General features: G+C 39.7%; 1 protein-coding gene across 1 annotated transcript; it reads left to right on the plus strand.

Moving 5' to 3' along the window:
- The first annotated feature begins 35763 nt into the window (after nt 1-35763).
- On the plus strand, nt 35764-38851 carry LOC147893662 (Protein prenylyltransferase superfamily protein). Its single transcript, XM_087386609.1, has one exon. The coding sequence runs from the start codon at nt 35815-35817 to the stop codon at nt 38659-38661; it is 2847 nt and encodes a 948-aa protein (XP_087242735.1). The 5' UTR covers nt 35764-35814; the 3' UTR covers nt 38662-38851.
- The last annotated feature ends 33238 nt before the right edge of the window (nt 38852-72089 follow it).

Below are 72089 nucleotides of genomic sequence, written 5' to 3' on the forward strand. Positions count from 1 at the left end.
TTTTCCTATTGCGTTTAGACAAAACCACGTGAGTGAAATTCTAGCAAAGTTTCGGATGGTTTTTATTATTAATCCCTGTAGGTGTTTATACCCGAACATTAGACATCAATTCATGTCACGATGTAGAAATGACCACCAAAAACTCCTTCGAACATGACCATTCGTCAACGCTCAGAGCAGCCAGAGGTCGAGCTATTCAACTTGATATAACATCAAGAAAGATGTCCTTGAGGCCAGCTACGTCATCGTGGTTGACCATCGCAGATAGATACAAGCAATGGGTTAGTAATTGTGCGGCTACTTTCTCTACCCTTCAAATCTTTGGTGTCTGTGGCATAACCACGCTACTGTCTGCAAACCAAAGGATCGTTTCTTTGCAAGGCATAGGCATCTCGAGCCACAGCACCACACTCAGAAACATGATACTTTTGGATGCCTGTGAGAATATGGGCATGCAAGTGACTTACTGGAAATGCCAAAGCTGACACGAGATGCCCAGCGGAGCAGATACATTGTGTGGTTGATGCCACAGTACTCTCGGTAGTTGCTTAAAAGAAACCACCTCCACACGCAACTGCTAAGCATCATAGCTGTATCCATTTCAGTTACCACGACTGCAAATGCGATTGCTCGTGGCACACTCGATCGAAGGTCACTTCTAGACAATCCTCTGATATCTTGGCAAAACGTCCCACTAAGCTCGGCTCAAGAAATCGTGACGAACGAGCTGTTAAGTGTTCTCGCATACAACATCGAGAACAATCCAATATTGCACAAGTACAATTCTTTAGCAGAGCGTGCGGACATCAAGATGGGTATGTGCATCTTGAGTCCTCAAACCATTGCAGGTATCTTGGAACTACACGATGAGACAGCTCCCTTCGAGTTAATGTCAATAGCGGAATCTCAGCCTGAGCTCCTGCTTTTGCAAAACATGGTGGATCCCGTGAACCGTCGCGCCTTTGATGCAAGGGACAAGCATGAGTTTGCCTCCATACAGCTACGGGGTACAGAAATGCTTTCAAAGAGGGTCGCTTCATTCCACGTCGACGAAGTAGCAGCAGCTGGCAGTGCATGTGTTGACATAACCATGGAGTCAGCAGTGTTCCCCTTCCTGTTCCCTTTCGAACGGGGCTACTATGATGGCTGCATACAGTTCAGCAACTATGTAAAAATGAGAATATGCACCTCATATGCACCTTATTCTCTATCTACACGCTCTACCAGCCGTACTTGTTGATCATGTTCCAGTTAAAACAGGCAGTGATGATTGCCAATTCAAGCAACTCTACATGCTTGCAATGAGACATCGACCAATATAGGAAAGACAACCCTGCCACGATCGATGAAGACGCAATGAGACACGTGCTTCGCTACAGCATGCCATCAACAATGCCGGGGTCCCCATCGTGGCATCGACGGCAACTGAAGGACCTCATAACGATGGTCAATGCTTGGGGCCTCCCAGATTTCTTTCTGACATTCACTGCAGACGAGGTCACCGATACACGGTGGCAAGAAATTAATGTGATCGAGAGCATCGCAACACATTATAATGCGCAATTCACTTGGAAGGACTATCCTGTTGAATGCGTGGCACTTTTCCATGCACGCTTCCACATGTTCATGCGCAAGCATTTGCTTTCATCCGACAGTCTGCTTGGCCGAATACAACACCATGTCGTTCGTTATGAGATACAAAACAGGGGCTCCCTACACGCCCATGTCATATTGTGGGTCCACCATGATGACCGTCAGCGAATTGCAAATGAGATTGCGGCTTACATCCCCAGGGATGAGGCCCTGGATCCTCGAAACACAAGGCTGCGAGAACTAGTTCTCAGGAAGCAGTTGCACGTATGCAGGAAAGCGTGCTACGTCGGACCGTCACACCACAGTTGCAAGCACGGCTTCCGTTTCGCAACACAGCCAGAATATGAACCCATCCTTGACCCTCTAACGTAACGTTGGTTGTATTACCGGCCGGGACATGAGCACCGAAATGTCATCCCTTACCACCCTTCTATGTTACTGTTGTGGGGTGCGCACATGAACATACAGCGGGTGACAAACTCTTCAATCTCTCACTACCTCCTCAAGTACGCGATGAAATCTGAACCAATGGGCAAACTGAACATCCGTTCAGAAGACGCCTCGCGTTTGGGGTTGCAACATCTCGACGAAGTAAAGCTGAAACTCATCACCGCGAGCCTCCTATCAAAACCAACCTCTCCAACAGAGGCCGCGCTAAACTGCATGCAAATACCAACAATCACAAGGAGCGAGACCGTTCACTATGTCGACTCCTCACCACCATCTCTAAGACAACGCATCGTCTCGCGAAACAACAACATCACCCTGCACCCGGTCGACATATACTACGGGAGACCGAGCGTCATCGAGGATAGCACGTTCTACGATTACCATAGGCAATATGTGATCCGAAAGCCCAAGGAAACGCAACGTGGAATGGTCGGTCTTGACCTCTTAGGCAACAGGATCACAAAATGTGAGCGAGTAGTCAAATTCACTGACTACCACCCTGGACATCAACCAGAGGGGTACTTCTACAACGTGCTCTTGCAAAAACTCAGCTTCAAGAATGAAACGGAGCTCATATCACCTGCCAACATAGCTGGATCCTACTTTGTCGAATGCCAAATGCACGGCCTCATATTGAGCAACGAGGACCTCGAGATGTATGTGACTGAATACAGGCAAAGGAACTTACTAGCGACTGACCACATGGACCAGTTGATCAATATGATATTGCAAAAGGTTGCGATCATCCGAGACTGCCTGATGGAAGGGCCTAACATCGACCAGCAAACCGTCGAAGGGCCAACACGCACGAGGATGTTGGAAAAAATGGCCGAGTTTCACACCATCGCCAATGCCGCATTGACAGTAGAACAACAAAGAGTCTTCGAAAGCCTAGCTTCAACAAGCTCGGGGCTGCACGTTGTCTATGGAACACCAGGTAGCGGCAAAAGCTTCTTGATACGGTACTATGTTTCGCATCTGGTAGCGCAAAACAAAACGGCAATACTCTGTGCATCAACAGGGGCGGCTACGACGCGGCTAAGCGGGATTGCAACCACTGTACACTACCAATTCAAGATCCCTGTGCGCAGCAGTCAGTACCCACTGAACATCCATGAGACGGATGAGCAACACCTCACAATCAAGGAAGCCAACGCGATCATCATTGATGAGATGTCCATGCTAACAAGGATGACTTTCGATCTCGTGGTAAGACAAATCGTCAATGTGACTAATGGCACATTGCATGAGCCATTCAGACACAAAATGCTCATAATTTTTGGTGACCTGGCGCAATTACCGCCAGTCTATAAACACCGCGAGGATCTCTGTGAGCCGTGCCACATCACGTCCTCCGCGCACTGGGCTCAAGCAAAAATGTACCACATGCAATTCTCGGTGCGACATGCACGAGACATGCCGTTCCTGGCATTCTTGCATACCATAAGACTCAGGATGCCCACAACTGACAAGATTTCCGACTGTTTGGGGCAGTGCATTGTCGACAAGGAAGGTGCATGCCACTTCATCGATGCCGAAACAACCATCATTTGCACGCACAAAGTCGATGTCGCTACCTTCAACGATGAGCTTGTGGAGAAATTCAACACTCCCGAGATGATTGTGCATGTTCAAATACACAGTAACGCCGCGAGCGAACCAGCTCTCAAAGAATGGTTGGAGGACGAAAGCTTCAACGAGATAGGAAAAATTTGCGTGGGGGCGAAGGCAATGATAACGAAAAACATCGACCTCGCAATAGGTGCCGCAAATGGAGCAATGTGCAAAATCAAGAGCATCAATGCAATTAGCAGGGGAGAAATCAACAGTATCACTATCGTCGTGGACACAATGGCGGCCGTGCTCACATTACGACGCTCGAAGCATCAACGAAAGGCAATAAATGGAAAATGGTTCCACAAGTCCACATTTCCACTAACCCTAGCATACGCTATCATCGGACACAAATCCCAAGGTGCAACCATATCCAACAAAGCGCTGCTCATATTCCGAGGAGTGTTTGCCCTTGGCCTAGCATACGTGATGTTATCCAGAGTGACTGAGAGAACGAGGCTGCGCATACTACATTGCCCACATCTAGACATATTCAGACCAATTCCACGAGAGTTCTCACAGCCGACAACACAACCACGTGCATAAAGGTATTCACTACCAGAGATTGAACAAGGCAGAGACAAGTCATGAATATGTTACGTCAAACATGCGTGCAAGGAAAATGGTTTTAATATCTTGTCTGTTGTCGAGAACAGGTGCAGAGAATCAGAAAGCTCGGGACATTGCAGCATAAGACATGGACGCAGACAAGGTAAATTCCACCAGCATGAAAGAAACTTTTTTTCTTGAAGATTTAAAAAGACGGCTCATTTGAAAAGACGGTGTAATAAGTCGTGCCTGCAAGCAGCTATTTGAGCTATACAAAAGCAACGCAACGGCAACAAAACCTCCACTAGCAAAGAGGAGGTTCTTCCTAACCACAAAGCAATTCTGGCTAGCAAACAATGCAGGAGAACGTCCGGGAGCTTACATCAACGGCTTCAACACGTATGCGGAACTACGCGACTTCATTGACAACTGCAATAGGTGTTTGCCAGCTAAAACAGAGCCGGGAGGCTTGAGATTCGCAAATGGTACGTAATGCTTCCGAAAATTAAAAAAAACCGCAACGATTGAGAAAAAGAATTAACGAGTTGCAAGAACAACAAACTCATCATGGATTGCACTTCTCCTGCAGGACTCCTCAAAGAGATCCTTGTTGAGCTTGACATTGAGTTCGATGAGACCGATAGGATGATGGAAAGTTTGGAGGGGCAGAAGCTACTAGACACGAAGATGAAAGGGATCACAGTGTATGCGTGCGAGCTACTGCATTACGGGTACAACGTATCCTTGGAGTTGCTGAGGGACACGACGCGCGATCAAGGAACGGCTATACTCAAACAATTCATGGAACAATTTGGAGGGACACACGATGCGACACACTCGGTGACGACAATGGAGAAGCTTATGTATATTTTCGACAGGGACTTATACGAGGAGTGCTTCGGTATTGGAAACGATCCTTTCATGCCAACAGAGAAAATCCAGGGCAAGTAAATAAATGCATTCTATTATGGACATCAAATGAAAAAAAAAGGACCAAAAACCTCGATGACTAACGTAATTGTCAATGTTTACGCAGGTACGACATTGAAAGACGCGAGCCTCGAGATGAAGGAGGAGCCTCCACTGAAGCGCCCGCGCAAGGGAATCGCACGAGCCTCGTCGTCTACTGCATCACATGCAAGCCCAACAACAGAAAATACATAGGGAGCACGACGGACCTGCCGCGGAGGATCAAACAGCACAATAAAAAACCACCGACGAAAATGAAAGAGGACTTGCAACGTTACAAGCCCTTCAAAGAAAATTTCGAAATCAAAGTTTTGGAAACAACAGACACTGTAGACAAAGCACGAACTTTAGAGCAGTACTACATAAGGAGCCACAACACAGTAGGTCCATTAGGTTACAACACGCTCGAGGGCCATCCGGCTAGAGCGCGGAAGTACTATTTTCTAAAGCGTAGGAACATAATTTGACCCAAAAAATAAACATTTGTGCCTTTGAAAAAAGGGATCCAATGAAGTTGCAAATGGTGCTGCAACTTTTGTCGTACATGCAATGCAACTTTGGGTTTGGATTATTCTTGTCACAGTTGCATGCTTCTGTCTCAATTTGGTTTTGATTTATTATTTATACATTTCTGAAATACATCTCCCCGTCGTTCGCTCGAAGTGAAATGACAATAGATTTGCTTACAGTGCAAAGAATAGGAATTTGTCTTCCTCCAAAAAAAAGAAAAACTACGTTTTACTCTCGACATGAACAACATCAAGTGCAAGCAAGACTGGATGATAACGAAATCTCTAGAAAAGGTTGCATGCAATTGAACATCAATATTCTGCATCATTTCTGACAACGTGACTCATGTGAACCTCAACAAGATAGCAAAAGAGAGAAGTATTCATCAAGAGCCCAGCTGGCCAAGCAATCTAGTTGGTGTCGCAATTTGAATTTGGAGTAGGCACGGTAGCCATCGAGTGGGCGGCCTTCATGGGCCAGACATATCTTTTGTGCCAGTGTCTCGGCCCATCCCCCCTATTGGGCCAACTAGGACACCACCCTTCATACCATCTTTTGGAGAATAGTCGCCAGAAGGTGTGAACCAACCTTAATCTAAACAAGTTATTCCTTGCATATGAGTTAACTTTTATGAGGGAGACTTGGGACGTACTCTTTCTGGGTCGATCCAAAGATCTGCAAATTACAATTGGGGCGCTCAAGGATAGTATCCGCAGTAGCTTCTGTGAAGTTGTGACTTCTTTTCCTATTCCCTTTTGTATTCTATTTTCTTTTCCAAAAAAAAGAACAACTTAACCTAGTTTGTTTTCCAATTGAGAATTTCAATTGATTTCCGAGGTATAAAGGTAGAGGGCCCCAATTAAGCTAAGATCATAGGAATAGCTTCAAAATTTCATGAAAAGAGAGGGACTTTGATCCATTGCCCACCATTGAGACGGTCTTACCTCTAGGCTACATGAGTATGTTGTAAAAGACACACTCACAAAGAAGATGGGAGGGGCTCCTTCCCTTGTTAGTAACAGGAAGTACATTTTTGGCCTACCTTGGGGGGAAGGTCTACGTGAAAATAGGGGTTTTATCATTTTACAAAAATACTGGCTAGGTAGTCTCTCTCCTCAATTCACACGCAATAAACGAAGGTAATGAGGCCTGGCATGGTTCTCTCGCGAATATCATTGTTGTGAGAAGCATGCTATTTAGAGATTTGTTCATCCTTTGTGTGCCGATTCTATTAATGTGACTTTGATTATACTTCGAGAATGGTAGTTACAATCCATATGGGCTAATTATTGGTGTAGGTAAGTGAGCTTTTATAGACCATGAGCGCGTTTGCCATACAAGGAAATGAAATTAGCTAAATTTGTATTCAATAGGGGCTTGATTGCTATATAACTTCTCTTACTCCCATAGGTGACCTAAGTAGTCCAAGCGACACCTTATGAGAACCTTTTAGTATCGGTCGAGCGTGAGCTTTCCAAAAAATCAATGAACATGGAAAGCAACAATTCAAAGAAGGTTTTCCGTTTTGATGTTCTTGATTTCTCCACTTCTCACTTCTTTGATTTCAACTTCGAACTTCCTCTCCTTACTTTTTCTCAACTTCAAACTTATCTTATGACATAGCACGCAAAGCAAGTGCATCAGTCTAATGACTCCCTTGCTGAGGGTATGATTACGTTGCAAATCACAATGGTTTTTTTGGAGCATCTCTCAGAATAGTGTGTTCCGTTAAAAACATATGGGATGTTGTAAAGGTTACTCATCATGCTCAGATCTTTCGCCGCCTCACTTGTCTCCCAATCGGAAGTATTATCTAATGAGTGTCTACTTCACATTCTTTTGTTATTATTAACATTTGACTCGTTGAGGATTGATGGGAGTGTAAACTTGATAGTAAAGATTGTGGTTGTATCTTTAGGTCCCACTATTTTATATATCATGTTTTTTCCCGACTATCCCTTGTATCAAAAGGGAACACATCTTTCCAAAACTCTGCAATCACAAATGCCTCTTTCAACCATAGCCAAACTTTTTTACTAATAGTGAAAGACACACACACACACACACACACATATGTATATATATATATATATATATATATATATATATATGTATGTATGTATATATACATACATATATATATATATATATGTATGTATATATACATACATATACATACATATATATATGTATATATATGTATGTATGTATATGTATATATACATACATATATATACATATATTTATGTATGTATAGATACATATACATACATATATATATATACATACATATATATATGTATATATATATACATATATATATATATGTGTATATATATGTATATATATATACACATATATATATGTGTATATATATGTATATATATATACACATATATATATGTATATATATATATATATATATATATATATATATATATATATATATACATATATATATGTATATATATATATATATATGTGTGTGTGTGTGTATATATATGTATATATACACATATATATATATATATATATAGGCGTGGGATACTTTGACAAAAATGTATAGCACAAATGCGCAAGCCAGGAAAATGCAACTCAAGCAAGAGTTGCATAATGTGCAGAGAGAAAATATGAGCATCAATGACTACCACATGAAGGTGAAGAAGATTGCAGATGCACTTACTTCTATTGGGTCGCCAGTGGAAGATGATGATTTAGTTTCTGTGACCTTGAATGGTCAAGAAAAGGATTATGCACAATTCCGGACATCCATTGCTATCCGTGAGATACATATATATATACATATATACATATACATATACATATACATATACATATACATATACATATACATATATATATATATATATATATACATATACATATACATATATATATATAAACGTTGCTTCGGACTTGCATTAATGTGTGGGAATAAATAGTCAAGAATTGTCTTACATCCCACATTATGCCTTTATAAAGTAGTGAGAATTGATGGATGGTTATAAAACTAAGTATTGAAGGGTTTTTTATAGGTGTGCTTGCATATTCAACATCATCGCCTCTCAAGAACGTCGTCTGAGTTTTAGGTCCTAGTACTTAAAGTATCCCCTTTTCCCAACCTGCATTGTTGCCGATATTGATACTGAAGGATGGGATCTTTCTGAAGAATTTACCTATCAAGAAAACTGCCAATAATCCTTACACAATGCTTTTCAAGCTATTACTTAGGAGGCAAACGTGGAAGGTATTCTAGTTCCATTTCTTATACATCCAAGGCATTTATCTTTAACCTATTAACCACAAAGACCCCAAAAAAAAAAGAGGACACATGGCAGCTTGGAGGAGAAGAGCCTGCCATGTGTCATAAAGAAGGAGCTCTTGGAGGCTTGGAGGGGGGAGGAGGTGGAAAGACAAGAGGTAGCTTTAGGGGCAAGGAGGAGATAGAAGGTCAATGGAATGGAGGAGATGGAAGGTCACCTTCAGGAGGAAGGAGGAGATGGAAGGTTAATGGAATGAAAGGAGGAGATGGAAGGTCTTAGAGCCATGGGTTAAGACAGCCAAAATTTCAAAATCCAATCCAAGTATGCAAGGTGAATTGATTAGCAATTTAAGAATCAAAGATCCACCTTCAGATGGGGAGTGGTCATGCATCTTTGCCCATGCAAAGCACGGGTTCAATACTCGTTTATATTATTGATGATCATGGCCATGATGTATAATAATTGAATTGAGGAGCACATGTTTTTTTGTTTGCAAATAATTGGTGCAAGTTTTTCCAACACTTAGGTACACTTGAATTTGACCTTGCAAACACCTTATAAAGGCTTAGATACACGTGAATTCCATCTTGCACTCTAAGCACTATCGCATTGTTTCATCTATCTTGTGATATTGTATCGTGCAATCTCCAATATGTCTATTGCAACGTTTCTTATTGTTCCAAAATGCAATGCGCTCACTTTTTGCCAGTATGCAAGTAAACATTCAACCATTGAAAAAGAAAGTGGTTGACGAAACAAACTCCCTTGCAACAACAAATGTAACATATACTAGTCGTCTCCCTTGCAAAGTACTAAGTACAATCTAACAACGTTGGTGCCTTCTGGAGATAGATTTTCTAGTGTAGTATATTCACTCCCTTTGCTCAATATAAGTGAGCTCCATTAATTTGTTTGCCACCATCACTCTGCATTTGAGGAAAAACTATTGGCGAAATATGGAACTTGCAAGGCTCATGATCCAAGGTACCCCACTTGCATTCATGCCAAGTTTACTGACATGTGCTGCTGTGATACCATTACTCTAGTTGTCCCTCAATCTTACATCCACCATTTTAAGGACATGTTAGAAGTAAATTCTTACTATAGAGTGGAGCAATCTATGGGTGTAAAGAAAGTGGTGGGTGAAGGTGGCACTTCCAATCTATCATTGCATGTGGATGTGACCACAACAATTATAAAGGCTGAACCTTTCGAGCAAACTACTAGTACCAGAGTAAACATTTTCTTGCCATGTCCCTTGGGTATCTTCTTTAATAATAAAGGTCGACACACACAAATGATGGTGCACTAGACCAAATTAGAATTGTAGATGGTCCATACAATGAAGTTTTGCCACAGTTTTCAATTTCGAACATGTAAGAATATGTTGTCAAAATTGATCCCAAAATACAATGAAAATGGTATTGTTTTATACATCCTCAATAACATGTTATATGTGGAGGCAAAGAACTTTGGAGTGTTTGATTTCATGATTCTGGCAGAGATTCTAAAAGGAAACAAAAGGGACGAGATGTGAAAACACTTTCATAAGACAAGTTGCTAAACTTCGTTATGGGCAAAAGGTAATATCTTCTCCTTGCTCTTATTTTCACCATTTCAATGGCAAGTTACTAATCTCATGTGGTTGGTTGAAGAAGTTACCGTTGGACATCCGTCTTATGCTTTTGTATGTTGCTACAGGCTGTTGATTTTGGTTGTGTAGTCAATCATCTAGTTGTGTTACATTACTTTGGTTGTTTTCCATCTCTTGGCCATTTTCTTGTATGTAGTCAGTCTCTTGCTGCAATTTTGTTAAGGGCTGAGGATACATGTAGCTAGGTTACCTTTGTCTTCACGTTGCCAAAAATGCAAGGCTATAGAGGCAAAAAAAAACTAAGTGTCAAGATTGCGATGTTGAACATGTCCCAATATTGCAATGTCGCCATCCAAAATGTCTTTCTTGAGATGTTGTCCTCACTGTAGGACTCAAACCATGATAGCCTCCATTACACAGAGGCGACTTACCACCAGTGTATGCTCTGCTGTGGCTACCAGGATGCACTTTTGGAGACATGTATAGAGACATGTCTCCTAATGAAAGACATGACCATGTACCCACCCGTGCCCGCATTTCCCATGTGTCTTTTGATGAAAGAAATGACCACGTACCCACCTACACATGCATTTCCCACTGACCTCTAGCTAGCCTGTGTAGACCCCACCACAAACATATACAACAGGCTGAAGCTCATTACTTCTATCCCCATCTCTCAAAACTCTCTCAACGAGAATAGGATCAATAGGTTTCTTTCTTTGGCACATGGAGTAGGATGAAATTTCTTCCTCAAATGAATATAAGTATCTCTCACAATGGAAATACAGGAACAAAATGAGATCAACAAAAACTCTCAATCACTCTCACTCTCACAAGGATCACACTATTTGAGCAAAAGACAATGTTACATCAACTATAATACCGTGTGACCACGGTATAAGGCAGGAAGCCAGAGGGCTTGACAGCACTTGCATTAATAGGGCCTAAAGGGCTTAGATCTAGGGTCATGCCTAGGTCTAGACATTTATGAGGTGGTGCATAAGGAGTCCTAGAGAGGGCTATAAAGAGAGGAATCCCTTGTGGGACATGTGGCACCAAAGTTGGAGGCCAAGTGGCAAGTGCTAGGCTAGGAGGGAGGATTCTAGAGGGAGCCAAAAAAAGAAAGGAGGTTTAGGGGGCTCCAAGAGAAGGGAATCCGTGGTCGGGTGGATAATGACAGCAAAAGCCCTCGAGGTTTGAGGACCCGCAACATTGGTATCAGAGCCGAGTTGATCTACAATTACGATGCAAAGTAGGTTAGAAACGTAGCTCCCTATTTCGACGAGATGGATGCCTTGTAAATTTGTGAGCTAAGTAGAGCAAAATCTCCGTCGTCGCAATGGTTCAATGGGGTGCGTATTTCGTGGGTGCTATTCTAATCACTAGCAGCTTCCTTCCTACCCACTGCTCTTCCCTTAGAAACAATTGGAGTATTCAAGAGTTGCGTGATCGCTGCTGTGAAGAAGCCTTCACCATCTTCAGTGTGAAGCAACCGTCACGGGAGCCGCTATCAGTCTTGGGCCTCTTAGATGCTTGATGTTTCATTGCACTGTTGCAGTACTTAAAAGAATCACTAGAGTTTGAGAACACCATCGCACTGTGCAGTCCATTGCAATCAGATGGCCATTGAAACCCGAGAAGGTCACCACGCGAGACTACTTATAGAGCAGCAGCTGCAAGATTGGCAGAAATTCATAGCAGAGGAAGCGAAAATGGCATGAGTGAGCCTGCAAAAGGTAGCGCAAATCGTCGCTCAAATCATCTATTCATTGCTGCGCAAATACACAGAGTCTAAGCATTTGTAAAAGCCACGTAATCTAAGGTTTTCAAAACCTTAGAAAAAGCCAACTCAACACCTTTTTCTACCCCTCTCTGAAGTCTAAAGTCCCCTCTCTTTTCAAAGTCTTTTCACCCCCTTCTTCTTTCCAATCTCCTTAGCCTCGCCAAACTCAAAGAAGAAGATCAAAGAACAGGTCGAAAAGTTCAAAGCAAAGAGTATAAAGAAGAGCGGGATCGGGACGAGAGATCAAGAATTAAAAGCGTGAGAGGACGCGTCAGCTTCAAAGACAAATTCAAGACCATCGAATAAATACCAAGGAAGTGGGCATCATATTTTTCTCTCTAATATAAAGCGCTTTGCTTTACATTTTCTGAAAAATATACATTTTTAAAATGACAACTCCAGAAAGGGATGGTATGAATAGGGAGGCTGAGGAAAGGGCTAGAAAGGAAAAAGCAATAGTTAGAGAGGAAATACATGAGGAGGTACAAACTGAAACTCAAGAGGATAATGTAGAAATGGAGGATATTGATTATGGTGATTATGGAATTTTGTAGGCGGAATTCACTAAACTTGAAACTTGAACGCAAAATATAGAAACACAGTTAGGGGTTATCAGTGAAACATTAAAAACCCTAGCTGAAGCTATAACTAAGATAGCTGATTCTCAATCGGTATCTATCACTGAAAAATTACCGATTCCTCCTAATCAAGTTGAGAGGTCTACTTCTCGACTTAGAGAAACCTCAAACATCCTTAAGGACTTAAAACCACCAATTTTCAATGGGGAAGAAAAGGAGCATAATAAAGATGCGATTAATACGTTCTTGCAAAAATGGCAAGACTTTCATCGACTCAGGAATACACCTCTTGAAAATCAAGTCGTGGAAGCAAGTCTTTCCCTTGGAAATAAAGCCTATAAATGATGGATGAGCCTCAAGGAGAGTGATAAAATTCCTAGATATAAGACTGAGTTTGAACAAGCCTTCCTAAAAGAGTTTTTATCGAAAAATGAATTAGAAAGAGTGTGGGAGGCTTGGGACAATTGCACTATGGGTAAAAACACTCTAGTCCAGTACATAGCGAATTATAGGGAGGCAGTCCTTAAGCTGAAGGGAATTGATGAATTCCAAAAGATAAGGGGTTTCGTGAGAGGTCTCAAAAACACTTATAAGGTTGAGGTGAAAAGAAATTCTCCAAAAACCTTTGAGGAAGCCATTATGTATGCCCAAATATATGATGATACGACGGGGAAATTCATAATTGGAACTTCGGAGCAAACAGGTTTTGTTCCAAAGTTCAATAAATTTTCCAATTTGAAAAGGAAGGGGCACTTTAAGAAGGAGGTTCCTCAAGCACCACCTAAGAAACCTCAAACACAAAATTATCCTCTCTTGAAGAAAGAGGATTATGAAAGGGCCAGGCTAGAAAATCTTTGCTTCAAATGTCTGGGCAAAGACCATGCTGCTTGGAACTGTCCTAAAAATAAACCAGTAGGAGCTAAAGCCCCAAATAGACCTCCACAAAAACAAGTGCATGCGGTGCAAGTGTTACCGCTCAATGGTACTGAAAAGTACACTGAGGCAGAGGTCTATCATGAGGATAGCACCCATATGTGTTGTCTATCATCGGCAATGTCGCAACCCACCTTTGGTCCTCATGATTTGATGAGGATGCATGGAAAAATTAAGGGGCAAAGAGTAAGAGTGATGGTCGATGATAGTGCAACACAATTTCTTAAACTACTCATTAGTTAAGAAATTAAAATTGCCTGAGAGTCCCAGTGCCCATAAATATGTGGTCTCTTTGGCGAAGGGCAGTGATAAAAAAGTTTGGGACACCATGATATATGGTGTAGAGAGGGATATTCAAGGCTATCAGGATGCCTTGGATTTCCAAATCATGCATCTCAACCGAACAGATGTAGTGCTTGGTCGAGAATGGTGGTTGTATAGTCTTAGGCATAACTTATAGAGGAGTTATCTTAATAACTCCAGTATGTTTGAAAAAGAGGGTAGAGTCTTTCACATTCTCAAGGAGAACATGATGTGCCTAACTCTCCTCTTATTTGTTCGATGGAATTGGAACGACTACTACACCAAGAAGAATGGGAGGTATATCTTTGTGAACTTACTTTTATTGGTGATTTTATGTCTTCTGCATCGAAAAGAAGTAATGTTGTTTTTTGTAATGTTAACAAGTATAAATCTTCTTTAAAAGATTTAATGTTTGAATTTAAAGATGTTTTTTCGTCTGGTTTACTTGATGGTTTACCTCCTGAGAGAGAAGTAGATTATAAAATAGATTTAATTCCTAGATCTACCCCTATTTGTAAACCCCCATATAGGCTTAGTCAAATGGAGGAACATGAGGTCGAAAGACAGTTAACGGAATATCTTAAAAAGGGCCAAATCCCAACAAGTAGTTCACCTTGGTCTGCACTAGTTTAAATGGTAAAGAAAAAAGATGGTACTATGCATTTATGCATAGATTACCGAGCATTAAATAAAATCACCATAAAAAATAAGTATCCTATGCCTCGCATTGATGAGCTCTTTGATCAATTGCAAGGGGCAAAATACTTTACTAAAATTGATTTAAGATCAAGTACGAATTAGGGAAGAAGATGTCCCTAAGACATCATTTCATACTAAGTATGGGCATTATCAATTTAAAGTAATGCCATTTGGATTAACAAATGCTCCAGCAACTTTCATGACACTTATGAATAGTGTCTTAAGGCCATATCTAGGGAAATTTGATGTAGTATTTCTAGACGATATCCTTATTTATAGTTAAAAAAAAAAAAAACATTTGGAACATTTGCAAAAAGTGTTCCAACTGCTTAGAGATAATTCACTCTTTGCAAAAGAATCCAAATGTGAATTCTTTGCAAAAGAAGTGAAATACTTGGGACATATAATATCCCAAGAAGGGGTTCATATGGACCCTGACAAAGTAAGGGCCATATTGGAATGGCCACATCCTACAAATGTAGAAGAATTACATATATTCTTAGGTTTGTCAGGATTCTATAGGAGATTCATCCAAGATTATGCTAAGATTGCTGTTCCGACGACGGACCAGCTTAAGGGGAAGGGAAGCACCTTCATATGGGATGAACCTCAAAAGAGAAGTTTTGAAAAATTAAAGGTAGCTATAGCGGCAGCTCCTGTCTTAAAAGTAGTGGATCCCAATGAACCATTCATGGTTGAGACAGATGCTAATGATTTTGCTGTTGGGGCAGTACTTATACAAATAGGTCGACCAGTGGCTTTTGAAAGCAAAAAGCTAGATCGTGCCCAACAGAATTACTCGGCGTATGAGAAGGAACTATATGCTATAGTCTATGCTTTAAAGAAGTGGAGGCACTATTTATATGGTGCAAAATTTGAGATCATCTTTGATCAAGAAAGCATTAAATGGATTTGTAATCAGCCAGAGCTTAAAGGTAGAAAAGCTAGATGGGCTGAGTTAATGCAAGAGTTTGATATACAATTGACATATAGGAAAGGGAAGTTTAATGTGGTAGCAGACTCTCTTAGCCGAATGCCAATTGTTAATGAATTGAGTTTTACTCAATTTCAGAACGATTTCCTAGAGTCCTTAAAAGGGAAATGTGAATTTGATCCTCATTTCTCTAAAATATGGAAAGCAATTAAAAACAAGGATCCAACTAATTGAGAGGCTTTCACTGAGGAGTCGCATGGAAATGGCGACACACCACAGGTTGGTGATAAAGGACTCAAGTGGAGAAAATATACTATTGAAGATGGCTACCTACTCTACAAGGGCATAGTATGTGTCCCGGATGTAATGACATTAGGCGCCAAATCCTTTTTGAATGTCATGATAGTCCAAGTGCTGGACACTCGAGAATTCAGAAGACATATGTACTTCTGAAAAGACAATTCTTTTGGCCTGGAATAGGTAAGGATGTCCAAGATTATGTATTAAAGTGCTAGCAGGCTGAAAATTTCTACAATAAGTTTTTTGAGAGTCCTCAATAGTGAAAGTGTTCCCTATTTGAGCCTTCCACAAAGCTAGAAGTTGATTTGGAAAGAAGCCATTGTCACTACATCGCCATCTACAGTGGAGCTATAGTGGTAGGAATTATTGCATTATCTTATTTTGGAAGGTCACCTATATCTCATGGGAGACGCTTAGAGCTCGAGTGTGAATCCTAAATCATTGTGTATCATATCTATGAGCTAATGCAACTTCTAAATTTGTAGCGATGATCATTTTTCCTCATTCATGCCTATGTTTCATGCTATAGTTATAGTCCAATTGCTTGTTTTGGGACAATTTTGGTAGCATACCTTTAAATGATTTTGGAATGCCCCAACAAGAAAAACACAGTTGAATGCATGGTATATGCAGAGATATAAAGGAATTATTTTTTTCGAATTGAATGCTTTATTTTTGCTCAGTTGGAGTAGATTGTGTATGCATTTGACCACCTATTGAAGGTGACTTTATAGGGGTACTTGTAGGGAATGTGGATAGCATTTAACCCAAGCCAAGACAGCCATACTTAAAGTGTTTATGCTCAGTTTGAGAAATCATTTGCATACATTAACTGCAAAGGACACTTGGGATGCTATCACTAAGTTGTTTGAAATGAGCACTAAGGCTAAAAAATTATAGCTCAAGCAGGAATTGCATGATGTGGAGTATTTTTACCCCCACCCAAGTTGACTGTGAAGAATGTGGATAAGGTTGAAAAATTCAAGAAACTAGAGGTTGAAGAGTCAGAGAAGTGAGAGGTGGAGCACGCTGCACTAGAGCCATCTCTAAAGACATCCCCTAAAGAGAAAAAGTTACCAATATGGTATTTGAGAACCTTGCAAGACTCTCAAGTGACAGACATCCCCAAGAATAGCTCTAGAGTTTGGCAGTCTCAATGTACTATGAAGACTCCCTTTGTAAACTTCGCCATGGTGGCTCAGATCAACGAGCCCAAATCCTTTGAGGAAGCAAAGGATATACCATTTACTATCGTCTCTGTCAGGGAGAATATTTCATCTTTCAATGATCTCATCCCACTACTCATTAGTGAGGAAACACAGTTGTCTAAAGAGGGCATGATTGCTAACACTAACAACTCAACATCTAGCAAGATAGAGCATCCCTTGTTGACTAGTGGTGGTCAAGATGGACGAAGAGGAAATGCATGAGGCTATGGTCAAGTCGAAGGACGTGGTGGACAACCACAATATGGACACCAAAATCAACAATATCAGCAAGGACCCAAAACAACCCAAATAGGGGTGGATATGCTAGAGGCAGAGGGAGGAATAGAGGCCATGGTGATACTCAATAAGAAACGAAGCCAAGCTCATGCAATTATTGTGGCATTGTGTTTATGATTATAGGAAAAAGCAAGTGGATATGCATCAGGTGATTAGTCTCATGCACGAGATCTAATGGGTATTGTGACATGAAGGTGGGGGTAATAAAACTTCACGAACCTCTTAGCTTCCTACTGCTTCCAAACTTAGTGATAGAGATCTTTATCGGGAAAGGGGAAATAAAATAGAAACTTTCATACCAAGAGACCACCCCACACACTCTTTCCCTTCTTCCTTTAGATGAGAATGAAGATGGTCACATCCCAAGTGATATTGTAGTCTAGCATAGGGAGAAGGAAAGGATTAGCAGAGGCCATAATCTCCCCAAGCCGGTCTGCACCAAAGAGAAGAGTGATGCATTGTTGAAATAAGATCTTGCGGCTCAATATGACATGAACTGTTATATATCAAGGAGTTTGAAAGGGCTGATTGGGTCGGATGGGTTGGTTCTAGGGAAACATTGCACCTCCTTCATACATACCTCTACAAGTAGCTTAAAACACTTTGCGAACTATCACCAGACACAAAGGTGTTGAGAGTTCATGCTCAACATCATGTGATCATGTGTGCATAGCACCATCACATGATCATATGTGCATAGCACTAACCCAATAGAGTACTATAAAGGAAAGGGTTAGATGCCCTAACCCTAACCTTAAATATATTCTACATTTTCAACTAAATCTAGTGTACAGTTAGTCATTTGTGGTGTGCTCTCTAGCTATCCCCTCTCTCCTCATCTCCACTCTTCTTCTCTCCCCTCTTCATATTTTGTCATGGTATCAGAGCATGGTTCTACCTTCCGCTGAGGCGCCATCCTTGTGAGAGAGATCGAGTGTTCTATTTCGTTGAGAGACCTTCTTCTTTGAGAGGAATTTCTGTCCATTGTGTTGAGAAAATTTCCATCATTCTTGAGAGATTTTTTGTTCTTTCTCTTGGCTATATGAGAATTCATTTCATTCTAGTTGTGAGAGAGAGAGATTCCTTATGAGTTCTCCTATTGAGAGAAATAGGAAGAGTGTAAGATGTAGTCTGTACATCAACTGTGGGAGAGAAAGAAAGACATAGTTCTATTTTTGGAGAAGTCCAAAGCTCTAGGCAAAGAGCAGCCCTGCTACTTGTGACAGCAGATAGGATTGAGGGAGAGAGAGAAGCCTACATCTCTAGAACTACAAGCTCTATTGAGTTTCAAGCACCATTGGAGCTCTGATTAGTCCCTTCAACAAAAGCCACCAAACAGCCAGCATATACAGTTGCCTCTCCATCGATTCCAAAGCAGCAAGGGCGGCCGACTGGCTACAACGACTCCATCATCGAACTACTCTGATCTTCATTGTGCCTCGGTTGGATGGCTGGACTAAGGCTCCAATAATGACCTCTTCAAAGGCCCTATGCAGCATCCACCAGAGAGACAGACTATCTCAAGGCTTCCTATTGACCAAGGCAACTTCATAGCACATGGAATAAGCCTCGTCTGCAAAGCCACTCCTAATAGCCAACACTCCAAGAGTCCATTACCAAGCAGCGTCCATGCCAACCGAGAGGAGCGCATTTACAACCATAGTGCGCCACTCCTAGGAAGGATGGGCAAAGCTCTAGCTGCACCTCCAAACATTCTGTAATGACCTTACTACTCCACAGCAGATGCCTCCTTCCACTCCCAACAAACTAGTCCCAGTGCCACAAACTTCTGTAGACCGACTGACACTGCATGAAACATGGAGCCTACTCCAGTCTCAGTTAGCACCATCAACATCTCGTAGCAGAGCTCCTACAACCAACAAACCTCCTATGTGTAGTGCTCCAAGTGCTCCCACAACCTCTTCTACCATCCTTACAATGAGTAGTGCCAACGGGATTAAGACTGCATCACCACCTCACGGGCTCTACCACTCAGACTGCAAGAGCAAACCTCACCATGCAATAAGGTGCCAAACGACACAACCTCGGCTCCCTACATCTCAAATGACCTTATCCATTGACAGCCAGTGGGTCTGTGACCATGGATGGCACACAACTCCTATGACACCTGCAGCATCAACAAAATCTCTAAGATTTTGAGGCATCTTACAAATATTTCAGTTGCCCACGTTGCGATACGTGGCAACTGTGGTCATCCTTATTCTCACCAGGATCACACAGGGTTGGTCACCCTTCTGCCATGTGGCAGTCCCATTACAATTCTTATCTGCCACATAGGCAGACTCCTACTTGTCACGCCAGTAGCCCCATGAGGTTGCCACATCATCACCTCATCCACCATGCCACATCACCTTGCCACATCACCTAGACATGTCAAGAAGGTCCACATCAGCTTGCCACATAATCATTGATTGACACATGGCACCGACTACCACATCTCCTCATTTGCCAAGCTAGCAAGTCAAAGTCAAAGTGCCAAGTCACTCTTTGACCAATCAAACTACCACATGGCACTCTGACCCCCTGTAGGCACAGTTGTCACTCTGCAGGCACACTCTGCACCTTGCATGTGCACACAAGTGCCACCTCAACACACTACTCCATAGGCACACCTCTTGCTAGGCATAGTGCCACATCATCACTGCATGTGACCCACAGTGACACATCATCATTGAGCACATTTGCACTTCTTTTGCCCCTCCACCTAGATCTCTTGATCTAGGAAGAATTCGAGGGTGCTCCAAAAAGGAAAGTCGCTCGATTTTTCATGCTCTACGTGCTTGTTACATCATGCAAACATTTCGGGCAAGTTACACTCACATTTTAGCCTCGCCGCCGTGACAAATCGACTTCCTACATGCACATTAGCCTCTACATCGACGCATCTAACCCATCACTTAAAAAGAACGAAAGAAAAGGAATTATTTGTTGTTATTGAGCGATAGGTTAGTTTAGATCTAGATCAGAGTAGACTAGATCATCATAAAGGGGATGCTTTGAATCTCCCCAAGTTTCTAATCCATGCCTAAAATTCCCAACTAGTACCTACTCGAAGTCAATCCATACGCTCACATACGATTTCACATCATCACATTACCTGAAACCTGACGTTCATTAGTTCAATGAGGAGACTTTAGAGTGTTCAGAGGCATTGCTAATTGTTTAGTGGACAGATAGCATATGATTTAATTTCACACACACATGCCACCATTGTAAAGCCTATATGGCTATTTCACGGCATCATACACATCATTTCAGCCTTCTAAAGCCTCTTGGCTATTCTCGGCATCATTTGCCACAAGCCTTATAATACAAATCAAAGTTTATATATTGCAGTTCTATCTTCACTCACAGTTCAGATTTCACTTGCCACAATCAGTGTTTTGTAGCTGATTGATACAGAGATTTTCACGACACTGTGAGTACATTTTTTGTTGCACCATGTCTATGAGTAGCAATCTCAATCTAGAGGCATTTGCTAAGCGAGACAACTCTAATTATGGCACATGGAAATACTAAATGGAGGCCATTCTTGTACTTCAGGACAAATGGGAGTATGTCGATGGATCTACACCTAGACCATTGGATGATCTAGCCAGTGGTAGCCCTACTCCACCTGTTGTAATAGCACCAACAGCGGATCTATGATGGGATCTACAGTTACACAAACAATTTTTGCAGCTATAGCAGATTCTGCCGTTGCTCGAGAGCTCAGGCAGAATGGGATAAGAAAGACAAGTATGCATATCATCTGATCAAGCAAAATGTGCAAGATGTCATGCTAGGACAACTCAACACAGTCAAGACATCGAAAGAAGCATGGGATATTTTCGCAGCTCTCTATGAGTCCAAGAACACATCTAGGATTCTCACACTGAGAAACCAAATCAACTAGAGTTTCCACAATAGCAGCAGTAAAACCGGTCATGTTTACGTACTCAAGATAAAAGACTACAACAATCAACTTGCAGCAGCAGGAGAGACCATGAATCCAACAGAAATGATTCAAGTCATCCTGAATGGACTAGGAGAGGGATACGAGAATCTAGTCCAAAGTATTACCATCCAATAGCAAATTCTGACACTAGAAGAGCTCTAGTCAGTCCTACTTGGTGAAGAACCCAAGACGCATGCCATTCGGGTGAAAGCATGCTACGGTGTCTAAAAAAGTACTCTTGTTGGCAAAAGTTCTAGCATAGATATAGTACTAAAATGTGTACTAAAAGGCGTTGACAGTTGGATTAGATTTCCACATATCGAGGAGTCCACGATCTGCAATCTGCAATCCACTCTCAATCGAGGATGATTTCCCTGCACATCGAGGAATCCGTGATCTGCAATCTACTCTCAATTGACTCTCTTCTCTCTCGTGGAATCACGCGCACATGTTTGAAACCATTGACAGTCGACTCTCTTCTCTCTCGTGGAGTCCTGTCTCTGTCCCTGCAATTATCTCCACTCATCTTCACTAGAGGTCCATTGTTCTCTCTCTCTTAGAGGTCCATTGCTCTCTCTCTCTCCTCGGCTCTCTCCGTTCTCTGTGCAAACTGGCTCTTCCCTTCTCTCTCATTCAAGCCCTCGCATTTGGACCATATGTTCTCTCTGGTGCAAAACCAATTATGTTTGAGTGATTCTCTAGCTCTCTCTCTCTCTCTCTCTCTCTAGAGCTAAGGATGACTTTCTCGTACAATAAGATTGAGCGTGCATGTTTTGACGTATTGTCTTCTTGTGTCGTTCATTAATTTATGATTTACCATTGAAATACAGTTGTGCGCAAGATGGAGAACTCCACATTAGAAGTGCCACACCATGAAGGGAACTCGCTCAATGCACTGCCATAGCATTGCTCTGAAAGGAACATGAGACACTTGACATTAACAGTTGTGTGACATTTCAAGCATACCACAAAGTACTTGGACTTGAGAACGAAGGCTAACATTTGTCTAAAGTTATAAAACATTGAGATATGCAAGAGGTTGTCGATGAGACAAATTTTCAGTCCATATCAATGGCAATAGTGGATAATTTAAAGACATAAATGAGTCTTGTGAAAAGAGTAGAAAGTGATGATAAGTTAGCTGGCAAACAGAGCAGCTCTCCACATGATTGCTAACACTTCAGCATTTAAAAAATATAGTGATAGCGAAGTAGCTAAAGCCCTTGGAATTCAAGCACGGAATCTGAAGAAACATCGCATGGACATAAAACAAGCTTCCTTCAAATGGACAAATGGAGGTCAAAAGCGTAGACAAGATTCCTTAAGTTGTGAGGTTGTTCAATGTGTTGTCCAGTTCTGGAAAGATAACACCAGGGTTTCCCCAAACAAGAAAATGGGAGAGGCCTTGTATTAGTTTATTTCTTGGGCCTAATGGTTTATTATAAAAGAAATCCCTGAATTTATGGATCACTATCTCTCCATGCTATTGTCCCTTAATTAACCCTATTGTCCCTTCCAAAAAGTTTTTTTTTTTGAATTATATTATATATTTAGGTAACCCTTAATTCTTAATATTGTTTCCCTTGTGTGTTCCTTTTAGTGTTCCTTTTGGTCCTCATTTGATTACGTGTGGTTAGTTTACCTCTTTATTGTGTAAATTCCCTCTTCTTCATAAAGTTTTTAGACAGTTATTTCTTCTTAATTTTACTAGTGTTGTTTCTATAGTTCTTCCCTTCATTTAATTGTGGTTAATCTTTCAAGGGTAAGGATTACCCTCCTTATATAATATTGATTATGTTATGAGCTTGATTCTCATTCCTAAATGTCAAGATGTGGACTACCCCCCTCATTAGTATTTTTTGTGGTGGTTCCGATAACTTGTTTCAATTTTTTGCTCTTTTATCTCTATTAATTGTAGTAAAATTTCCTTTAGTTATAAGAGGTTATTCATTTGTTTATGAGAAGTTGAAAAGATCTTTCAATTATGGATTTAGAAGGTGACATGTGATACGAATTTTGCATTATGCTCTTGATGGATTTTCAAAAATTTACTTGTGAATCTAGATGGTTGTCTATGTTCCTTGATAAAGCAATAACACACCAGGGGATACAGGCATTACCTGTCTACCCATTTGAAATGATGATCTTATAATACCTCATTTTTCTTGGATGGTGGCAGAGGTAAGTGGACCCTGACCTTGGAGCCTGGACTACTTGACAGATTCAACACTTTTTTATACATACCAAGATGGACTCAAAGGAAATTCTAGGGACGAACTCAAACGAATTCCGTAAGACTACTAGGATGTCTGCAAACAGAGACCTTGCCAAAGTGGCCCCTATTTCTAAAATATTGGAAGATGCACGGAGGGAAAGAGAAACAAGTGGACAAGAGAATAGAACTAGGCCATTTTTATATCGAAAAGCAAAATGCAAGGAAAATTAGGGAAGTCATAACCTCCGGTTCTTTTTGGTGAGTGGACCCGGAGGTTGGACCCTAGACTATTTGATGAACTTAACATTTTTTGGATACATATTTTATGTTTACCCATTAGGTGATAAATTTATTATCCACCCTTATTTGAGCATCGTGTGCCGTGTCTTTAAAAGGTTTTATTTTTTAAACACACACACACACACACACATATATTCTTATTTTTATATTTATTTGTATATATTTATATAAAAATTTATGTCCTCTCCATGTCTCTCTCTCTCTCTCTCTCTCTCTCTCTCTCCCTCTTGCCCAGACTTACGTAGAGTCTGACGTGGCGTGTCTTGCCACGTGTCTTATGCGATAACTCTGAGTTGCAATAGCGAGCCATTTCCATGCCATGTGGCACTTGCTCATGGGCCATCATAACATCGTCGCCACTCCCCCTTTGTCAACATTTACTCCCTCTAGAGCTGCACCACTTGACTCGAAGTTATCACATGGATGGTGGGCACGCAGAGTAGACAACGATGTCCCCCATGTGTTCGATGGTCAATGGCCTTCTTCACATCCTCCGCCATGTGTCGCAGTCTAATCGCCAATCTGGGGCTATCTCCTCTTCCAATTCAGAGGCTGCATGCCACTTGCAGTGTCTGTCTTGCAGTTGCAAGCTCTATCCTCTAGAGTCCAGTTGCAAACACTGATTGTCGCACCCACGTGGCCGTCACGTTGTAGAGTCACATAATTTGTAGTCTCTTGTGTGCTCTTTAATTGTGGCCCCCATTTAATACTCCACCCTACGTCGCCCTATATACTATCTATAAGAAAACAATACAATGTCTGTGCTCAATAGATAAGAGGATCTCGTACACAAGAGAGAAAACCAAATAATATGGAGAATAAAAAATTTGATTACTATAGAACTGATACAATAGATGGCGCTGCCTCCCATCCATGTGCTCCTGTGAGAGAAGCTTCGATGGCATGCTAGAAACAGTAGAGGACGGAGGCTAGATGCTAAGGAATCAGGGTTGCTGTAGCCAGTGATAAAATGGGCTTCACAGGCTTGCTCTTATATAGCCACCAATCGTAGTCGGTTGGGCTCAATTGGGTGACCGACCCAGTCTGCCCAAAACGGTCGACTAGGGGTCGGAGGCCACCGACCACATGATAGAACCGGTGCGCAAAATAGGGCAACTAACCTATGGTCTCCGTTCGGCCCACAGCCATTTGGGATCATCTGGGACTTCAAACGGGCCCTGCAACCCAAGAGTGGGCTGCCCCGAGAAATGCTCCGTCTACCCTCAATGTGGCCAGTCATGGGATGCCTTCCCGCACTTGCATGTAGCCTAGTTGGTAGTGTGCCAACTTCGTCCAACCATCAGGCCACACATGGCCCCCATCTGGTGTCCAAACTAGGACCTACCACTCAAATGCCTTCTCCTCATATGGGGGGCTTATAAGTAGAGTTAGTTGGTTCCCGCATAGTTACATGAGAGTGGAGCATTGATATCTAACACCCCCCCTCAATGTCCACCCGCAAGTGAATGTACTTTTTCGGTCCAATGCCAAGTTGATGAAGATGCCTCTCCAGCAAATCTCTTCCAAGAGCCTTTGTGAAGATGTCCGCAGCATTCTCTATAGTCGTACAGTTCGTACAGTACACCAAGTCGACCTCTCCATCCATGATGAGCTCGCGTACAAAGTGATATTGAATCTCAATGTGTTTTGTGCGAGCGTGGAGCACAGGGTTCTTTGCAATCACCATGCAACTCTAATTGTCACATGATAACTGCGTAGGCTTGTTCTGCACTGCACCCATGTCCCCCAGAATCCTCCTCAACCACACTGCCTCGCAAGAAGCAAAGCATGCAGAGTTGTACTCGGCCGGTAGAAGAAAGAGCAACTGTGGGTTGCTTCTTATTGACCCATGACAACTCTCCAGATCCAAGTGAGAAACAATAACCTGTTGCTGATCTCCTGCTGCCCACGTCTCCTGCCCAATCTGAGTCACAGAATCCGGTCAAGATGTTGCCCTTGGTATAGGTGATGCCATAATCAAGTGTGCCTTTTATGTATTTCAACACCCACATCCCTACCCTCGAATGGTTCTCCTGGGGCTTATTGGAAAACCTACTTAGTACACCAATCGCAAAACTGATGTCCGGCCGTGTGTTGCATAAGTAAATCAAACTGCCCACAAGTCTTCTGTACTTCGCTTTGTCCACCAGTGGTGATGAATCCTCGTTTGAGAGATTCACGTCAACCTCCGTAGGGGTACCAACTGTCTTGCACTCAGCCATGCCAAATGCCTTCAGTATCTCTCCAGCATACTTCAGCTGTGAAATGAAAATCTATTTCGGCTCTTGCCAAACTTCAATCCCCAAACAGAAATGCATCAGTCCGAGGTTTGTCATTTCAAACTCTCTTCCTAGCAAATGCTTTGTCTGCGAGATCTTCTCTTCATGGTTCCCTGTTATGACAATGTCGTCCACATAAAGGACCACGATCATACACCTGCCTCCTTCTCTGAAGATATTTCCCCCCTCTTTTTTCCCTCTCTTTAACCCTCTTTTATCAAGAACCTTTTCCTATTTTTTCACAAATTTGCATCAGATGGGCTCCTTTTGAACCTGTTTTGCAGAAAGTAGGCATCAATTCGCTGGTACCACGCTCGTGGGGCCTGTTTCAGCCCGTAAAGTGCCTTCTTGAGTTTACAGACTTTACCTTCTGAACCGGGGATCACAAAACCTAGTGGTTGTTTCACGTATACCTCCTCCTTGAGATCCCCATTCAAAAAGGCGGATTTTACATCCATCTGAAACACGGGCCAACTTCCCTGGGCAGCTAAAGCCAAAACACTGCGAATTGTGGTTAGTCGAGCTGTGGGAGCAAAAATATCCTGATAATCAAAACCATGTACCTATGCAAATCCTTTTGCCACGAGCCGAGCCTTGTACTTATCCAACGTGCCGTCGGACTTGTACTTGGTCTTGTACACCCACTTGGTGCCGATTACCTTGCATTTTGGTGGATGATCCACAAGGTCCCAAGTGTTGTTCTTCATTATGGAGCCATACTCCGACTGCATAGCCTCCATCCACCTATCATCACCCTGTGCCTCTTTAAGACACTTGGGTTCATCAGCACAGATCACTTCTGTCATCAAAGCATAGTTGAGTAAGTGTTCCTGCGCTCTTCTTTGCTCCTCTAATCTCTTGGACCTGTTCGGATGGTTCCTCCTCAATGGCTGGAGGTTCTCTGCCATCCAAAAGCTGCTTTACCCACTTCGAGAATGGCCGTTGCCATTGTGGTTCTGCAGGCTCTTCTTCATCTTCTTTATCTTGAATCCTCCCAAGCACCGTTGGGGGAGTTTGGTCTGCTGTTGGTGGTGTTACGTACCCAAGAAAGAGGTGGGGGTCCTCCACGTCCAAGTTTTATATATATCTAAAATTCCCTAGGGGGAACTATGTTCCGAGGGGACAAGCAAAAAAAGGGGGCAAAAGGGAAAATAAGCAATCAGTCAACTATAAGGTTGACCCGACAAGTGGCTACCAAGCAACCATGCCTTTACCACAGCCAGTTACAAGAATTTATTACAACGTCAATGGCATAGGCGAAACAAAGAACACGGGAAGGGGCTAACGCTGCCGTTGCAAAATAGAGCGGGGTAAAGAGGTGACACAAAGGTGAGTATGAAGGCACTGGTGAGCAGCTAGTCAAAAAGACGTTGAAAACTAAGCAGCATCAGTGAGGCGATGGAGGAGTATGTAATAGTGTTTTATAAGGATATCATGCAAAAGGCTCGGACGGTAGGAGAGCCATGGAGCTCAGAAAGAGCCGACGTAGGCGAGCCACTACGCAATAAAGCCATGGAGAGATCAATGTACTTAGAAGCAGGGAGTTAAGAAGAAAAGACAAGAACCACCTTCATGAACCTTATACGTGTGTGAAAAAATTGTGCGCAAAAGCAGAGACAAAGAGGCATGAAAAGTGCAGCGCAAAGAAAAGCCAGAGTAAGGGAGGAAGTTAAAAAGACAAACTAATGGAGTAAGAACAGCGTCGCCACCAGATAGTTTGAGGAGCTGCTGTGGGTGCAACAGTCGAGGAACGCAGTCCGTAGAGGCGTAGGTCTATAGGAGAAAAGGCACAATGGTAGGGACGAGTAGAAGCTCACAATTCATGGGATTTAGCTAGAGAAACGAGGGGGTGTCGTCTACATTATATAGGCAAGCCACAGTCAGTCAGTTGGGTAGTCAGAGACTATAGTCGAGTGACCCATTTAGTCCGTAGATTAAATTTTTTGGGTTGAGTGTTTTTTTGGGGGAAAGCAGGTAGGCTAGATGGATTTGAAAACGAGGCCCGATATAAAGTGCGAGTAGGGGGTCTTTTATTATAGGTAGGATTAGTCAACATTAATAGGCTTAGACAACCACGATTGTTGGGTTTATTATAGGTAGGATTAGTCAACACTAATATAGGGGGGGTGGGTTTATTTGGATTTTTCTAAAAATCAAAAAACAGGAAAATTAAATTGGACAAAGTAAATGGGACTATATTTAATAGAGGGAAAAAATGAAAATATCATTATCCTATAATAAGGTAAGGAATAGTAGAGTAATTGGGGATAAGGACATAAGGACTAATTAGGGAAAGACTACAGAAATGAATTAACAAAAGGAAATTATAAAACACGGTTTACTAAGGTTAAGGAACTAGGACTTTATATATTATAGTTGATTAGGTAGAAAAGACCATAAGAATTAGGCGTAAATACATATATATATAGAGAGGGTAGAATAGGACATAATTGAAATAGAAAAAATAGAAACAACAAAAAAAAGGGGGGGGGCGAAGAAAAAGGGACTGGGATAATTTTTTTTTAAATTAAAAACAAATTTAAGAGGAAAATTTTTTTTAATTAAAAGAAAACTAACAAGAAATTAAAAGAAAAAATACAAAGAAGTTAAATGTGTGTGTGTGTGTGTGTGTGTGTATTTAAATATATATATATATATATGTATATATAATTATAAATAAATAAAATGAAAAATAATATATAAATATATAGAAATAAATATCATATATATATGTATGTATATACACAAAAATATATAAATATGAATAAACATATAAATATAAAAAACTATATAAATAATATGTAAATTTATATATATATATATAATTATAAATAAATAAAATGAAAATTTATATATAAATAAATATATAGAAATAAATACCATAGATATATATGTCTATATGTATACACAAATATATAAATATGAATAACTATATAAATATAAAAAATTATATAAATAATATACATATATATATAGAGCGAGAGAGAGAGAGAGAGAGAGAGAAATAAATAAATATATTTGTATATAAATAAATAAATAAAAATATATATATATATATTTGTAAATAGATATATAAATTAAAAACATATATAAATATATGCAAACAACTGAAGAGGAAAGATCAGCAGGAGCTGGGTGACGATATGTGTGTAAGAATCGTAAGGCAGAAAATTGCATGAAGAAGGCTACCGTGAGGACATAGTTGTAGGAATAGAAAAGAGAGGTAAGCATTCTTGGGGTTGAATAGAGTTACTATGGATATGCCCTTCTTTCCCATTTCAAACTGGAATTGAATCTCTTTTGGATTCATTTCTAGAGTCACTATGGTTATGGCCTTCTTTTCAATTTCAAAGTGGAATTGAATCTCCTTTGGAATCATTGCTAGAAGTCACTACCTATCAGCCATGTTACATGTTCAATCCAGTCCAAATCCCCATAAGCTATATTGTGTAGTTGTAATTATAAATTGCAGAGAGGAGGTGTATAGATAGCACATTTCATTTGTAGATCTATTAGCTTATCCTTCTAACAGGAATGAATTTCTTGGGTAGTAGTCGTGATTGGAGATACCAAACTTTGGTTTGCAATTACAAATCAGCAATTTAGGATTTAAAGACACCAAATCACAGTTCAAAAAAGGTAAAAAGGTAGGCAATTATTGAAACAAAGAAAGAAGGCTCAGGCAATTCAAAGGCTCCTCAAATTCTAATCTTAAGTCATAATGAAAAAGAGATACATGTTCTTGGGAAGTGCTAAAAATTTCCACACGGCTCGACTACTATGTGCTAAAGATTTCCACACGGCTCGACTACTATGTGTTGAAGATTTCCACATAGCTCAACTACTGTGCAGCTCGACTACTGTGTGGATGCAAAATTAAGATGAACATCAGTAATGATAGTAGAAACTTTGTCTCTAATGATTCTCAAATTAGGCACAAGCCAAGGAAAATGTTATGTGCACATTGCTATAAAGGCATAGTACTATATCACCATATTATTTTTGTCCTCCAAGATCCTAGCTTCACAATGAGATTTTGTTGGAGAACAGAAGGAACATTGTGCAATGATAGGGGTTACAGCAGGCCATTCTGCGTTTGGCATGTTTTGCAGGGAAAAGAGCACATTTTCAAACAATGTCTAGACAAACTTTTACTTGAGTGGATTTGAGAGACATCCCCAAATTTGTGGCTATTGTCATCCTCAAGTAGGACTCTATGTGATATGAAACAAAAGTCTAGGCAAATTGTAGAGAAGATCATCTGGACTAATGTTATCATAAATCTCTAGAAATAGTTAGTACAATTGCATAATCCCAAACTTAAAGATGCTAATCAAGCTGTAGAATGTGTTGTTGAGCTACAGACGCCAAAAGAAGAAGACATGGATGCTGCAACACCTCTCTCTCTCTCTCTCTCTCTCTCTCAATTCAGATTTAGACAGTGTGCAATAGGAGTGTGAGCAATAAGATAATGTTGCATGCAAAGAAAGAACTTAAGTAGGGTTAAGGGAGACTAAAAACTTAGAAGGGATTCAACAAATTTATGCCCATGTAATCCAAGATCCCCACAAACTACCTTTTTGTTGTTGTATGTGTCTCTGTCTAGATGTGCATCTATATCTATTATATTAATTGTGAGGTGCAATATAGCAGTCAAAGGGCAGTGCCATCTGGTGCTTTTTGCTTGCAACAAATGAGAAGATGACCAAGAGGCATAGGTATGGAAAATAGGCGATGCACAGCTGGTAAGTGAATGCATGGGTGAGGGGAGGAAAATTGCTTCCAAGGCTACAACGCTAAGAGGAAATCTTGAAGGCGATGAGAAAAGTATGAACATGATTAGGGGCTCATGCTCTGCTATCATGCAACAATCCAATTGTCCCTCTACTCTTGCTCTCTTCAATTTTCTCCTTCTCAGACATTGCCAAATTTGATTAATCCATGTTTTCTTATCCAAAAACTCTCCACTATTATGATTTTTGATAGTCTACCCAACTGAAAATAAATCTAAAGATCCAATTTGAATTTCATATAAAAGCATTCATATATTGAGATTTGTAAATAAAAGCTATACTTTTATTCCTTGAAATTAAAGGCACCCTAGGATCCAAACCTTGAGACCCATCGAAGAGGGTCTCTAACCCTCATAATAGACAGATATTTCTTTATATTTTAATATTTAGTGTTTTGTGTGTGTGTATGTGTGTTTAGAAGTTTGGTTTAATGAAAGACAACTGAAAATTCTTGAATATTTGTGTGTGTGTGTGTGTGTGTGTGTGTGTGTGTACGTGTGTGTTGGTTTGTATGTATATGTTTTTCACAAATTATCTTAAAATTCCTCAAAGTTTGAGATTTATAAATGAAACCTTAAATTTTATTAAACGCAATCTATGAGCACCATCTTGACACCCAGCGGAGCAGGTCTCTAGCCCATCATAGATGGGTCAAGCTACTCGTGCATTCAATTTCTAATAAATTTAGGGAGATTCAACTCAAAAGTTGCTTCAGAGGTTTGGATTGGGAGAGGAAGCCAAGAGACAATCAATTGATTAGCCTAACCTATAAGCAAATTAACACTCAATTAATCAATCCATCCCTCTTTTGCCTCCTTCACTTTGTCTCGCTATGCCTCGTTTGCCTCAGCCTGCTCCCTCATGGCTACATCTCTCTTTTCTCTCCTCACCTCTGCCACCCTCCTTAGCGCCCCCCTTCCTCGACTCAACCCCTCCCCTCTCTTCTTGCTCAATGCAACTCCCTCCCTTTCCTCCGTCTCCCCTCAGCCCTTTCCCTTTCCACTCTGTCTCCCTCTCTCCCTTACCTCCCCGTCTCCCTACATATAGCTTCTCTCTTTCCTCTCCCCCCCTTACCCTACCCCTCTCCCTCTATGCCCTTCTCCTTGACTCCCTTCCCTTCATATATATGCTCAAGGTGGCACGAGAACCTTCTTGATTTGTCCTTCTCCAAATTTTAATTTTTATGGCAAGCAGCCTAGGGAGATGTTTGGGTTTTCTCACACCTCCTTGAGCCACGTGTCATGGATATAGGCGATTGATTTGGTTTAATCTTAGGTCCTCAATTTGGTTTGATCACACTACTTAAGTTTTTCACTAAAGTTTTCACTAAAGCCCTAAAAGCATATTGGTGTTTTTCATAGTAAAACTATATAAATGTTTTAACTTTGATTCAAAGACAGATGAGCAAAGAGTGCAGAAAATACTCTATTTGATTTGCAGCTTCAGTTACGGGTGTAGAGATTTATTTGCTGCATTTTTAACCAAAAGTGTTTTCAACCAAGAGCAAACATTGTGCTTAAAGCATACGATTTTTTGGTTGTTTCATTGAGAATTATGGTACGAGGTTGTTTTGATGAGAATCTTGTTCTGTAGTAGTTTGTTAATTTTTGCGCAACCCAAGTGTTTTATATCTAAGTAATTAATGGTGTTTCTCTGGCTACACTATACAGATGAGCAGCGACAGTAGAAGTTGAAATCGATATAAAGGTTGCAGATCACTATATAAAGGTTGCAGAAGTTAAAATCGGCATAAAGGTTGCAGATCACTATAGGTGAATAGTTCATAGAGCTTGCTTATAAGAGTTTTTTAGCTTCAGCTATAGATGTAGTTTATGGACAAGGCAAGGAGTAGATTTGGTCACGTAATACACCACAGTTCCCTACATAGTACACCACATTCCCTTCAAAGTGGTGCCATGGTTGTTCTAAGATAACATAGGAAAAAGAGTCGAACAATCAACCTTGCGATGTGTGTGCAAAACAAAGGATTTTCATCTCTGTGATGACTATCATCTTAACCGCTCAAACCTTTTCTAGTGCAAACCCCAAAAAAACCACTCTTACAACAATGATCTAGGGCATTAACCCACTTGTCAGCACACCCTCCAACAACAAAATGATGGTGCATGGATGGTAATCGATGGTGCAGGGATGGTAATTCTTAAGGGGTATCAATCGATTTTCAGAACATAACAATGGATGACCATCGAGCACATTGTGAAATTTCTTGGCACTCGATCTATGAAGCACAATTGAGGAGATGCTATCAAGTATTCTGTTAAGTTCATGTTCAAATGATCTGTGGAAGAAAGTAGCTAGAAGAGTCATGCAATTTGCTCTCATAGTCCCAAACGTCTTCACAAAAGAGAGGGCACAATCAATTTTGGGGGAGAGACTTTGTTGTGGCCTCTTGTAGACATTTCCAGGCTTGTAACTACAATGAACATCATGTAATCCTTCTCATCAATTGCGGGCGCTCATGCACTATAGTCATAGATGTTGCCCATGAGCTGAATTTCTCATCAATTGTGGGCGCTCATGCCAATGGTGATGGTCTGATCCTTGAGGATGGTATCGATTGGGTGATGGAAGCTTTGCCAAACAATGGTATTAGCATGGTTAGAGAGCAAGAGGTTACCGTGACGAGCTACTATTGGGATAAAAGAAAGGCAACTCATCATCCACCACACTCTTTCTTCAATCTTTCCTTCGAGTATAGAGCAGATGCACATTCATTAGCTGGTGAATACCTCAAGAAACATGGTGGAGTTGGAAGTTCCTCTGTAGTAGCAATACAAAATTGTATGCAAATACAATACTCATGACACACTAAATGTGATTTCAAACATGAATGCATGATGGTTCAGCAACCCAAAGATCCAACGCAAGCATCCTTACAATTTTTGCTTCAAAAAGGCAAATGCAAAGAGAATCCAAACCTATCAGAGATCAATAAAAAATTACTTACATTTGTGTTTTAAAAAGCAAATCCAAAGAGAATTCAAATCCGATAGAGATTACGACAATACAAATATGTTATAGCATGTTGATACAAATCATTCAAAAATAGAGCATGCACATGGTGCTTGGGAAAACAGTTCAACTTTTCTTTCACTCATGTAGTAGAACGAATTACCATCACACACCTGGGCAATCTATCCTAGGTGCAATTCATCCCAGTACAAGACTCTCAAAAGAACCTGCCCAAGAATCTCTCTGGGTCAAAAAATATGCATCGAGAGTGAACAGCTTCTTGACAGTTGCTGGCAATAATGAGTGCTCGAATTTTGAAGAGGGAGTAGGGCCAAAGGGTCCATGCAAAACTGTCCCTTCTCAATCTAGGGAGAGACTAGAAGGGCTTGCACATGCACACCCATCCGATCAAATTTGAAGAAGCTGCCAAATCATCAGGATTAGGGACGTTTGTAAGAGGTGTGGCAACATGGTCAAAAAATCCACCATGGCCATCATAAGTGATCACTAACAACGTCTCATTCCACTGAGGGCTAGCCCTTAAAGTCTCATACACCTCCTTCACAAGCTTCTAGCCTTCTGTTACATCATGAGAAGGATGATCATCATTTGCTTCTTTCATGTCATATAGTTAGGCAAGGAGCCTCCTGCGGCATCCTCCTTGAAATGATCATACTCATGGAGCTTAGTCACATGTTTGAGCTGCCATAGATTCTTGTAGAAGATGAGCAATGGCAAAATCTAGTAGTACACGGCAAAAGAGAAGTCGGATTCACCAATGGAGTCGTAGATCCTCTCAGGCTCACATTGGCAAGTTTTTGAAACAAATCACTAAAAGATGACAAGAATTTAAATTTCGTCTAGCGCATTGCTCGTAGTGATTTTATCGGCAATCAACTATCATTATGGTTATAATTGACATTAAGATAATATGCCAGTATCTTATCTATTTGCGAGACTTATCCTTGAGCCACTTATAAAAATCGTGGGCATTGATAATCTAACAGTGTGAAAAGAAAGGCCGTGAAGAGATGAAGCCCAGCGTGGCATAGCCTTGGCATGCGAAGCTTTGGAGAGTTTCACGATGACCTTATGCTCTACTTTCATAAGCCTAAAAGCTCGCCTTACTATAGTGTTCAAACTCCCATTTTCCCGAGGTTGGAGAAGCACGTAACGTTGGCTAAGTGGAGAGTGAGAACGTTATGTACTCTACTTCGGACTTCCTCTAATGATAGTTGTCTTTTTGTGATGTCTAGAGTCTACTAAATGATCTGAGAATGTTGAAAGCATCCCGCTCAAAGACACACATAGATCCTCTCAAGCTCACATTGGCAAGTTTTTGGAATATTGTCTCTTGGCGTTCAACTACGATTACGACTATTGACATTTAGGTAATATGTCAGTACTTTATGCATTCGTGAGACTTATCTCGATGCTAATATTATCGGCATTTATATTCTCCACGTTAATATTCTCGGCATTATCTTGGTACCCAAGGAAGGGCCCGTTCCCTCGGATTATAACTCTTTGGGGAAGGAGGCGCATTGCCTCCCGGCCCACACTATGATGCACCAATAAACAGCATGGGATAGCTTTCGAATTTGAATTCCGCCCTTGTAGACATGGATTAGTGCTATCCTTACTATATTGACGTAGAACATCCTTGAACATATCGAACATCCTTGAACTTGGGTTTTCTCCACCTGGTCATTTGGGAGTATGACTTCCTTGCATGAGCTTCGTCTTCTCATGTGCTCCCTTGCATCCCCTGAACTTCAAGATTTGCAGACCTGGGTCCCTGAACAAAACTCGGAACAAGATTTTGGCCTTCTTGCTCTGCACGCTGCCGTCGAAAGTATCGTGGACAACATCCAGAAAGGGGCCTTTCCCAATGCTCTTTCTGGAGATCCTCTCAGATCACTCTTATGGGAACCTCACTGTAGCACTTGGGCGTCAGCTCGTACTGGTGAGGATCTGTATAATTCTGTGCGTCTTCATGTATTATCTTTCATTGATCCCGGAGGCTGCGAGGATGGTTGTGCCAAGCTGACCAGAAGCAGGAGGTTGTTAGTAATGGCCGTCGGAGTGGCCTCCCTACTTGCCTTTTGGCAGGCAAATGTGACAGGGCCTTCTATGAATTATCCACAGTGTCCACTGCCAATCTTGTCAGATAAACAATTTAGTGAAGAAGAATGCAACGCATGGGCCAAAAAGCAACTCATGGTCGATGGTTGTGATCTTTTGGGTTCATGTTCCCTTCCACAGTATTTGATATTGGCAAAAATTTTGCTGTGGGATACTTTGGAAGCGAGGAAGGGTAGTCGGGAAGGGATTGGAGGACAATTGGGCACGAGTAGTTGGTGGGCATGCCGTGCATTACTGGCACATCAAAAGATTTTGGCAGAGCGCTCTCCCTCCTTGTATTCGGCTCTCACAGCGCTGAAGTCAGAAATATTGAAACAGTTCAGTAGCACCTTCTCTTCATTTGAAACTTTATGGAAACCAGCTGTGTACAGTAATATTGGCACACTTATCACAACAGCAGTGCATCTAGAATGTGGCCTGCTAGAGTATGCATACAGCCATGTAGACAATGCCAGGGAACAATTTGAGGCTGCCAAAGAAGCTTGTGGTCTTGAGCTTCATTTAACCGGTGTCCTTGGTTTTCGAACCGCCTATCAGGTTGATCCTAAAGCTCAGATGGTTCTAATTGCAAATACTCATTCAAAACCAGATGTCAAAAGGCCAGATGCAGCTGTCAAATCAAGTTCTGGTGTAAAGATAGCTGGTGAACTGTCTGATGTAGGTGATGAAAACGGAAGTTCCACGGAGGACATTCTAATGATTCCTAAGCTGGTAGGGAGTGAGGAGTCGAATGAGCCAAGTATCTTAAGTAGTGTACAGCAGGCAGTTATATTGGCCCTATGCCTGGACATAAAGAAGAGTAATCCAGATGATGAGCTAAAGGGATGGCAGATGGCACCATTTATTGAGGCAGTCGATGCTCAACAGTGTTCACACTTCATGGTCAAGTGCTGCTGCCAGCTTTTCCGCATTCGTTGGGAATGCACGAGGAGTCGCACCAGGGAACGAGCTCTGGTGATGATGGAGCAACTTGTTGAAGAGATACGTAGAAATGCTAAAAAAGGAGGACAGGAGCGGATGTGCTATGCCTTCTGTGTAAATTTTCCTATCCTTCCTGTGCTGCTCAAAGAGTATGCAGAGTTGATGGTTAGCTGCGGAATGATAAGAGATGCTTTAAGGATCTTTGAAGAGCTTGAACTGTGGAACAATTTGATTGATTGCTACTGCTTGCTTGGAAAAAAAGCTGCAGCTGTGGAGCTTATAAATGAACGTTTACAATTTCAACCTGAGGATCCAAGGCTGTGGTGTGCTCTTGGTGATGTGACCCTTAATGAAGAATGCTATGCTAAGGCTTGGGAGGTTGCTGGGCATCGATTTGCTCGAGCTCAGAGGTCTTTGGGGCAGTCTGCATACAATAAAGGGGAATATACAAGATCCGTAAGACACTGGGAAGCTGCCCTTGCCCTAAATTCATTGCATCCACGAGGGTGGTTTGCGCTAGGTTCAGCATCATTAAAGGCTCGAGAACTCAATAAGTCTCTCGATTCATTTACCCGTGCGGTGCAGCTTGATCCTGATGATGGAGAAGCATGGAACAATATTGCTGCTATTCATATGATGAAGAACAGGAGCAAAGAAGCGTATATTGCATTTGGTGAAGCTCTGAAATTGAGACGACACAGTTGGCAAATGTGGGAAAATTATGCACATGTTGCTTTGGATATTCAAAAATTTGGGCAGGCCATTGATGCATTACACATGGTTCTCGAGTTATCTCAAGGGAAACGCATAAACTTGGATTGTCTCACTAAGCTGATGGATGAAATCGAGGCAATACCTGATCCAACGGACACGTGTGTAGCTGAAGCTGGAAGCATTAAAATGGAGCACAACTTATCCACTGATGCTTGTGGGCCCATCGTAAGCACAGGCTTAAGACAAGATGCAAGGTCTAAAGAGGACAGCAGAGAATTGAAACATGAAGTCTATCTTGAGGGCACAGAAGGGGCTTTTCCCCCCTTAAAGGACAATGGAAGGGAGCATTCGAAGGAACAGCAACCATCAGAGAGGGTATGGTTGATTGAGAGAGAAGGCAAATTGTTATCGAAAGTTGTTCAGAATTGTCAAGATGGAGCAGTATGGGGTTTGTTGGCACGCTGGCATAGGATCAAAGGTGATTTGACAATGTGCTCCGAGGCACTACTGAAGCAAGTTCGCAGCTTGCAGGGGTCTGATTGGAAACATAGTAGAGATCGGTTCCAGAAGCTTTGCCAGGTTTCATTGCAACTTAGTGAAGTATATGTGGACATGGCCTTGAAGTCTGGAACTAAAAGAGAGCTTTACTCAGCTCAAATGCTTCTGCGGAATCTAATAAAGCAAGGAGAGAGCTTCTCTAATACAGATGATTATGTGGCATTGGAAAGCTTCCTTCTGAGAATACAACATCATATTCATGGAGATGATGAGCATTCAAATCATTGAGATATTCCCTTGGTCTTCCATCCCAAAAGGTACTCTAATCCCATTGCACAATCATTCACTGAATATGTCTGTCATGGGCAGGAGTTCCATTCTGACCTCAAGGAATTAGTGAATCCTTATGTGTACTCCATTACATAATATTTTTTTAAATCTCTGATGGTTTTGAGGCTTTATAGAGAGAGACATGAGCCTCCAGCGGATTAGGAAATTTTAATCTACTTTTTCACCTTATAGAATTAAGGGTCTTCGTAGAGCTTGATAACATGATTTTTGCCGCCGCCCTGCCCCCCAACACCCTCATGCTTTTGGAGACAAGTGTGTAGAAAGGGGGAAGTTTTGAGCTGCAGGTGAAAACAGTATCAGTTTTTTAGTATATGAAGGTCTGAGGAGTAAAGTTCACTTTGGTCAGGTTCATTTGGGTTTAGGTTGTACAAGTCCCCTAATCAGGTTTAACATGGTGCAACTTTCATTTTAGTAGCATATAATTTAAGGTTTAGGGTGTGTGAGATGATAGATGCACATTGTAGCTCCCATGTCGAGTCATTTTCTAGTTTGGGATGACACTCCCATACATCCTAGGGTGGAGTCTTTCTTTTACATCCCTCCATATAAAGTGTTGTATGTTTTGCCTTTCACTCTGCAATGCATCTTTAAACCGCAACTTTATATATTTCCTACGCTCACTCTGCTGCACTGTTTCTTTCACACGTTATCAAAGTGATATCTACTGGGGAGCATCCTTGTTTCGGATATTAGTTTATTTTCCACTGTTTGGTGTGCTCCAAGTTTTGGTGGCTTTCGTGAGGTCTTTTTGACTTTACATTTTTCCTCTTTATGAGTTCTCTCTGCTTGGTTCTTTAGAGTATAAATGTGAGTTTTTCAATTCTGCTTTCAGCTCAGTTCTCTGCTCTCTATGCTCTTTGTTTTGCTTTATGTAATTGTTATGCAAGGCTCTCATCAAAGATTCTTTATCTACACTAAAATTCACTTTGTGTCACATGTAGGGACTCTAGATTCTAGTTTAGAACAGGAATTACAAGGCTCATGATGATTTCTATATCAACCTTTGTGCCAAATCTGATTTTTTTAACTTGTATCAGAGTAAGGGACATGTAGGTACATAACAAAATTTTAATGTTTTTGAATAAATTGCTATATCCTATACTCTTCAGGATGCATGCTTCACATGCAACATAGCACTTGTAATGCTTTAACAGTCTCATTCCAAATTGTTATTCCATGATTTTTTGGTCTCATGTTTAAGTTTGGAATGTAACTACAACTTTAAAACAAAGTTTGTCAAATTCCATTGAGCAATGCATAAGTTATGGGTCATGCAAGATACTTACATACATAAAATTCCTTGAATCTTACAAAAAATGGTTACACCCAAGCAAACAGTGGCTCATCTGCAATGATATTTTTCCTTCCCTCTCTCTTTTTCTTTTTCTTTCTTTCTTTCTTTTTTTCTTTCTTTTAATTCTTATGTTTGAGCACATGATGTAATATCATATTTCGCTTTATTGTGCGCAATGGATTAGGGTTTTAGGGTTAAGGGTTAGAGTTTATATTTAGGGTTTAAGGTTTACGATTTAGGGTTTACTCACTTACAAAGTGATTTAGGATTGAGGGTTTAGCTGAACATTAAAAACACAAAAGAATACTTGAAATTAATAGAACATGATGATTGCTACTTCTCTACAATAGATACTTTTTTGTGATACATGATGGTTGACATTTTGCTTTTAAATATACGTCATTTAAATAATAAAGGTCAATGTGAAATTCTACAAAGTCAAAATTCATAAATCCAAGACAAACAAAGTAATTGCTCATAAAATATACTGAAATGTATATCTATCCTTGCAAAATTTAAAAATTGATTAAGAAAAGAACTTATTGGCCAATAGAATGGTTCTTTTCTTGAGATACATTCTTGAAACAAATACAAACATATCTTTATAAATTATTGTACACATTTTAAATAACAATTTTCCATGGATGTCAATATGTATAAATATTACAAAGCACAAAATTAGTCAACTTGTGCTTACGAGTCAACTTATGCGTTAATGTAAAGTCATGTGGCTTAGGTCTATAGCATATGGAGTTAATAGTGTCAATGTCTTTATGTCGCTTGTTAGTTTTAAATTTTGTTCAAGATGTCCATGAAGGTTGGATCGTCTTGGCGCACAACTGTTGATAGTTAATGGCAATTGACATGATTGTTCCATAAGTTTTTCTTTAGGGGTTTTTTTTTGTAGAAATACAAATTTGTCATGCATATGTGGTAAGTAAGTATAGGTCATTAGTTATAGTGACATCCTCCAAATGGAAGATTGTGCATGTATTTGACAGCATGTAGGCACTTGTCAACAAGTCCAAAGGTTCTTTTTCCAAACAAAGAGATTTTATCCAAGATGATTGTTTGAAGCTTGATGTATGGTTTTTCTAATTTGTCTAATTTATCAACTCTACCAAAGTAGGGTTTTATTTTCTAGTTAATAGATATCGCTAACATGGAGTGAAGCATCGTTCCATCAAACGTTAGACAGCTTTACTAGTGGGTTTGCATTAAGCTCAAACACACAAGGATTTCCATCCACATGGACTACTAGGTTGACAAATCATGTGGCAACAACTAAAACCTTGCTTTGTTGCTTTTTTATAGTGACGTAAAAACTTTTTTTCTAACGGTAGCTTGTAGGAGAACCATCTTGATTTCCAATGTTAAAGGCAAATAATTTAACATTAGCGATCCTTGATGATTATTTGGGTAATCAACTTCATGGAGATTATTTGCAATGGGTCACATACACTAAGGAGGAGAATGAGTCTTTTTTGTTTCACGAGGATTCTTAGTTCTTCATAAATACAAATCAAAAGAGAATAGACTAGAGGCATCTAGAACACAAAGTTTTGCACGACAAAAGAGAGTTATGATCCATGTGTTTAAATCAAACTTACAAGGTATAGGGAAAAGCGAACATGACACCAACCTATTCTATCTACTTCTTAAAAAAATATGCGTGCATTCTTTAATTGGAATTTTTTTAACCTATTGAAAAGAATTAAGTGCTTGTCATGGTAATGGGTTTTAAAAAAAGCATATAAATTTTTTAGCCTACTAGACAAGACATATGGGTCTATTTTGCTCTTTTAACAAAGGGTTCACATGGCCAATGCATATTACAAGAAGGTTTATAAGATTTAATAACTAGACCTAACCTTTTGTCTCATACATGGTATTTGGAACACTTAAGACGTTAGTTTAGTTTTGGGTATTATCAAGCTAACACAATTATTGAGACCCTATGCTAGCAAACAAGCCAAGATATGTAGCATGGAGTTTCCTCCTTTGCAATTGTTCTCTTTTTGCTCTGCAAAGACACTTTGTGATATTTTTTTAAACTTCTAACATATTTCCTAAATCGAGTATGAGTTTAAAGTTCTAGATCTTGAATCCTATTTGCTCTCCAATGTGAAGCAATAAACTTTACACGACCCCTCAAGCTACGATCTAGGATATTTACAACCTCAATAGCTTTATGTAGCTCAATCATGTTAGATATTTCCATTGATTGGCTATAAAGCTTGGTACTAGATTTTGTGAGGTGTTAGTTCTCATCCACTTCCTCTGTGAGACACTTTTACTCTATGAATTTCTTTAATGGAAAATAGAGTCGACAAGCTTTAAGACAATTATTTGTACCCTTTAATATTATATTTCATAAAAACTAGCAACATGTGACTGTTGTTTAAAATAGTCTTGTGAATCAAATTTTCAAATTGGTTGCCAAAACTTATATGTGTACCAAAAACACAAACAAATATTTATTTTTGCACACATGGAAATTTTCTAACATTGTTTTTTAGTATGATTAAGCTAACACCGTTCATAAAAGACACAAACATGTGATAAAAGGAAGACAAAGAGGAAGGGACAAGATCATAACCAAATGATCAAAGAAGTGCAAAATTCATAATAACACACACACACACACATACAAATAAAGAGAGAGAGAGAGAGAGAGAGAGAGAGAGATTGTAGTGCCCATTCTCTATGCGATTATTGTCTTCTTACATTTTCTTCTCATTTGTCCTTTGAATTATCCAGGAAGAGCGGGAGGGGGAAAGGGAGAAGAGAGGGGGAGGGGGAAGGTAAGAGGGAGTGAAGAAGGGGTCCAGTCTATAGGATGACATCCAATAGCCTACCATCAATGACAACCTAGCCTATAGTAAGGACCTTAAATGACCTATAGCTATGAAGGATGAGACTAAACTAGATTTACAATGAGATCAATGCAACAACCCACTCGCCACTAAGGCAAGCAACATCTTCAATGACAATAGCAACTATGAGTCTATGACAAACTAGCATGCTAAAAGACTCAAAGCATACGATGGAAACCTAAGCCTCAACCTTAATCAATGATGACAAAGATAGCCAAGCAAGACACAAGCCATATAGACTTAGGCAAGTAACAAGAACAGTGGACCATGCCAGACCACTTTATCAATTGCAAGACAAAGTAGAGTGACAAATATCTACATGACTAATAGATGGGATTCTTTCATTGTGGAACAAGCAAAGATTATGATATTAAAGCCCCGCAATGGGGCTAGATTGGGGTGGTGAGTTCTCGCACTTGTCCTTTCTGGGGGTTTGACTATGCTGCAATAAGGGGAAAAGAAAAGTGGGCCCCAGATTTGTTCGATCCAAGGATGCAGGATCAGATTTGCAGCATGATGGAGGAGTGGATGGCAAGCAACAAAGCAAGGACCTAATGAAAGGACTCATACAATACAAGATAAAGGACTTTAACTTAATGGAATCCTATAGCAAGGACCAATCCACAGACTTATGCAACAACACAACATATCAATGACTTTAGAGATAGATGCAAGGCAATAGTAGTGTTAGTAATGACCACAAATAGAACAACAAATAAAGGAACAAAGAACTGAATTTAATTCATTTGAAAACCCCATATATACATAGATTTTTGTAAATTTACCTTAGATTTTTTAATTTAAAAATCCCTCCATTTGGATCCACATTGTATACTTAGATACTTCTGTGTGAACCCCTTGGGCATGGCAACAACCAATCAATACAAGATAGGATAGGGTTGGGTGACTTGTGGCAAAAGTGCAATACCATCTTATCCTACCACATTAGAAGAACCCTAGATTGCCACCTCAGTAGTCCATGTGGTAATATTTCCATCTAATCATTACCACATGGCACACAACACTACCAAATTAATACTACCACCAAGTAGCCCATGTGGTACACTACCACATTACAATGTAACCTCTTGCTCATCACACTATGCACACTTCATGTGCACACACCTGATGCATTAGCTCATGTGCTCCATAGGCACACATATTCATAGGCACAGTTTGCATGCACCTCTTCACAAGCACACACTTTTTTCCATGTGCACCTAACTGCCACATCATCCATTTTGACCACTCTTCTTGATCAAGTTTGACAAGCCATAACTTTTTCATTTGAGAAAGATTTGCAGGTGGTCCAAAAAAGAAATAGCTATCCATTCTTTGAGCTCTATTTACTTATCACATCATGCACAAGTTTAGACACTTGCATTTTATTGTTTGGATCTTCTACATTAGATCCACTTCTTTTTACTTAGCCAGCACTAGAACGTTTGATGAAATTCTCACATGTTGTGAGGCCACGTGGAACATTCCTAACCAGTAGATCTCATGTTAGATATTCTTCCTTTGGTCTCCATTCTCCTCTGTTTTGCTTCCGCAATCTTTTCAGTAAGCAATGATCCAATGATATGTAATAGTTAAATTGTGTCATGCACTTGGCGTTGTTGGAAGCCTTATTTGAATGACTATTGGAGAGACCTTTGCTTTGGTTATTGGGAAAGGAAAGTGAAGTAATAGAAGCAAACTTTCATGTTCCTATGCATTAGGATTCTTCCTGAGTGACAAATTCATTCGAGCTCGTCTTCTAAAAGGCCAATTTTGAACTTTCGATAGCAACATTCATGGCGACATCAAACTTTTCAACATCAGTAGTAGCAGCTGCAAGGAAATGCTTCGATTGATAAATAAAATGTTGATTCGATGGCAATTGCATCCCTTGATTCAGTCTGTAGTTTGCTTCTCCAGATTGTTTCATCTCTGCATCAACTCGTTTTTTCCAAATATCAACGAGCTACTTTCTAGCCCTCTTTTGAATCTCAAGATTTATGTGGCCGTGCAAATTTTTGATGGACTTCCCCATGTAGTAGCTCTTGAGCAACACCAAATCCATAGGCAACCTCTCGAGAGCACGAAGGAGAACTAGGAGCAAATCTTCTTGTGCTCTTTTCCAATCCCTTGGGCTCTCATTGTTTCTTGGTTTGCCTTTGTGTACCTCCTGAAGCCATTCGTCAAGAAGAGGCAAACCCTTGAGTTTTAGAAAGTGTGTGAGGAAATCAAACGGTTTGGTAGCATCAATGATATTCAGCAAGCTTTGGTGGAGGGAGAGCAAACAGTGCTAAAACCACTGCTCTCTGCCTACTCACCTTGTTCTCCCAGTCCCTATATTTTAAAATGAGATCAAACCTCTGATTTCTAATGCCTCACTAAACATCATAGAAGCAACACACTTTGTCAAAGGAATTGGTTGGGTCAAAGTGACTACATTCACATCCTTGGAAAGCCATAATGGTGATAAACAAATGAGACGTGTGTGAGCAAATACCCATAATCTCTATAATTGATGGTTGCTAGTGTTTAATCAATCGAGATAACAGAAGCAAGATGATAGATCGATTCATGTAATTGTAAGTGTAGATGGAATAATTAACAATTGGCAATATAATCGGGTCCCATTTGCATGACTGGAATAGCACCGGTGCATTATTTTGAACCTGAAGAGGGGATGCATGGGCAATAACATGGAAATGTTTGTTCTTGACCATGAAAACGGGATCCAATGGCCATGATATTTTGCACGGCCCTCAACCTCACAGTCTTCACGATCAAAATGAAGCATACAAAATAGGAGACGCTATGGATTTGCAAATGTAGATTGACCTAGCATGCCTTTAAGTTATATAAAGTCAAGTTGCTAAATGCTCGATAGCTCATTAAGAGACTACTCGTAGAGATGGTTTGCTACAAAACACATTTTATTAGACGCTATCCTCAACAGATAGGGATGAGAAAATGGAAGTTCACGAGTCCAAATTGCAGACAATATGTGTATATTCAAGTGCTACCCCAGTAGCTAACATTAAGATTCCAAGATGCTACATCCATGCCTTCTCACAGCCCACTAGATAGCCATCGTGAACACCATAATGAATGTCAAAATGCCCTCTACTCCAATCTACATAGAATGGTTCGATAGAAGTCTTAGACCAAAGTAGGGTGTGGATCTAGACTAATGCCATGATCGTAGGCATTATGTTCTTGTCTCTAGCTTGTTCATTCATCTGGGAAGGAAATGCCTCCCTTGAGAGCCAAGATCGGCAATCTCCATCCCCTCTCCAAAGGAAGGCCGCCTTGCCACATAATCTTATTTTTCCTCCTGTTCAATTCATTGCCTTGTCGATATTACACCATCTCCCTACCAAATTCCCCACTTCTACAAACTCTAATGGGATAATATGCTAAGATTTTCTCATCATTTCCTCATCTTGCCACCCTCATCTTCACCACTATTTCCCCTAGCCTATTATGGGAAGTGCATTTCAGCACCTTAGCTATAGGAGCCATTCACGAATTTGTCCTAAGTGGTACCAAAAGTCATTTGATGATCAAATTTAAAGGTTTGCTACCAATGCTTTTCCTTCAAAGTAATGTAGTTCTTCGAGTTTGAAAGGCACCAAGTCAGAATTGAGTCTCAACAACAAAAGGTTTCTTCTTTAGTGCACAGAAGAAAAAAGTACCCACACTTGAGGTGCTGTGAGGCTGATGCAACAAAGGACTTCGCATCCACTGGTTCTTTTAATCTTGTGGGATATGGCCCAACAACAAACAATTCCATAGCTTCCTTGAGAGGAAGTGTAGGAGATGCTCAGGCCCAACCGACAAGCTTTAACCACAACCAATGAGCTTTTGCCAAAACCCAACCAAGTTTTACAATGGGGCTATAAATTGCAAGTTATATTCGATCGTTCCACCACTCGCTTGCTCCAACCATTAGGGGAGAATTGGGGTCTCAAAATGGCCTCATAAGGAATGGGTTAAGAAATGGATTAGGCCTAATGCAAGCCCTATTGTGGGGTCCAAGGGGGTCCTACCCCCCCTACCTAGGTGGGTTAAACACAATTGAGCCCACCTCTTACAACTAGGAGGGGGCCACCTCTTACATCAAGGAGGGGGCACTTCTCCCAAAGAAAGGAATGATTAAAATATATTGTTCTCGCTTCACTTGTCCAAGATGGACAATTGGTCGCCTCTGTTGATTTGGAAGGTTGTGTGTCTTCATGATCTAGAAGGTTATGATGCTTGGAGGTTTGAAAGGATGTTGTTTGAGAGAGGCGACACTTCTTGTCATCATTTTATGTGTATATTTGTTCTCTAGGTTTGTGAGACTAGTCTTGTTGGTTGAGTTCATCCCATGTTGGTCCTTTGTAGTATTTTTGGTTAAATGGGTCGATGGTTCTCTATCTTTAGCTCCAACAAGGTCTCTAGACTTGAGGGTAGGATCATGAGACGATATCAATAATGCTAATGTAGCTTTTGATTGGGATATCTAACATTAGTTTTAGTTATTGTGTCGATTATGTTCCTCCAATTCCAATTTCCACAATCTTTCTTGTAGTTTTGTAGTAAGGAGACCTAACATTTTCCCTTCTTTAGAAATTACATTTAGCATTTCATTTATAGATTAGAATTTTCCATGTTGTCCAGCTAAGTCAAATTGTTAGCCTACATGCCCTAAGCACATAGCAAAGTCATGTTGTGAGCCTCGTCTTCTCATACCCAAAAATGATAAGTAGAGAAGTCAACTTCCATGCTATCATAGAATATAACCTGGAAATCGTGGTGTCATTACATCACAATCGTATTACTTGCACTCCCTGAGATCACTTAGCTTTTCAAATGCATTGTGAACTTCAAGATTCATGTAGATCTCAGGTCTTCTTTGTCAATTGAGAAAATTTAGTGCATATATATATATATATACTTGTATTTATATACCGTTTTGGTCTCTTAAAAGCTCTCCTTAGCTATGCTACCTTCTTTGTCTCTTTTGTGTTTCCCACTCGACCTCAAACCTTTTATGTCCCATACCTTCACTCTCCTTTCCTTCATACTTAAGTTTAAATACAACTTGATTCGATTAAGTGGGAAGCCTTACAACAACTTCTATGTGAGTAAAAGATTCAACAATAGTCTATCTAATATGCCATGTGCTTCAACTATATGTTCAAGTAAAAAATATTCACATTCTCTCTATACAATCTTCTTGGTCAAGATTACCTTTATGATGACATGTACAATGTCATAAGAAATTATGATGGTAGTGTAAGAGTACATCAGTAGAGGTGACACTTCGAGGAAGCATGTTGTTGCTTGCAATAAGAGGATATAATATATAAATACTCTATTCTACTATACCTAGCATATTATGTGATTGTCAATTTCATGGAAAGAATATATTATTTTTATTGTTGCCTTATAGTTTGCTATTACCCCTTCGGTGAATTTTGTATGGATGCACAGTTGCTGTTTTAATAAACTTTTCACACATGGTCATGTTATCAACTTTTTACATGATACCTATATAATATATTAATGAGCTTCATTGCACTTCAAACATTGACATTCATTTGTATTTTTATTCCTTGGTATGTAATATCAATCAAATAGCAAATAAGCCGATCGAACTTGGTAACCAAAAAAGCACAGTTCAATCTCCACATAAGTATGACATTGCCTCACTATCTCAACTTTGCGCAACACATCCAACATTGGATGTGCTCTATTCTACACCTCCAATACTAGAGGTGATCTTTTCCTAAATGGGGGAAAGGCACATTCCCTTATGATTATCAATTTATGGAGAGAGTGGTGCCAACTCTCTGCCATACATTATGTATGGATTTATTTTTTGTCACTTTTTCCCCTCTTTTCCCTTCTTGGGCACTAATTCTAGTTAGCAACTTATGCTCATACACGTTTATATCACTTTAGCATTACACAGTAGACCTACTATCCTTTTTGTTTTTGTTTGTTTTTCCTTTCTAGATTTCACAAGTTCGATACAAGCTTCATTGTTCGCGCAAGTATATATTTTGAAAGGTATGCATAACAAATCTTTTACATGTGTTGCAATTCAATTTGGATGTCTTCTTGTGAAACATATAAAATTAACATACTAAATATATTCTTTTATGACATAGAAATATTTTTTAAGCCTTATATATCTTTAACAATGCTAATTCATAAGTTATTTATCTAGTATAACACCTATAAGGTAATTTGTCTATCTTCAATATAAAGAATCATTTTTGAATATTTAAGTCTCTAGTTTATTGAACAAAAACAAACGTTGTGTCAGACCACAATACCTATAATGAACAAAAACAAACATTGCATTAGACTATGGCAAGGGTTTAGCTCTATTGAAAGTGTAGCAATATTGACATTAATATATAGCACTGATCATTCAACCCTTCACAAAAGGAGATCCAAAGCAAAGCAAAATGATTTGATATCTAGAAATCTCTCGGTAAGGCCTTCATCTTCATTGTGGTCCATCATCAAGAATGACCATACAATTAATGGATTGTTGACTGTAACTCACTCTTGTCATCGATATACATTTGAAGAATATGTGGTGCAACATTCATTCATGCAAAGTAGCCAAATTTGTGGTCCTAAATGCTACCAACATTTTGGATTATGTAACAACATTGGGTAACATTATTCTTATTGATGCCTGTGAATAGTTGGGTATCAAAGTAACGTGCACACCATGCCATAATTGCTCCCGAAATAAACAATGGTCTATACACTTTGTTCAATTTGCTACCAAATTATGCTCATCCATTGCTAAATCCAAACCATCACGACTATACACAATTGTTGAGTGTAGTGGACATCACAATTTGAGTGATGTCTACAATGTACACAGTTGCAAGAGCCATGCTTGGTGAAACATTAAGCACAATAGAGAACCTGAAGAAAATAAGGAAAGAGGAGACATTCAATGGTAATGAAGGAGTCGGTATGATCATTTTTGTGAGCTCAAGAAAGCTAGCTAAGAAATAAGATAATATAATCGAGATTATCTCAAGATTTCAAGGTTTATTCCCTATTCTATGTCTGGTTAAATTAACACTATCTTTTTTATGTTTGCTAAAAATTACTCACAAGCACAATTTTTAACACTCATTCTGGCCAAGCGTTCTAGTTTGCACCAAGCATTCTAGTTTGCATATTAAAGCCTCTTCATCGATGCATGTGAGCGTATCACTTTGAAAAGAAGTAAGGAAAAAAACTATTTCTTGCTTTTCATTGCTATAATGGTTGGTCTAGCACAGATCAAACTAGCTTAGAGGAGATTAAGCTCCATAAATCCAATTGACCCCTTGGTTGAACTCACTCGGCTAGATCCTATAAGAGTTAGTCCCTTCACTCACATGTAGTGTCATGTTCATCATGTATCCTAAAACTCAAGATTTATAGAAAAATGAGTAGATTTCACAAAATATTGAGATATTGGCTTTATATCAGTGAGACAATTACACCTTGTACATCTTGCACTTCACATGCCTTCATCATGAAGCATTCTTGACTATTTCTATGGCATTTTGTGCACATTTTTAGCCTTCTAAAGCCTTCTACAATATTCTCGGGATCCATTGCCATATCAAGTGCATCGTTTATTATGTCAAGACTTGTAAAAAACTGGATTACATTACATTTTCTAGCTTCAGCAATAGAGCATCTTGTAGTTATAGAGGTAGTACTTTCACAGGCACTTTGAGTACTTTTACATTATGCCTATGTCTAGCAACCTCAATTTAAGCACATTTGCTAAGATAGAAACCTAAAAAGTATTAAATAGAGGCTATACTTGTTCTAAGCAATATAAATCATGTAGCATATACACAGTACAAGAGATGGAGATGGAGGAAGCATTTTGTTCTTTTAAATGAGCATCTCACAAAATGCAACATAGAATAAGTGTGCCATATATACGTGGGCACTAAGAAGAACAACACAGCTACATCTAGAATGTGGGATAAGATAAATTGTGTGTCCTGCCTAACGGCAATCATCGGTGTCCTCTGCCTATCAATGATGAGCAAGTGGATAAAGATGTGTCTCCATACATCTCAACACTCCCCCTCAAGCTCAAGTCACAAGGAGGATGAATTCTTGAGCTTTCACTACTCAAGTAATGTACTCCCATAAACTGACAAATGTAATGAAACTTCTCGCAGGGTAATGCCTTTGTGAATATGTTTGCAATTTAACCCTTGGTAGATACATGCTACAAGTTTGTTGTCTCTCCATTGAGAATCTTCTCTCTGGTGGACCTTTGTGTTTCGTGCAACTATTGAACATAGTTTTCCTAGTAGCTAGCATGATGCTACTAATATTATTACACAATAAAGAGGTATCGAATCCACCACATCATGGTGGACAATCTGTGCCAGCAAATTGCATAACCAACATACTACAATTGCTTCCCCTTTGTATTCAGCCTCTATAGAAGATAATGCAATGGTCGGCAGCTTTTAAAACCATGACAGTGTAGCCCCTGCTCTTGATGTAGCTCACCTGTCAGCTAAAGTACCTACCTAATTAGCACTAGTGTATGAATAAAGACCAGGCCCTACATCAGCCCTATAGTGCAAACCATATCCAAGTTGTATGCTTGACATATACATGATTTTGTGAACTGCATTCAGTGGCATCCAGCTTCCTGGGTGACTACATAAACTAGTTGACTACTTTGACTTCATAATTGAGATCCAAATGAGTGATGATGAGGTAAATCAAGCTTCCTACCATTCTCTAATACATGTTTGGATCTTCTATCTCATCACCTATATGCTTAGCATTCAAGAGGTGTACTCATTAGCTTGCATGCGGTGAGGCCATACTTTGCAAGCATGTGTAAAGCATACTGACACTACAACATCCAGGTGTCATCACCTTCCCTATTTACTTCTATGCCAATAAAGAAATACAACTCTACAAGATATTTTGTCTCAAACTCAGGCTGCAATTGAGCTTTCACTTGAACAATCAATTGCTCATTACTGCCATCGACTATCAAGTCATCAATATATAAAATGATTAGTACTTCATCAATCCCCTTGACTAGTGCAAAGAGGGATGAGTTAGCTAGACATGCATAAAAATCCAACTGTTGCAAAATAAGCAGTGACCTGGTTTGCCAAGCTCATGGGGCTTGCTTCAAGCCATAAATTGTCTTGCAATTTGCACACCCTGTGCGGATATCTTGCATCCTCATAACCTAGTGGTTGGTATATATAAACCTCTTTCGATAACTCTCCATTCAAGAATGCATCCTTGACATCCATCTAATGCATTTTCTAGCCATTAGTTGTAGCTAATGCAACCATCATTTGACTTATTACCATCTTGGCCTACTGGTTGAAGGTATTTTCATAATCAATGCCATATTGCTGAGCATACCCTTTAGCAACCAAATAGGCCTTATACTTGCTCACACTACCATTTGCATTATGTTTCACCTTGTTTACCAATTTGGAGCCTATGACATTCTTACTTGAAAGCAAGTCAACAAGAAACCATAATCTTTATTTTTCTAGTGCATCCATCTCATTATTCATAGCATCTACCCATTGTGGGTGCTCTCTATCTAGCCTAGCCATAGGTTCATTGTTTCTACAATAGGGACTACACTCCCTCACCTAAATGCATCCTCCAATTATGGATGTCCCTGCACTTAACTTCCAGCCATATCCATGGATGTATCTAAAATCATGGGATTATACAAGCTACTAAGCTCATTAAAAATGGCATTTTGCTAATTCGAAGCTCCCATGTAATCGGATTACAACATTTGTACCCCTTAGACTCTGATGCATAACAAAAAAAGACACATTTTTCACCCTTTGGATCTAACTTCTTTCTCTTTTCATCTGGCACCTATACATATCAAATACACCCAAAGACTTTAATATGAGATACATCTAGCTTTTTCCCTGAATAAACTTCCTCTGATGTATTTTGCACCACCATTGTAGGCCTTCTGCTCATAATGTAAACTACACATTGTCTTGCTTCTATTCACCAACACACCATGTTGCACTACTGTCACAGCGTATGTGCATGGAATCTATGGAATGCCATGCTATTGTAATTAAGTAGTAAACTCTTTAGACATATATTCTCCCCCTCCATCCGAATTAATGGTTATGATTTGCATTTTGGTTTCACGTTTAATTTGAATACCTCAAACTTCTCACACAAGAAACAAACCCAAGTATTCCATGAGTAATCATCAATGAATGAGACATAATACTTTATCCCACTTATGCTCAACTAAGAGGCCATCCATACATTCTAATGAATAAGTTCAAGCACCTTTTGTGCTCTCTTTTCCTCAATAGGAAATGGCTTCATTGCTTTCTTGGAAAACTGGCAAGCACTACTTACACATGATGACAACCACACTGTAAACTTGGTACACCTACACATTATGACCCAACCACATCGTAAACTTGGTACACCTGTAACAACCCTTAAACCTGGGAGACCTTGCAATCACTGATAGTTCATGTGACCAATGCGCTTGTGCTACATTTCAAGATTTGAAATTTCAGCATGTAGCATGGCTAAATGATGATCCTTCCCTTCCTTGGGCATAATGGCACTCAATTTAAACATTTGGCCAACTTTCTTTCTAGCGAACAATTACATGTGTATCCAAGACTATGTATCCATGTTTATTGCACTAAAACTTCTAAATCTCTTTTGGTCATTTGCCCTACTAATGCAAGGCTCTTTGTGATACTTGGGACATACATAACATCACCAAGTGTCTACATAGCTCCACCTTCTAACTCTATGGGTACACTCCCCATGTGTGTAATATGATGCTTATTATCATCACCCATATACTCAAAATATGCCTGCATAATGAGTAGTTGATGATTCAAAATGGATATCTCCTGTAGTTGTCACACCAAAGAAAGGAAATAAGTGGCGGGTTTGTGTGGACTTTCGTCCTTTGAATGCATGCACTAAGAGGAATCATTTTCCTTTGTCATTCCAAGATGAAATACTAGACCATGTAGCAGGGCATGAGATGTATTCTGTATGTGATGGGGGTATTTTGGGTACTTTCAAATTCGCATTTGGGAGGAAGATCAAAAGAAGACATCATTTGTCACACCTTCGGGAGTATTTGCTTATAGAGTGATGCCTTTTGGGTTGACCAATGCACCAACTACATTTCAAAGGTTCAGGAGTCAAGTGTTTGAGCCTTACTTGGCAAAGTTCATAAGAGTGTTTTTGGATGATTTTTGTCTTTATTCTCGGCGCATAGATCATATGGAGAAGTTAAAGATGGCCTTGATGAAGCAAAAGGGTGTCTAAATCCTAGCAAGTGTCATTTGGCTCAAACAAAAGTAGTTTTGTTGGGGCATATTTGTTGAGATATGGTGCCATGTGCACATAATTAGAGGCTAAGGTATGGTATAGGAATGTATTAAAGTAGCCACCCTAGGATGTGGACTACATCATGTGAAGATGTGGATCAAGGATATCCATAAGGAGAAATGTGGATGACAGGATCCCACATGTGTTGACTATTCTAAAGGCTCTCTCTATATAAAAATCCCATCATGTATTGTTGAATACACATGTAAGAGATATACATTTGCTATCTCCCTCTCATGTCTTATTCAATGTGCTTTAAGCCTCCTTGATCTCTCACTTTTACATGGTATTAGAGCTCCCTTGTCTTCCACTGAAACATGGCGATCCTTGTGAGAGATTGAGAGATAGAAAGTCCTTGAGTGATAGTGAGTTCATTTCTTTCTTTCTTTTTGATGGTGAGAGATTTCTATCCATTCCTTTCCATCGAGAAATTCCTTCGAGTTCTTTCATGAGAGAGATTTAGATTCATTTTTCATGTTATTCCATTGAGAGATTGTGAAAGGGAGAGAGGATTCATAACCATTTCATTGAGAGCTTATTGTGAGAAAGATCTGATTCTCCTAGGGCAGAGAGAGAGAACAATCTACTCTATTCTCTTGTCTATTGAGAGTTTTAAAGAGAGCTAAGAGAGACACAAAGCTCTCTGCCTTTCTTAGGTACCGACACAACAAAGAGAATGACAAATTTTGGCCCTACACAAGCTATCTAAAACAAATAAAGAGCAGAGGGACTTCTTCAACAATGACTATCTCTAACTGCAGCTCACAATGCTCTTGCTCGTACTCAGTAGCCCATACAACAAAGCAACACGTGCAGCCCAGGTAAGGAGGACATTAATGATGAAAGGGAAACACCACCAATAGCTTCTGATTTGTATTTTGATGGAGCTTTTAGTCCATGCCAACAAGGAGCCGGGGGGATGGTCTTGATGAATTCCAAAGGTCAAGAGGTATGGGCAAGAGGACAAGAGCTTCTAGGTATCACAACTAATAATGCAGCTGAGTATAATGCTTTGATTCTTGGTTTGGAGGATTTTCTTCAAAGTCGAGTTAAAGAATTGGAAGTAAGAGGAGATTCTTAGCTTATTATAAAGCAAATACAAGGGCATTACAAAGACAAGAAGTCCTCATTTGAAGGAGCTTAATCAAAAGGCTATGGCAATATGTAGTTAGATTGATTTTTGCAAGTTTGTTCATATAAACAAAAAAGAAAATCAAACAGTAGATGAGTTAGCTACTCAATCCATTACAGTACAAGATGGGGGGGTGGTTTCTTTGGTAGACACTAGATGGCCACAATTGCAAGATGCTCAACAAAATGTGAAAGAAGGCATGTTTCCTCAAGGGTTAACTCTAGAACAAAAGTAGAGATTGGTAAGGAAGGCTTGCCCCTATACTATTGTTGATGACATTCTTTATAAATTGGGAAAATATAAGGTGCTCTGTCAAGTGGTCCAAATCATAGAAACTAAGACAATCCTAGAAATATGTCATGAATGCTCCGGTCATTTTTCTTCAGCGAGCACAGCTAGGAGAATTCTTAATGTAGGTTACTTTTGGCCATGCCTCCATAAGGATGTATAGGAATGGTGTCGAAGTTGTACAGTATGCCAAAAGTTTGGAAGGTGACAATTGATCCTTGGGCCCTTGAAGCCTATTCCAACATATGGACCTTTTGAGAGGTGGGAGTTGGACTTTGTGGGACCAGTCCCTTGCTCATCTCAGGGCAATCATTATTTATTGGTGGCCAGAGATTATATGACTCAGTGGGTAGAGGCCAAGGCCACAGTCAACAAGGCAAGCACAGCTGCAAAATTTCTCTTTCACCAAATTGGTTCATGATTTGAAGTCCTTTGGAAATTCTCATTGATGGAGGAACCTCTTTTAGAAATGAAGTAATTGAAGATGTGGTGCATAAGCTAAAGATAAATCATAGGATGTCCATGCCATGCTATCCCCAATGTAATGGCTTGGTTCAGAAAGCAAATGGATTGTTGTGCAATTCAATGGGAAATCTTGTAGGCATCAAGAAAAGGCATTGGGATAGATACTTTAACAAAAGTTTTATGGGCTTATAGAACCACATACAAGCTAGCTATTGGGTTTACACCATTTCAACTAGTGTATGGGATTGAAGCCATTTTTGCCCATTGAATTAGAGATACGTAGTCTTCGCACTACTGTTACAAGAATAGAAGGACATGAAGATGCCTATGCTCAATGCTTGGTACAATTAGAAGCCTTGGATAAATGCATATTATAGGCTTTACAAAACTTGTAAGCTTCCCCAAAAAGGTGCAAGGCCCATTTTGACATTAAATTACAAAAGAAGAAGGATATTGTAGAAGGAGATTTGGTCATGAGATTTGATAGCCATTTGGACAAGCGGCCAGATAAAATGTTTATCGGCCGATGGGAGGGACCATATTGAGTCAAGAAAAATTTCACCAATGGAACCTATCAGCTTAAGGATTTTGATGGCATGGTGATACCCGGATGCACCAATGAGTGTCGCCTTAAATTCTTATATGCTCAACCATCTTGATTGCCAGCATACCCTCTCTCTTACTAGAGAGGATCTATTGGGGGGGGGAAGATGTGACGCCAAAAATTGATATCTTTTATTTGGCATTGGTATTGCTTTTCTTTATGTTTGATAAGAGTGTGAGTATCAAGTGATAGCCTAGTGGCTCTCACTTATTTCTATTTTCTAAGATATTGTATAGGATTGAGAGGATGAATGGAATGGATCATTGTAAATACCATGTGTATGAATGATAAATACCTTGGTATGGGGTGAGAGTTATTTGTGTATGGGATATTATGGGGATTTTAGAAATTAGGAAGAATGAGTCATATAAAGAGTGGGTCTGATGTCCATTTGTTCCAATAATGTAAGAGAGATCACATGCCAAGCATGTGGAAGGCATGTAGGGGAGTGTGGAAAAGTGTGGAGTCAAGAGGAATCCTTCTAGAATTCCTATGTAGAATAAGGAGCATGTGGACATTTGGAAAAGAGAGGGTCCCAATGGGCTCCATGTGGGGAGACTCTTGACTTTCTCAATATTTTAAGAGCCTTCAGCATCTTTTGATGGGACATATGTCCAGAGTAGCTAAAAAGGACATGGATAGTGACATATGGGCTTATGTGATTGATACAGAAAGGAATCTACATACAAAAATTGTAAATGGGTAAAGGAGGGTGACAAAATCTCTATAAAAGGAGCCCTGCTCTCCCTTGTTCAACATCTCTTCTCCCATTGAGCCTCATGCTGTTGTAGCTCTAGTCCCCTTAAGCCTCTTCTAGGAGCCTTCTCTCTCTCTCTCTCTCTCTCTCTCTCTCTCTCTCTCTCTCCCCCTTGTAGATATCCTCTTATGTAGACTCTTGAGTCCATATCTCTCTCTCTCCCTTGTAGATATCCTCTTATGTAGACTCTAGGAGCCTTCTCTCTCTCTCTCTCTCTCTCTCTCCCCCCCTTGTAGATATTCTCTTATGTAGACTCTTGAGTCCATATCTCTCTAGTTCATTCTCTTTCTATGAGTAGTATTGGAGCTCCCACTCCCTCTTGTATGTATGAAACCTCTTCTTCTCCCTCATGTTTGTAGTATTTTGAGTTGCATTTGACTGGAGTCTCACTCTATTGGTAATGAAGGTCACTTCAGGTTCTCTCTCTTGAGTGTCTCTCCCCTTTTTCCATTGCTCTCTCTTTCAAAGTGTTCAAAAGTGATGTCTATTCGGCCGCTCATTGCGCATACATGGTTTATCCATTTCCCAAGCCACAAGGAAGATATTCCTTTCCTCCTAGGAGACCTCTATGGGAGTTGGATCATTGATGAATTCTGAGTATGGAGTATTCTCCCAAGTTAGCATCAGTAGAAGGAGTAGGTGTTTTTCATGATTGTTTGACCCCCTATTAGTATTTTGCTTATAACTTTTTACTCGATGCTCCAATTTTGACGAAACTTACATCAATGTGAAGCTCTCTTCAAGGCACATGACCGTATTTTTCAATTGCTTCTCTGTTTCTTACAAAACCTATATCAGTGTGGGAAGCCTATTTCAAGATGCATCTCTAAATGTGTTTGAATATTTTATATCATTTCTCTACTAGAAGTTATAGGCCTTTTGACAAAATATGAAGAGGGGAGAGGAGAAGAGTGGAGATGAGGAGAGAGGGCACAACTAAAGAGCACACCACAAATGACTAACTATACACTAGATTTAGTTGAAAATGTGGAATATATACAAACCCATTTAGGGTTAGGGTTAGGGCATCTAACCCTTTCCTTTATAGCACTCTATTGGATTAGTGCTATGCACATATGATCACGTGATGGTGCTATGCACAAATGATCACATGATGTCTCGGGGGGGTCACTTGTCATATGTAACCCTATCACGTGAGTTCAACAGATGGGTTTTTATTAATTCAATTACTTACATAATTATATATACATAAGGAAGTAACTTAATACCCAAAGGTTAATATACAGAAGGGCATTTTATATTAAAAATTATCTAGAAGCTTGCAACATGTGACATGGATATTTGCGTAGAGTGGCTTATGTCATGGGACATTTTGAAATGCTAGTACTGGCATTTTCCTTTTGAAATGAGTAAGCGCTCCTCTTGCATTTTCTTGAATTCTAGAGAATTCTAAAAATCTTTTCTCTCTTTATTGCTCTTTTTGGCCTTTGCATTAGGATGAGATAAGGATACTATGCTTTCTTGAATTTTAGAGAATTATAAAAACCTTTTCTCTCTTTATTGTGAGTTTATTGCTCTTTTTGGCCTTTGCATTAGGATGAGATTATGATGCTATAATTTTCTCTCTTTATTGCTCTTTTTTGGCCTTTTCATTAGGATGAGATTAGAATGCTTGAATTTATTTTTTGGAGTTTTTAAATCTTGTCATTCTCTTTTTTTTTCTTTCTATCCATAGAGGGATTGCATTGAATCAATGGTGGAGGAGTATTTTGAAGTTGATGCCTCTTATAATTGATTTTCTTAAGTTCTACTTAGTCTATTTAGCACTGCCTTTGTAAATATCCTTCTGGCTCTCAAACAATTGATCTATTATTTAAAAAAGGATAGATAGTGGAGAGCCACTCGTATGATTAAATCCATTGGATAAAACCTGTGAGAGTAAAGAAGTAAGGTATTTATTTTTAGATAGACCTATTCAAAAGGATTCTCCCACTTGGGAAAATATAGTATCCATATAGCAGCAAGGGATCAAAAGCAAAATGAAAATTTGTCATTGAGTGAGAATCCCATTATGCTTGAGGGTTTTTCATGCACTTGTGCCTAGAGTTGTAGATTAGCAAGTACCATGAGCATCACTACCAGTGACAGTTTGAACTAGAATATGGTAAAAATGATGAATTCAAAGTAAATAAAAGAATAAAACTATTTCTAGGTTAGGAGAACATAAGCCCTTGTGTCTGCTACATTGAGAGCTAAAGAAGGCTCTTATGTATGGTATCTTCAAAAATTAAAGAAGACCCTTTCTAGCTTCTTTAGACCGTATCTTTTCTTGAGGTAATATATACGCTATACAATGCCTAGAAATGTCATCTTGTTGTTTGCAGCATATGCTACACAATGCCTAAAAATGCCTAGAAATGGCATCCTGTTGTTTGCGGCATCTAGTGGTGGATTAGTTATTTGAAGGACAATGCTAAAATTTCCCCAAGTTGTCATGGATGTGGTTGTACATAGGTGTTAGCATGGCATTGGAGCATAGGTCCTAAATGCAGTTATATTATAGTCATACATCCGATTAACACAGTGTACAATAATAATGAAACCTAGCATAATTTAACAAGAAGTAGCTAACCTAATGTACACAAGGTTGAGGGGGGCACAAGGAAACCCGTTGAGCCACCTCCCTTTCACCATAGCTAGGAGTCTTGGTGGATAGGAGGGCAACCACATGGCTAGGCAAGTTGAAGCAATGGATGAGTAGAGGTCAGTGTAAGGCAAAGAGAAAATGCTCACCAGGAGGGCTACTATTTCCACAAGGCAAGGGGAGGCACAAGGTGTTGCTAGGAGGAGTAGGAGAGAGTGGCGCAAAGGAGGCCAAGGGGCATCCACCATGGTTATATGCCTATGAAAGGGAAAAATAATTTTCACAAATATTTAGTGTGCGTGGAAACTATGGATTCCACCCATTACAAGCTATGGACCTTATGGTTTGGAATCTATATTTGCTAAATGCCTACATCTCCATCCTCTTCCCTCTATTGTCTCTACACCAATGACAATGCGACTCTTGTGTTCAGAATCTATTTGGCATCATCGATCACGAAGTTTCATTTCTTTGGCTAGGCCCTAGCATCCATTGCTCTACAAGAGACCTTTGTCTCACCCTGCCCTACTCCTCCCTTTCCTCCTCTTTTGTAGTGTGCCTCGTCCCCGTTGGCATAGAGCAATCTTATCTAAATCTTACTAAATCTTGCTAAATCTTGCTGCCAAAATTTAGGAGGGGATTTCAAAAGCGGCGGCCCATTAAAGGGCCATTAATCCTCTTCCATCTTCCTCGCCATCCTCCACGATATCCTCTTGCTAAATCAACACCCTCTACTTCTTCCTTCGAACATTGATGAGCATGCAATGCTTTACATCCCTCGATTCATGCTTCTCCTCAATTCGAGTTTCTCCTTGATTAGAGCACAGCAAAAGGGGCCTTTCCACCTCCGCCATAGCCAGCATATCTCGAGCTCTCAGTCCAATCTATAGCAATTGGCCTCTGTGGGGATGAAGGAAGCTGAGCACTGAATAGATTCTCGATTTTCAGGTGGGAGATCGCAGTACCTTCCTCTCCACTTTTTCTGTCCGACTATGGATGAAAGAGGAACTTCTAACCAAGAACCTGACCTGATGAAAAGGAGCTATGGTGAATTTCGGTATTAATACTCGATGAGGGATTTCATTGTTTCTTCTACTGTTGATCGCATCCCCATTCCCTATAGTTGCAGATCGCGATGAAGTTCTTTCCTAGGCTGTCCTCGAGCTCACGGATTCCACCTTTGATGCTGCTATTTTTTTTCTTGTAGATAGGTGGGTCCTTCTTGGTGCCCATAATGTTGATCTCCTCAACATGGGCATGATGGGCTTCTAGCTTCTCTCTGATTCAGGCGTGATGGCGGTGGACATTCCATTCTGAAACCCCTAGGATGAGCCAGGAGAGGCATTGCTATGCGCAAGATTTCCATCATTGTCCTATTCTAATCCTTCTGATAACTGACTTTGATGCTTGTCTCATAAGACCAAAGCATCTGCGCTAGGCATACCACCGTAGATAAAAAAGAGACAGCAGGAAAGAACATGAGAGTATAGTTGTAGAAATATTTCTTGTCGAACACGCTGGGAAGGACCTCGTATGGCCTGCGCTAAGTCTTTGCTTCTGCCGATAATCAAAAATTGTATACAAATCTCTATTGCTGCAAAGCTAGTCCTGATGCTTGTACATTGGCATCGTCTTCTCCTCCCTCATCTTCTTCAAGTTCTTGTTGATCAGCACATATCTAAAATTCCATCCAAATCACAGATTCAGTCAACCAACATAGCATCTTGCTAATCCTTTTACTACAGATGAAATAACTTCTAGAATAGGTCCTGCAAATCCAGTATATCAGCAAGGACGCCAGCAGCGGTTGTGTCATTACCTGCTCCAGTTCCTTGAATAACAAATGGAGACACCTTGTAACATCGGCTGTACACCTCCACCTTTGAATTTAATAAAGTACTATAATATATTTTTTTTTAAATTCTCAAATTTTTATCTTCGTGCTGTAACTTCTTGCATTTTGAATACTAGTATATGTGTTTATAGTATTTGAATTTAATAAAGTGTAAAGTGTCTTAGAATGTATTTTTATTTTTTTTCAAAATTTTATATTTGTGTATTAGAATTGTGTATTAATTTGGGAAGAGTTTGTGTTTATTATGGTTAAACTCAAACCCATGAGTCATGCATACAAATTTTTATTATAATGATTAAATTTAAACTCACTAGTTATGCACAAATTGGCAATCTAAATTTTGCAGGTCATGCACACACAGGTGGAGGGGTGGTTATAATTAAGGTTCTCATTTTATTTTGAAGTACATCAGTCTCCTATCATGGCATCTTTTTTCAGGATTCAAGTGATTGACTTTGATAATAAGGAGGAATTAGGTGTTGTTAGGGTGACAAGAGACACAGGTCATCTCGCATTCTCTCATGTTCTTGAACAAATTGAAGCTGATGAGCTTCTATTGGAACCCTTTGAGTTTGTTGAGGACGAATATATAATAACCAAACGGCAAGAGGAACGATGGACAATCAATGATCAACTCTTCGTGCACATCAAGAGAAGTCTATGCCGCATAGAGGAAACTCCTTATCCATGTAAAAGACATTGCACTCAACTAGCTGATGACATAAATCTTGATGCCCAAGTGCACATGTCTTCAAAGCTTTCTAGTAGATTACTAAGCCCAACTATTCTTGAATGTTGGCAATGTGAATCTGATAGAGTTAGATCAAAGCTAAAGGAAATGGTAGTGTCAAGGGACGATAAGTTTGAGTTGCATTCTGAGGACTTCAATGGGGTGCCCTATGTGCGAATTTGGTGTCATGAGTGTAATGAACTTAATGGTAAAGGATTGATAGAAGGCAAGCATGCAACATACAGTTGCTTCTCTAACTTCATGAGATTTCACATATTAGAAAGTAAAAAGCATGAGCTCAAGTATATGGTTGCTCAAGGACTACGAAAAGAAGATATGCCCAGAGTAGTGCATCAACCGACAAAGGATGACAAAAGAGAGATAGAAGATGTGATAGAGAAGATGAAATCTTTTATGTCCACAAATGAAGGTATTATTTGTTCCTTTATTCCTCAATTAGTATTTGCCATCTTCTTACATTAAGTCTCTTACTCATCTCCTATCGTTTCAATAGGTTGGGATTTAGAGGTTGTTGAAGCTACAATACATGATTTTAAGGACAAAAGCTTGGTGAAGGTGCGATGCAAATATGGTGATGCATGGTTGCGTTTATGTCCTCCAAGATCAGATTTGTACATGGTTCTCAATGAACACACAAAGTCAAACTCTCATATCAAGTCGCTCATGAGAAAAGATGAAAATCCAAAGGTAGCACTCACTCAGCTTGCGAGGGCATCCTCGAAAGGATAAGGAGCATGATCCAAAGCAAAGATCTCTTAGCAACTTTTTGATTTCAACAAAAACTAGAAGCCCAAGTACGAGTGCTTTCTCTGTGATTCAAGTTTTAATAGAGAAAATGAATCTTCTTTTGTAAATTTTGACTTGCTATGTTGGGGCCTTTGGAGCCATGAGGTCAAAGTAGGTAACAAGTATGTCAAGGTAAAGCCTTTCTTAGATGATCAATGTGGCAGGAAGTATTGGTTTATAGAGCGTCATGTTAAGGCGACATTAAATAATGGATGTACTGATATTCATGTGGATGGATGCTTTCGTCACATAAGTTGCATACACATTTCACAAGATGGGCAACCATTTAAAGGCTTTACATGCCACCATTGCAAGGGGATAGTTAAACTTGGTAACTTTAGAATGAGATTGTATAGAGAAGAGAAGGTTGAGAATAAGAGAGGAGATAGGGGTACCGATTGTGGAAGAAGGATAGATTATCTTACAAAGAGTGAGCTTAGAAATGCAACTCTTTTTGCTAAAAGACGAGTAAGAGACCTTTCTAAGCAACTATGGTGGACAAAGTCTCAGGTTGCCATTCTTTCAGTAAGAGTCCGCACTTTAAGAGAAGCTAGCATAGAGTCTCTCAATCGAAAGGATGTAAAACGATTTTACAACAACATAATCGAAGCCCATAGATTGGAAAAGTTTGGTGGTAAAGTTGCCTTATGGGACTTTCTACAAGATGTTGCCACAAACATAATCAAGTCAAGTGCTAGACAAAGATACAGTGAGAACACAAAGGCAATATTTGAGGTTACAAGGATGTGGGGAGGTCCAAGGTTACATGACTTCTTGAGTTCCAACCTCAATGGACCTTCTTTATCAATGACAAAGCGAGGGCAAAGACTTGCTACTCAGTTTGTACTTGGTATACATGGATATCTTTTTGATGCAATCACTGAAATTTATGAAAAAGAAAAAGAAAAGCATGGAATCATGTCAAGGATTCCCTTCATCATAGTGGAAGATGAAACTGCAATAAAGAAGTAGATAAGGTAACCTCCTTTTTCTCTAAATTATTTTCATAATCTAAATCTTGTCTTTGAATGCAAGAGGATTGCATATGATCTTACAGACTTGTGCTTATTATTGCTTGTAGGTGGAATCCAAAGGATGACATGCTTGTGGGTTTTGATGGATATAAAGTAGATGATCATGAGTGCATGACCACATGCATGATCAAAGTGGGAGAAGGACAAAAAGGATATGATTAGATTATTGATGCATTTCAAAATTGTCATTGGTGGATGTGCAAGAGTTTTTCTTGCCAATCCATTGCATGATGCACTCCCACGCTTGGTTCTTGCACTTCATTGCACTTACGGCCGATTTGATGCAAGTTTTGTCCGCAAGCAATGGGATGCTATTTTAAACTTATGGAATGAGAAGCTAAAGACCACGGTTGGTCCAATTATTGGACATGCATCTGATGGTGATAGTCGACGAAGAACATTGATGATCTCCGATTATCTAGATAAAAGAGGTAGTAGATTTGGGATAAAATTGGATGGATGGCCTCTCTCAGCAAAAGTTTTAGAAAATCAAGTTTTTGGGTTGCATGATCAAGATTTTGTACATAATGGAAAAAAGTTAATCAATGTTCTTGACAAGCCTAAGCGTCAATTGGCTATTGGCAATGTTTGGATCACCTTAAATCATGTCATTATTGTGTATGATGCTTTTTCTATCAACAAGCATATGCTAAGGGAGGGAGACATTAGGCGAGATGACCGCCAAAATTGGGCTGGAGCTCAAAGAATATGCAGTAGACAAGTGCAATGGTGCTTGGGAGAATTGGCAAACAATGGAATTCATAGAAAAGAGAGGAGCATGCTAGGAACACAAGCTTATCTTGAAATTGCTGGGGACTAATCGACATCTTCTTATCTCCACATTTGAATCTTGTGGATCGAGTCTATCTTGCGGGCAAAGTCTCTTTTTTCTTTCAAATTTGGAGGTCTTGGATTGTTCATCATGCCAACTATACGTTGAATAGAAACTTCATAACTAAGGAAGCTTTCTTAGATGTGCAACTCTCATGCCATTTTGTGGTCCTACTAATCAAGTACTTTAGAGAATTTTGTCCAGGCCTAAGGTGTCCTTTACATCTTATAGGTTCAGATGCAGTTGAAATCTTCTTCAGTAAGATTGGAAGCATGGTAGGACAAGAACATGCTTATGACTTGATGGATATGCTACATAGTGCAGGTAGTATGAATAGGCTTGCACATTTTGAATGCACAGAGGATAGTCCTCTATTTACAAGGGCACATAAGAAGCAAGAACATGTCTGGAGAGAATTGAATCTCAAAGAGAACATGGGAGAAGCTAATCTAGGGGACTATGAGTGTGTGTCAACTGATGATAAAATCATCGAAGCATTGAAGAAGGGACTAAAAAGTGCTCAAGAAAGGTGTGAAAGTTTGCATATGAAGCCAAAGGTTGAGAATATGAAGTGGTGGATGGAACCTTGGTCAAATGGATTTGCAAATGCATATTCACAAGAATCTGATTCTGAAGAAGAAGACCAATGTCAAGCAGATCATGTGTCAGAAATAGATGATAATGACAACGATGCCTCCATAAGTGAAATCAGACATGTGGTGGATTCTCTCCTAGATGAACAAGAAGCAGTGAGCTCAGTTGTTACCATTGATGGTAAAACTCTCTTCAAGTCCACATTGGTAAGCCAACTTAATGGAAATCCCACACTCTCTAAAGATAGACTCACAAGGGTTCGCCAAGCAGTATACTACTCTAAGGAAGATATACCTCTTGCTACATCAAACAAGAACCTATTTGGAATAGGTTCCGATTGTGCCGTATTCTTTCATGAAGAACACAAAACAAGGAAATGCAAAAGGAAATGCAATCCAAGATCTTTGCAAAAAAAGAAAACACAAGCTATATGGTACCTTGGACGAGTTCAAAAAATAAGGAGAAATGTTGGTGGGGGGTATGTGGAATATAAAAGAGGGTTGAACCTTTGAGATAGACCTTTTGGAGTAGAATTCCAGCTTGGGTGGTATCAAAAGGCAAAAGGTTCAAGATGCTTCACATATGACCTTACACACCTTGACATGATAAATATTGAGAGCGTAAGGTCATATGTGAAGCATCTTGAACCTTTTGCCTCAATATTTATCATGTCAAGGTCTGTAAGGTTCAAGATGCTTCACATATGACCTTACAGACCTTGACATGCAATAACTTTGTAAAGGGGCATTAAACGCACTTGGTAGGGGCTTCTTTGTTATCTTTCTAATATGATAAAAGCTTTATTACGATTATTACTATGCGCTGAGTTTAGTTTGATTTCTCTTGATGGATTTTTTAAATTATTTTTTTGTAGGACCTTGAATCACAGAAGTGGATGATTTGCAACCGCCTGGGTACTTTTGTTTATATGAATGCCATTAAGCAAGTTTGAAAATTCTATTTTGGAATTAGGTACAACAAGATGTTGTATGAATGTAGCCTCTATGGTTTTAATACCATGGTTTGATATGACTTAGTAGATGTTTGTATTTGGCAAGAAATAAATATTATATATCGTCATTGAATGCTTTGTAAAATTGGCTAATCTATCATCCCTTCTCCTAGCTAAAACACCCATACATATGGTTTTGTAAAAAATTGAAAGATATAAAGCATTTATAAAAGCTCCCAATCTTTCATGTAGTATTTTTATAAAGGTTGTTTCTTGAGCTCTTTACGTGTTTCAAGTGACTTTGCACAATTCTTTGCTCTTGGTGTATGGCACACATGATTTGTCTTATTTGATATTTGTTCCTCTTAATTTTTGCACACACGTCTTTATTCTTTGTTTCTCTTGCCTTATGGCATCATCAAGACACAAACCCATCTTAAACTTATGCATTGCCCATTATTGCAGTCGGTACCTCAATTTTTTGTGTGTAGATTCAAATAATGCAGGTGATGTAGAGATCTTGTAGTTTAAATATCTCATCCTACCTAAAGGGACTCCAAAACTAGTAGTGTATGACTCAAATAAGGACTTTTAAAATTCCTCTAGGAAAATAAATATACTTACAGAAGGGGATTTATAAAATTTCCCAAAATTTACAGAGGGGATACTAGGAAATACTACAAATAGGTTACATAGGGATTTAGAAAAGAACCCTTGCACGCACGTGATATAGACATATTACACTAAGTGACCCCCCCGAGCATGATGTTGAGTGTGAACTCTCAACACCTTCCCTCAAGATCAACATCATGAAGTAGGCCTTCCCTTAAGATGATGATTCTAGGGAATCGAAGAACGACTGATCATTACATTCCATCACACCCCTTTAATGGGAATTTCCTTCCTCTGTGTCAAACCAAGACCTAGTCGATGTTTCTCAAAAAGCTCTTTACCGGAGTGGTTTGGTAAAGATGTCTGCAACATTCTCTTTGCTACTATCACAATGATGCAGTGTGATATCACCAAGTAACAGTCTTTCTTCCTTTGTTGATGAAGTGCTCTCTGACATCAATGTGCTTTGTCTTGGAGTGATATATTAGCCAATGCTTGAGCCGATTGATTATCACAGTATATTGTTGTTGGCTTTGACTCATCAAAGTAATCTGTTTTTGACAATAGTCTTCTGAGCCATATAGCCTCACATGCACTTGTAGTGAGTGCTCTATATTCTGCTTCAGTTGAAGATAAAGAAACAGTTAGTTGTTTGTTTGACAACCATGATATAGCACCTTGACCAAGGAAAAATGCATATTCTTGTGTTGTTCTCCTAGTCTCATGATCTTTGACATAGTCACTATCACAGTATCCATGCAACCATGGATGACTTCCTCTGTATTCTATCCCAAAGTGTCTTGTACCTCTGATGTATCTCAAGACTCTTTTGGCTGCATTCCAGTGAGACCTTTTGGATTTGCCATAAACTATGCTAGTGAGCTTACTACATAACAAATACATGGCTGAGTGATAGTCATATATATAAGAGATCCGATGAGTTGCCTGTAGTATCTATCATTGACTGTAGGATTTTCTGAATCTTTAGTAAGTTTCAAACTCTATTTTTTATGGGAGTGGCTACAATCTTATAATCTGCCATATGAAACTTCTTCAGGACTCTATCAACATACTTGAGCTGACTCATGAATGTGCTATCTGAATCTCTCCAGAACTCAATTCCAAGACAATAGTGCATAAGTCTAAGATCTTTCATGTTGAACTCTATATATAAGTCTTGTTTTAGATTTTTTATGAAGCTATCCTTACTTCCTATCACAATTAGATCATCTACGTACAAAATTGCAATAGTAATATCTTCCCCTTGAACTTTGTAGTAGAGAGTATGATCTGCATTGGATTTCATGTAACCTAGATCAGCAAAATACTTGTCGATTCTGTTGTACCAACTTCTAGGTGCTTGCTTTAAGCCGTAGAGACTCTTCTTGAGATGGCAAACCTTGTTTACTTTCCTGGTTCAACATAACCTACTGGTTGTTGCATGTAGACTTCCTCGTCTAGATAACCATTGAGAAATGCATTCTTGACATCGAGCTGATACACATTCCATCTGTTGAGTGTTGCTAGTGATATCATGAACCGTATGAACTCCATCTTTGCTGCTGGAGCATAAGTCTCATCATAATCCTGACCATATTGCTGTGCAAATCCTTTTGCAACTAGTCTGGCTTTGTATCTTTGAATACTTCCATCTGGATTGTACTTCACTTTGTATACTCATTTGTTTGCTATGGCCTTCTTTCCTAGTGGAAGGTCGCATAATTCCCAAGTATTATTCTTATACAAAGCATCCATTTCTTCATTCATAGCAGTTTGCCATTCTGGCTTGTCTACTACGTCTTTGTAGTACACTGGCTCTTCTATAGCCATGATGGTAGTCATAAGAGCATAGTTGGTGGTTTCACATGAATTGCTTTGCCTTACTGAGCATATGTCAATCTAGCTAGAGGTCTGCTTTCCTTAGTAGATTGTTTGAGCTGCTGTGGCTCTGCTTGAGGTGTTTTTGGCAATTCTTTCTCTTCTTCATCAACCTGTTCTGTAGATGATTGTGAAGTTAATGATTCTATCTCCTGTGTGTTTGAGGTTTTCCATTCTGATTTCTCATCAAAGATTACATCTCTGGAGATAATGACCTTGTGGGCAGTTGATGGAATCATACAACTTGTCTGCTTTGCTTTTTTCACTGTAGCCAACCATGATGCATTTGCGTGACTTTGTATCCAATTTCCTGCAATGATCATCATGTACGTGGGCATATGCTATGCAGCCGAATATGCGGAAATTCCCAATGTGTGGCTTGTGTCCAGTGAATGCTTCATAAGGAGTCATACCCTATATCGGTTCAGTAGGAAGCCGATTAAGCAAATAGATTGCAGTGGCTATTGCTTCTGCCCAATACTGATTTGGAAGATGCTTTTCACCAAGCATTGCTCTAGCACTCTCTGCTGCTAAAGTCACATTCTTCCTTTCAGCTCTTACATTTTGCTCAGAAGTATGTGCACAAGTGAATTGTCTTTGAATGAGGTGATTTCTACAAAAGTTCATGAATGCTGAAGACATGTATTCACCTCCTCTATCTGGTCTCATGACTTTGATCTTTCTACCTGTCTGGTTTTCTACCACCTTGAATTTAGGCAATCCTGCAACAATATTTTGGGCCTGCATTGATTTAAGTCGCTGTACATTAACATGACCAATGCGTTTATGCCAGATATCAATATCTGCAACTACACCGGTCCCATGTGCAAACATTGCTGCACTCAATTCAGGCATGTCCGCATCCAGCGTAAACATCATGCCTTTCTTCTTTCCTTTTGCTATTAAGCGACCATTATTTTTCATATCCTCAACAAAACATCCATGAGGATTGAATCTGACCTGCAAGCCCTGCTCAACCATTTGACCAACAGAAACCAGGTTCTTGGTGATGTTTGAATTCTCGAAATCTAGAAAACACTTCACATTTCTCTTTCAGAAAGTAGACCCAACAATATCTGTTGTAGTCATTGATGAAAGTCAAGTAGTAAAGTGAACCATTGATGCTACAAGTCTGGGCATAACCCCATACATCTGTATGTATCAAATCAAGAACATAAGAGGTACTTTTGCCAAAGTTGGTCTGCTTTTGTTTGCTGAAGCAACATGCTTCGCAAACTTTTCCAAGAAATTATAGCTTTGGAATCCCAATTGCCATATTCTGATTCCTAAGATCTAACAAGTACTTGAAGTTGACATGACCATATCTCTTGTGCCATTTTGCAGATAGTAGCATTTATTGCGGTTGAGCTGACATGGCATGCTTTTCTGGTACTATAGCTAGCATTATGTACAAGCGTCCTTCCTTGACACCTTTTGCTACTAGCTGACATCTTCTGGATTTGTCTTTGATAGTGCATTCATCTCCATCGAAGATGACTCGATAATTGTGTTCCGTCATTTGACCTACTGAAAAAAGGTCCTTACTGAGCTTCGGAACTTAGAGCACATCGTTCACCAATCCTTTCGTACCAATGAAATTGTTCATAGGGATAACACCTGTCCCTTGAACTAGATTTGGTGTATTGTCTGTTGTATAGATGACATTTTTTTGACCTTCTAATGGTTTCATCTCTGTGAACCATTCCTGATGATTTGTCATGTGAGATGATGCACCGCTATCGATATACCAAGGATCATGTTCTGCTTGGTCGACTTGATAGCTAAAATCCTCTTTTGGATTGTAATCAGTGTCTAGGTACACTATATCAGTTTGCTGCATTTCCTTATTTGCGAGAAGCATATTCCCATGTTCATTTGCAAAATGAGTGTGACTAGAATGTCCACCCCACGATGATTTCCTTTGCTTGGAAAATTGCCTCAATGGACTGACTACCTTGGTCGTACTGCTTCTTGCAACAATCTCTTTCATAGTGTCCAAACTTGTGACAGTGGTTGCACTGAATGTTTGACACGTTGGTGGATGCATTCCCTTGTCCTTGAAATCTTCCCTTGAAATCTTCCTTGGTTGGAATGGTTTCCTCTTTGCTGATTTTGATGTTACTAATGTTGATGATGACTTTGATTTTGTTGCTGATGATGACCACTTTTTTGGAATGATCTACCTCTGCCTCTGCCTCTTCCTCTTCCTCTGTTTCTATCTGAAGTTGTGAATGCTTGATCATTAGAATGACATTTACGTGCTTGAATGGGTGAAAGCATGCTATGGTGTATGTACTATTGGCAAGAATGTGGTAGTACTAAGTAGTGTGCTATATGGAGAGATTTCTCAAATCGATGTGCACTAATATATTTATTACAAATTCTCATGCACAAGATATTCTCACATATGCATTCTCATGCTCATACACACATTTTCATGCACTACATCTCCTATCACATGTTTCACTTTCGAACCTGCACTTTATCACTTCCACTTTCAAACTTCTCAACTTTTAATTTTCAGCTTCCACTTTTGAACTTCTGAACTTCTAATTTCCACATCGAATTTTCTTGCAGAACGTTGACACGGGTCGCTCTCTCATGAGTACTCTCTCTCTCTCTCTCTCTCTCT

This window comes from Dipteris shenzhenensis, chromosome 15, assembly GCF_047967505.1.
Source record: "Dipteris shenzhenensis isolate YYH24624 ecotype China chromosome 15, Dip_SZ_1.0, whole genome shotgun sequence".
Lineage (NCBI taxonomy): Eukaryota > Viridiplantae > Streptophyta > Polypodiopsida > Gleicheniales > Dipteridaceae > Dipteris > Dipteris shenzhenensis.

Coding starts and splice junctions, on each gene's coding strand:
- LOC147893662 (XM_087386609.1), top strand. CDS start 35,815: ATGACTTCCTTGCATGAGCTTCGTCTTCTCATGTGCTCCCTTGCATCC.